This window comes from Hypanus sabinus, chromosome 26 (genome assembly GCF_030144855.1).
Source record: "Hypanus sabinus isolate sHypSab1 chromosome 26, sHypSab1.hap1, whole genome shotgun sequence".
Lineage (NCBI taxonomy): Eukaryota > Metazoa > Chordata > Chondrichthyes > Myliobatiformes > Dasyatidae > Hypanus > Hypanus sabinus.
In genome coordinates this window covers 10,712,905-10,784,993 of record NC_082731.1, presented here as the reverse complement: position 1 = coordinate 10,784,993, position 72,089 = coordinate 10,712,905, and the positions used below count along the sequence as shown (strand labels likewise).

The 72,089-nt window shown below is 40.0% G+C and overlaps 1 gene segment (V, D, J or C); it reads left to right on the top strand.

Moving 5' to 3' along the window:
• The first annotated feature begins 36,518 nt into the window (after nt 1–36,518).
• On the top strand, nt 36,519–68,638 carry LOC132381568 (Ig heavy chain C region-like). The segment is given in 5 exon segments: nt 36,519–36,642; nt 45,334–45,612; nt 58,266–58,568; nt 67,549–67,869; nt 68,256–68,638. Coding segments are annotated over 5 exon segments (1,410 nt in total).
• The last annotated feature ends 3,451 nt before the right edge of the window (nt 68,639–72,089 follow it).

Below are 72,089 nucleotides of genomic sequence, written 5' to 3'. Positions count from 1 at the left end.
GCCCTGCGACTGAGGGTGGTATACACATCCAAATCTTTGCTTTATCCTCAGCGCCTGTCGTACCAGTTTGACCACTTTCTGGATAAAAGCTGAACCATTGTCTGAGCTAACTTCTGTAGGTATTCCAAACCTTGGGATCACTTCATTTGTCAGAAATTTTACCACTGTCTTTGCCCCTTGATCTTTTGAACGTACCGCCCCCCCCCGCCCCCCATCTGCTAAATCGATCAATTACTACCAGCTTGTATCTGATCTGGTGCTAGTGCCTTCACTCCCTTGGATATTACCCTGCCTAAGTATTCCACTTGTTGTGTGCAAAATTGCAGTTTCTTTCTGGATACTTTATGTCCTCCGTGCGCTAGCTTCTCTAACAGAGGTATAGTGTCCTGCTCACACTGTTCCTTGCTGTGGGAGCAAATCAACAGGTCATCCACATACTGTAACAATGTACTTTCCAATGGCATACCCTCTAGGTCTGCCTTCAATACCTGATTAAAAACATGTGGCGAATGTTTAAATCCTTGTGGCATTCTGGTATAGGTATACCTCTGTAAGTAAATGCAAACAAATACTGACACTGGTGGGCTAGAGGAATGCTGAAGAAAGCCGAACACAAATCAATCACTGAAAAGTAACTTGCTTCTGGTGGAACATTAGTCAAAAGCGTGTGTGGGTTGGGGACTACCGCTGGCCAGTCCTCCACCACATCATTTACCGCTCGCAAATCATGCACCAATCTCCACTTAGATTTATCTGCTTTTAAAACCGGCAGCAACGGGGTATTGCATGGACTGTTTGTTCTTTTAAGCACTCCTATTTCAAGCAACCCCTGCACTGTGGAATTGCTCCCCTTTTCAGCCTTATTTCCACCAGACTAGCAGTTTTTATTTTCCTTACGTCCGTGTCATGCTGTGACCACAGAATAGACGGCAACTGATCTAACCTTTTATCTTTCTGCTGGCCTCTTTCCTTTCCCAGCAAGGGCATGTGTGGTTGGGGAGTTATTTCGACCTCTCTCACTGTCCCTACCATATCTACACTTACCATTATTTTAATGCAATTGTTGTCTTCTGATATCCACACCTCTGGCGTGACTTTCCTCCACACTGTTACGGTTTCAGCACTCTTAACTAAGGGTCCTAAGTCTTTAGACTGATATCCCATGTTTACCAATAACGTTACGTGGGGCGCAGCCTCCGGTTTCCTGTAACCATTTGTCTAAAAAGGTGTTCATTTAACTTGTAAAGCTGCCCCTTGCTTTCCAATTATCACAGCCTCCCCTTCCAGCGCTACTGGGTACACGCCTCTAGGTGCCATTTCTGCTCTAAATCCCTGTTCTGAGTTTCGTCAAAAATCACTGTACAATGTAGCTCAGATTTCGGCATTACAGCCCTGGGTAATATAGCCTGCACGCCCTCTTTCCATTTCTCCCAGGTTTCCTGAATCTGATCTGCGATATCTCCTATCCAAAAGACATTAGCCTTCTTGTTTTCTCGCACTATCAATTGAGCCCCTGCTCTTTCCACACTCAGCCCATTTCTGGTGCATTCTGATTTTAATTCCAATTTCAATAAAGCATCTCTGCCTAACAAATTAATTGGGAGTTCCTTTAAATACTAGCACCGGCAAAACAATTTCTTTATTTCCTATTCTCAAGCGCACTGGAGCCGTGCACTGTGTCAACTGTGTTTTCCCCGAGAACCCTATCGTCTTAATAAACTTTCCTGACATGCCATAGTGTAAACGGACAATCTCTTTTCATGTGACCTGGCTGATTACATTCCCAGCACAATCTCTCTACTTCTCTTTTCCCCTGTTTCCTCACTGGTCCCCTTTGCCCATAGCTTCTCTGTCCCCCTCCTTAGAACTTCCCATCCTGTCTGGGCTGTTTGAATTTAGTCTGTTCCTGATAGGGCATTTGTGGGAATGCTCCCCCAAAGACGTTTATTGGCATGGGGTTTTCCAGCCCTTGTCTTACAGTATGATCGGTTCCCCCATATAGCAGTGCTTTGTCCAGTTCAATGGCTGTACTCGGACCGGTAGTTGCTGGCAGCATTTTTTGCTTTTCTCTTTTTCCTTCTTTTTGAGTTCTTCAAGCTGCATTTGTATTAACTTTCTTTGCACCTCTTCCTGCTGCTCAGCCAACCTTCGTTTGTCTTTTCGGTATTTCTCAACCGCATGGACTACGTGGTCTCTAAATTCTTGTGGGGTCTTTGACGTTAGCCCAACCACTTCCTCCAGTTTGGATTTTACTTGCGGAGGCATTGCATCCCGAATGCTATGCCGGAACAGTGTGGTGATAAGCTATTCTCCACCTCTTGCTCAGTCTCCAGTCTCCACCTTTTCAACTGGTTTTCTACACAGGCTGCTGGGTTTTCAGTGTCTCCCAGTGGATCCCCTTTTAAGGCTTTTGGGTCCACTTTGGGTGGATAAAGCTTTCTGAGGGCCTGCCATACCCTCTGCCTCATTCTGTCAAACCCATCTCCATTAGTTCTTGGGTCATTTGAGTTTACTATGCCAGCCATTTCCATTAGTTCTTTAAATTTGGAGGTTCCCATCAACCTCATCAACAGTGCCTTCAAATCTCCCATAGCCAATAATCGTCCCGCTGTTTCTTCTTCAAAGGCTCTAATCCATTTCCCTGCTCCTTCACGTAGATTGGGCAGAGTGTTTTTCAGCCCTTATACGTCCTGGGATCCCCAAGGAATATACTGCACTTGTCCTGATCCTTTTACTAACAACGGCATCATTCTTCCTCCTTCTTCCCAACTGCCCTGGCTCTCCTCCTCACCTGACTCCCCATCTGTCTCAGGGTATGTCTTTACTGCCTCCCACACAAATGTCTCCGGGGGTCTCTTCTTCCCTCAGTCTCCCTGTGGAGTCCTTTCTTTCTGTCTTAATTCAATACTTGGTTGGCCCCTGGAGTATTTTTCGCATCTCTTCTGGCAACCCCCTCTTAGTAACGTATCTGGCTCTCTCTCTACTTAACTCTTGCTCCTCCAATGAGTCACCTTCTTTTCTAGTCTGTTTATTTCTATAGTATAACCGATACTCCTCATATTCCTTTTCCTCTCTCAACTCTTTCATCCGTTCAATCTGTTCTTGCATTTCTCTCTGTACCTGTTCTATCTTCATCTTTTCTGCCTGTATCTCCTTCCATATCACCGCTTTTTCCTTCTCATATTGTTTTTTGTTTCCTCCTCATTATCCCAAACTTGGACTTCTCCCTGCATGTTTACTGTTCCCGTCAGCAGGGGGCACTGCTTAGGGGTTCCTTCCTCATTCTAGGGAGGTGGTTTTTCTGTTTCTGTCGCATCCGGGTACGGAGCCGAAGTCAGCTTCTCACCGTAGCCTCCTCTCTCTCTAACAGCCTGTTTCTCCAGCACCTTAATGTCTTCCTCGCTTGTAATCAATATTCTACCTGTCTTCCTCAGCCTTTCTCCCTCCGTTCTGAAGAGTTTTAGCACTTCCATTTCTCGTTCTCTTTTTTGCTCTCTTTTCTTAGATTTATCTTTTGGTTTGTAATTTTTAATTAGTCCCTCCATTTCTTCGCACCAACTTACATCAAACGTTCCTTCTCTTGGCCACTTTGTGACCAGGTTATTGGTTCTTTTTTTCCCATTTTTCTGAAGTTTTTGTGATCTCATTATTAATTAACGGGAATTTTTGCTCAGAATCTCTACTGCCGTCCCTCTACCTGTCATGTTATTCTCTCTTTTTAAGGTATTTCAGAGATTCACTGTTCTTTTACTGGATAATATTACTTGCTCTAATTCTACGCCTAGTCTAACACCATGTGGAATTTTTCTTCCTATAACACCACATGGACCTTTTCCTCCTAGTCTAACACCATGTGGACTTTTTCTTCCTATAACACCACATGGACTTCCTCTTAACTAAACTTACTCTAATTCTATGCCAAGTCTATTCTGTTCTGCCCGTGCAGACCTCTTTTCAGAGCGGTACCCATAGAACTTTCTCTAAACACCTCGCCCGTTTAGACCCTTATCTCTTAAGGCGGTATCCACGAGGATTTTCTACTCTAAACTCCTCGCCCGTTCAGACCCTTATCTCATAAGGCGGTATCCACAAGGATTTTCTACTCTAAACACCTCGCCCGTTCAGACCCTTATCTCAAAAGGCGGTATCCACAAGAATTTTCTACTCTAAACACCTCGCCCGTTCAGACCTTTATCTCTTAAGGCGGTATCCACGAGGATTTTCTACTCGAAACACCTCGCCCGTTCAGACCTTTATCTCTTAAGGCGGTATCCACGAGGATTTTCTACTCTAAACACCTCGCCCGTTCAGACCCTTATCTCTTAAGGCGGTATCCACGAGGATTTTCTACTCTACTTTCCCTGCCCGTTCAGCCCTTCGTTTCGTACGAAGCGGTACCCACAGGGATTTACCAACACCACGTGAACTTTTTCTTAACTTCTTATTAACTTATTTGTACTTACCTTCACTGCAGTGTTCTTGATCAATCCTCTGAGCCTCCTCTGTTAACCCCCAATTCTGCCAGATTCTTTGGACCGGAGAGACGCTTCGGCAGTGGTTCCACACTTCTGAGACTCCAAGACCTCCCCAAAGCCAACAGAATTCTTAGTCCAAATTGTCGCAAAAGCGCTTACTTTGTGTTTGGGTGCACCCTTAATTCTGTTAGCCTTGTGGGGGTCCCTGGAGGACTGGGAAGTGTTCCCAATCTGCCGTTTGCTTTCCGTGAGTCTCTATCCGGTCCTGCCGCGGTCGCCAATTATGTCGTGGTTTTTCGTGCCTCACAAATGACCAGGAGACGCAGAAGATTCGTCAAGAAGGGTTAAACTTTAATTTGCAAATCAAAGCTGAGACAGTCAGTGAGCTTGTCGCTGATTGCCCACCGATCCTTGGACATAGCATTTTTTATAGCAAAATCCTGGTCCAGTTTCACACGTACGTCCCATTGACTTAATCATGTTCGAATCCACATCTCCCAGCTGTCTCTCACCAACACACCATCTTCTACATTCTTAAGATTTCATTCTCCTACTAAATTGGGTACATTCATAGCAAACAGCAAACTTCAAAGCTGACTACATCTCTTAGCTACCTTTCATTAACATATATTAACACACCATTGTCTTCTATATTCCTAGCATTTCATCTTGGGTACATGCATAGCAGATAACATTTCTTTAGCTACCTCTCATTAACATACTATTGTCTTCTACATTCCTAAGACTTCATTCTACTAAATTGGGTACATGCATAGCAGACTGACTGGTTTCACAGCAAACGATACAAGTTTTATACTCCATAATATTTTTATACTCCAATACTCCATCATAGCAGATAACATTTATTTAGCTACCTCCCATTAACATACTATTGTCTTCTACATTCCTAAGACTTCATTCTACTAAATTGGGTACATGCATAGCAGACTGACTGGTTACACAGCAAACGATACAAGTTTTATACTCCATAATATTTCTATACTCCAATACTCCAATAATTCCTCCAAATTGAAGGCTTTTTTTTAAACACAATATTAAATTTCCTCAAATTTCTGCTGAAGATCAACAGATGCTTGATGCTCCAATTACTGAGCATGAATTTCAGAAAGCTATTTTCTTAATGCAATCAGCAGGTAAAGCTCCTGGACTTGATGGTTGTTCAGTAGGATTTTACAAAAAAATTGTAAGATTACTTTCTCTGAATCTTTTGGAAATATTTCATGAATCCATTGAGAAGGGCAGTTTATCACCTTTTTATGAATCATCTATTTCCTTAATCATTAAGAAAGATAAATATCCTACTGAATTTTCATCATATAGACCTATTTCGCTATTAAATGTGGATGGAAAAATTCTCTCTAAGATAATGGCTCACTGCTTGAAAGCTATATTAACTATAAATCGTCTCTATGGATCAAACGGGCTTTATTATAGGCCGTTACCCTTTCTCTAATGTTCAGAGTTTGATGAACATTATATATTCACCATTATCTAAGCAACCTCAATCTGTTATCTCTCAACACAGAAAAGGCATTTGCTAGAGTTGAGTGGCATTATTAGAATAAATTGGTTTTGGTAATAATTTCAATAGGCGGATTCAAATGATTTATAAGAATCCTATTGCCACCGTTATTGCTAATAATTTCAGGTCCACTTTTTTCACTTTCTCGTGGTACTAGACAGGGATGTCCATTAAGCTTTTATTATTTAAAACACTACATGAACCTAAAAATATCCATGGTATCTCTATCAATGGAACCATACAAAAGATTTCTCTTTATGCAGATAATCTTTTGGTTTTTATTTTGAATCCTGAGGAACTCAGTTCCTACTCTTTTGGAAACACTAAAAGATTTTGGTAAATTTTCAGGATCAGAAATTAACTTGAATAAAAGTGAATTGTTTCCATTAATTGCCCCAGTTTTATATATAATGATATTCCTTTTAGAATTGTTAATACTTTTAAATATTTGGTATTATAATTACTAAAAAATATAAAAATCTTTCTAAAGCTAATATAGTAATGGACTCCATGAAACAACTATTTGGAATCCACTTACTCTCTCTTTAATTGGTCATATCCGTGATGTGAAAATGATGATTTTACCTAAAAATATTATATATTTTCCAAAATATACCTAACTTTTTTTAAAATTTTTTTAAATCAAACTGACTCTCTTATTTCTTCCTTTATTTGGAACAATAAGAGACAAAGAAATAAAAAGTATCATTTACAAAAATCTAAAGAAAAAGATGGTGGAATTGTACTTCCTAATTTAAGACTGTATTATTGGGTTATTAATATCAGACAATTATGTGTTTGGCTCTATTGGCTCAAGAAGAGCCACAAATTACAATGGGTTGATCTGGGATTAAAAGCTGTTAAACAACTTCATTTAATCTCAATATTAGGACCTCCATTACCTTTACAACTCTCTAAAGTTCCAAAATTAAATCTTTACCCCGTTATTAAACAGTTCTTATGGATTTGGTTTCAGTTTTGCAATTTTTTTTAATTTAAAACAACTTAAGTTGTCTAGTTTCTATGTCGAAACTATTTATTTGAACCTTCAATAACCGATACCATTTTTCTCCTATGGAGAAATAAAGGGATCCATTCTTTTACAGATTTATTTTGTGAAGGTCGATTTTGAATAGTTAATTAACAAAAATTCTCTCCCTCATACACATTTTCTGCAATATCTTCAGGTTAGACATTTTTTACAACAATATTTATGTAAGTTTCCATATTTGCAAGAATCTGATTTGGTGGATACCATTTTGAATTTGAATCCTTTAATGAGAGGTTCCATTAGCAGAATTTATAATTTATTTTTGTTACAGAAAGATAACCTCTCACTAAAGATTAAACAAGATTGGGAGAGAGAACTTAATATGACCTTTGTTGATGAAGATTGGTTGTGAGTTCTGAAAAACATGAATTCTTCTTTTATATGTGCCAATCACTGTTTAATTCAGTTTAAAATTGTTCACTGTTATTATTTAACAAAAGAGCGACTATCTAAAATATTTCATAGTATAGACAACGACTGCAATAGGTGTAATTCTGAAGTAGCTACTTTGTCATATATGTTCTGGTCATGTTCTTCATTAAACCTGTTTTGGAAATCTTTATTTTCTACAATTTCTAAAGCTCCGAAAATTAATTTACAACCAAATAGGTTGATTGTTTTTTAATAGTTCCGCATCATATTCAGGGTATTTCATCTTCAGATCAACATATAATTGCATTTGTTACAGTATTGGCAAGAAGGGCTATTTTATTAAAATGAAAAGATACCTCTGTCCCTACATTAATTGAATGGTTTTGTCAAGTAATGTTATGTCTATGTTTGGAAAAAACATTAGTAGTAGAACTTTTGTTCCCCGATTTGATTTTGAGAGAAGATGGGGCGCTTTTGCCAAATATTATCATTTAATTTGAATTATTTTATATGGTTTCCTTCCAATCTCATTCTATATAAATATGAATTGGTGGTTCATGATTCTTTTTCTTTATATATATATAGATAGATGATGGTAAGACGTATTGCTCCGGGGGTTGATTCAATTGGGTGCTTTTTTATCCTTTTCCTGATATATATTTTTTTCATTTTCATATATTACGATCAGCTTTTATTTTCCTCAGCTTTATTAATTGTAGATATATCAATTTGTTGAAGTCTTGTATCATTTTATAGCTGTAGAAGATTATGTACCAAGAAAAGGATTCTAAAAATGAAAAATGTAATGTGGAGCCCATTCTAACTGGTTTCATCACCATCTGGTACGGAGGAGCCACTTCACAGGGTTGGAAAAAGCTGCCTTGGGGTGGAGTTTCAAGATGGCGACGTAAACATCTGCCTTTTAGGCGCTCTTCACTTTTTTAACTATAATCACCCTTTAATCAAATCTTTTCGAATTTAATCAAATGAGTTGATATTTTCGATTGACTTTTTTTTCCCTACAACTATATTTGATCTAACTTTGTCGAACTTAAAATGGCTACAAGTAAGAAATCGTCTAAGGAGCCTTTATCTATCGATGCAATTTCTAATCTTCTGGACACTAAACTTGCAAGTTTGGAAAGCAAGATGGAAAGTAAAATGGCAAGTTTGGAAAACAAGCTTACCACGAAAATGTCTGAACTTGAAGGAGTTGTTAGATCGCTTGATACTAAGCTTCAGTCGCAGGCATCGGATATTCAGCGGCATGAAGATAAGTTGACGACTCTTGAAAAATTAATTGTTGAAAAAGTACGTACAATTGAAGTCTTGGATAAGAAGGTACAATCGACTCTTAAAACTGTAGATCAGTATAAGTTTAAAATTACTGATCTTGAAAATCGATCTCGTAGACAGAATTTGCGAATTATCGGGTTTCCCGAAAGAGTTGAGTCCGGTGATTTAACTGAATTTTTCTCTAAATTACTGTGGGAAATTTTCGGTGATGAAGGTTTGCAAACTAAACCTGTTATTGACCGTGCTCACAGAGTTGCGAGGTTTTCGTCTACGACTGATAAACCACGAGCGGTGATTGTTCGCCTTCATTATCCTCATGAGAAAGAGCTTTTAATTCGATTAGCTCCTAAAAAATGTATGATTTCTTACACTAACTTCAAATTTCGAATTATTGAGGATTATTCTTATGAGGTTATGAGAGCCAGAATCGCTTTTAAACCAGTGATGGCAGAGATTTATTCGATTGGACTTAAACAAGTTTTAATGTATCCAGCGAAGCTTAGAATTACGCTGAGCGACAACAGTCAGCAAATTTTTAACACTCCGGAAGAAGCGAAGAAATTTGTTGAAGAATTTCGACCTTCTACTGTAACTTGAACTATGTGTTAAGTGGAAGATTTTTCGGAGAGAGGATATCTTTCTATTTTAAGTTTTAACCTATGAAGCTGGGTTATAACTTTTTATTTTGATCTATGGGTCTGGTTTTTTTTTTACTATCATCATTGTTTATAGATGTTCTTTTTAATTTTTATAATATCTTTTTTTTCTTTCTGTTTTGGTTATATACGTTTATATTTTGTAATAAAGATTTACTTTTTTTTTAAGACGTCGTTCCTTTATCCCGTAAGATTCTGTTTTTTGTAAGCATTTATTTGTTTGCCTGTACTCAGATATGGGACGAATGTTTTGGATTTTTGGTTTTTTTATATATATATTGTACTGTTTATTATATCCCTTTTTTTAAATCTTATTTTGTCTTTTAATAGATTGCTGAACTCACATTTGTATTTAGTAATATGGCTTTTTCAAAATGGTGTTTCTTCTTCCCATAAGTCTTTGCTTTTGAAACGTCATCTTGTATTTGAACATGGGATTTTTTTTAAAGGTATATTACACTTTTAAATTTTGATGTTTATACTTTTTTTTATTAATGATAGTTTGTTTTATTATATTAGTTTTCTTTTATTCTGATTGATATATATATATTTTTTTGCAACTCTATATCTTAATTTGGGTGTTATATAGTTTTCTTTTAATCTTTTTATAGAGCTGCCATCTTGAAATGGGGGTAATATTAGTATTAGATTATGCGCCTGCCACTTGGCTTTCTTTCGAAGGGTGGGGGGAGGGGGTAGGAATCTTTTTTCACGCTTTTGCTTTTTATTTTTTTGCTTTTAGTTTATGGGCCGACTTTAAATTATTAATATTGTTGAGGTGTCATGTTCTCCGGTTGCTCCTGAATCAATTTTCCTCCTTCCTGAATTGTGGGTTATGTGTCTTTCTAACCTTTTATGATACACACAACTAATATTAGTATGATGGATAAATCTGTTAACTTTATCTCCTGGAATACTAATGGTTTAAATCATCCGATTAAACGTAAAAAAATATTTAAAGTATTCCATAGACTGAATGCTAATATTATCTTTGCACAGGCGACCCATATCAGGAGGGAGGATAATCAACGTTTTTTTAGGTTCTGGAAGGGTCAACAATTTCACTCGAATTGTACCGCTAAAATTAGGGGTGTGTCTATTTTTATAGACCCCTCAATATCGTTTACACATCATGAAATTATCTCTGACCCACAGGGTAGACTTTTGTTGATAACTGGCTTACTTTTCCATCGGAAAGTTGTTCTAGTTAATATTTATGCTCCAAACTTTGACTGCCCTGAATTTTTTAAACGTTTATTTACTTCCCTTCCTAATCTAAATGAATATATGTTGATAATGGGTGGAGATTTTAATTGTTGTTTGAATCCTTCGATGGATAGATCTAAACCTATTTGTACTCTTCCGAACAGATCAGCCCTACTTATTAATTCATTTATGGTTGACTCGGGAATTACAGAAATATGGCGGTTTTTGAACCCTAAAGATAAAGAATTTTCATTTTTTTCACATGTATATCATAGCTATTCTAGAATTGACTATTTTCTTATTGATCATCGGTTATTAACGGATGTTATTGATTGTAAATATGATTCTATTACTATTTCGGATCATGCACCTTTGAAGTTATCTATTAAGATTTCGGACTATTCCAATAATATCAGATCTTGGAGGCTTAACGCTACTTTGCTTCAAGACCCAGAATTTATCACCTATATAAAACAGCAAATTGACTTGTTCTTCTCAACAAACTGTACTGAAGAAATCGACAGAGGAATACTTTGGGACTCTTTTAAGGCTTTTATTCGTGGACAAATTATCTCATATTCTGCTGGTAAAAGAAAACCAAGATATTTAGATATTGCTTTATTAGTGGATAAAATCAAGGAAATTGATAAGATTTATTCCGTGACTCCTACCAAAGAACTTTATAAGAAGAGAGTTGAGCTTCAAATGGAACATAGTTTACTATTATCTTCTTCAATTGAAAATCAATTATTTAGGACCAGGGCTCAATTCTATATTCACAGTGATCGTACTGGTAAACTGTTAGCTAATCAATTAAAAGCTATCTCGACTAAGCGACAAATTATTAAAATTCGCAAACAAGACGGTAATTTAACTACTGATCATAAAGAAATTAATAATACCTTTCAAGATTTTTATAAATCTTTATATCAATCAGAATTTGATGGTGACCAGTCCATGATAGATAATTTTTTTAACAATTTGAATATTCCTAAACTGATTGATGAAGACCATAGCCTGTTAGATGCTCCTATTTCTATGGTGGAAATAGGAGAGGCTATCTCATCAATGAATTCAGGGAAAGCTCCTGGTCCTGATGGTTATATAGTAGAATTTTTTAAAACTTTTTCTTCTTTGCTCTCTCCTTGGTTATGTGAATTTTTTAATGATGCGTTTGCTAAGAAGAGATTACCTCAATCTTTTTATGAAGCTAATATCTCTCTAATTCTTAAAAAAGATAAAGATCCTACTTTATGTACATCTTATCGCCCTATATCACTATTAAATGTAGATTCTAAGATTCTTACAAAAATTTTAGCTATTAGATTAGAAAAAGTACTATCACAGATTATTTCAGAAGATCAAACTGGTTTTATGAGGAATCGGTATACCTTTTTAATGTTAGAAAATTGATTAATATAATTCATACTTCACCACCCACAATCCCAGAATGTGTTATTTCATTAGATGCTGAAAAAGCTTTTGATAGAGTTGAATGGATATATTTATTTAATACATTGAGAAATTTTAATTTTAGTCCTAACTTTATATCATGGATTAAATTAATATATCATAAAACTGTTGCTTCTGTTCTTACAAATAAATATAGATCCTCTTTTTTTCAATTATCTCGTGGTACGAGACAAGGCTGTCCCTTAAGTCCTTTATTATTTAATATTGCATTAGAACCTTTAGCTATTGCTATTCGTGAATCTCCTAATATTTTTGGTATTACCCGTAATGAGAAGTTATACAAATTATCACTTTATGCTGATGATTTGCTGTTATATATTTCTGACCCTGATAGGTCTATTCCCGCTATTTTATCCTTGTTGGTTCAATTTGGTACTTTTTCTGGTTATAAACTAAATTTAGATAAGAGTGAATTATTTCCTTTAAATGCACAAACTTTATTGAGTGATAGGATACCATTTAAAGTTGTTACTGATAACTTTACCTATTTAGGTATAAAAATTACTAAGAAATATAAAGATTTATTTAGACTGAATTTTTTACCTATGCTTCATCAAATTCATCAACTTACTACAAGATGGTCTCCTTTGTTTTTATCATTAATTGGTCGGATTAATGCTATTAAAATGATGATTTTACCGAAATTTTTATACTTATTTCAAGACCTACCAGTTTTTATTTCTAAATCTTTTTTTGATAACATTGATTCAAAAATTTCCTCATTTGTGTGGCAAAATAAAAACCCTAGGTTAAGTAAAAAGCAATTACAAAAATCTAAAAAAGATGGTGGTTTAGCTTTACCCAATTTTAGATTTTATTATTGGGCAAATAATATTCGTAATTTAATGTACTGGAAACTAGATTTGGATTCACCACTGTGCCCACAGTGGGTAAATTTGGAATGTAATGAGGTAAAGGGATATTCTCTATTCTCTGTTCTTGGTTCTTGTCTTCCTGCTGATTTAGTTAAATTTAATAAACAAATATCTATTCCTGTTATTAAACATACATTATGAATTTGGTTTCAATTTTGTAAGTTTTTTACTTTGAAAAACTTTGTTCTTGATAGCCCTATCTTACTTAATTTCTTTTTCAAACCCTCTTGGACAGATCAAGCTTTTAACATATGGAAAAGGAAAGGTATAAAATCTTTTGGTGATCTCTTTTCTGAAGATACTTTGATGTCATTTGACCAACTTTCCAACAAATTTGGATTACCTAAATCTAATTTTTTCAGATATTTACAAATTAGAAATTTCTTACATAAAGTTTTACCATCTTTTCCTAATTCAACTTTGGTGGACTTTACAGATTTGATTTTTACCTTAAATCCTTGTCAGAAGGGATTAGTAGCTTTTATTTATAATATGATTATGAAGATACAACCAGAAATATCAGTTAGAATTAAACAAGAATGGGAAAAAGAACTTCGATATAATATATCAACAGATAAATGGGAAAAAATTTTGCAAATGGTTAATTCTTCTTCTATATGTGCTAAACATGCTTTAATACAATTTAAAATTGTACATAGAGCTCATATGTCTAAAGATAAACTTGCTCGATTCTATTCTCATATTAACCCTCAATGTGACAGATGTCATTCAGAAGTGGCCTCATTGACCCATATGTTTTGGTCATGTCCCACTTTACATAATTACTGGAAGGACATATTTACTACTATTTCCTCAATTTGGAATATAGATTTACAACCTCATTTTATTACTGCAATTTTTGGCATACCAAATGAAGATGGTAATCAGTTTTCCCCTTCAATCAGACGAATGATTGCTTTTGTAACATTAATGGCCAGAAGGTCTATATTACAAAATTGGAAAGAAGTAAATCCTCCTACCACGTTTCAATAGCTTTCTCAAACTATTTCTTATCTGAGCCTGGAAAAAATTAGAAGCACTATTTTTGACTCATCAATTAAATTTGAAGAAACTTGGAGACCGTTTATTTGACATTTTCATATGAATTAATTTGGCCTTTTCCAGACTTTCTTTCTGCTTATTCATGTTCAGGTATGGAGTTCCAGAGTTTGTTGACACTATCATATACTTGTAAACTATAATTATTGCCCATGTTAGTTTAGTTTAGTGTTTTATTTTTCTTAATATATACTTTTTTTCACATATTTTCAAAAATTTTTTTTCTCTTTTTTAATGGTTATTTTTGTTTTTTTTTCATATATAATCATATGGACTTGATTGATTAAGGTATTTTGTTCTGTTGATGTTTAATAGGATATTGTTATCTTATTATCAACGTGATTTCAAGTCTATTGTATTCATAATTTACTCATTATTATGTTATGTTTTTTTTTGTGTATATATGAAAATCAATAAAAAGATTGAAAAAGAAAGAAAAGAAAAGCAGCCTTAAGCTGTAAACTCTGCCATTTCCATAATGGGCACAAGCCTCCCTCCCTAGCATTCAGGACACCTTCCGGAGATTACTACCCTTGAAGTCCTGTGTTTCAACTTCCTAAAAGACTCTCTGTACGCACTCTTCAGGACCTCCTGACTCTTTCTACTATGTCATTGGTACAGATGTGTACTACAACATCTGGCTGATTACGCTCCCACTTCAGAATGTTGTGCACGCGATCAGAGACATCTCTGACCCTGGGACCCGGGAGGCAACAAACCATCAGGGTGTCTTGACCACAGATTCTCCTGTGGAGTCCCCTATCACTACCACTCTCCTCTTCCTCCTTCCCTTCGGTACTGCAGAACCAGACTCAGTGCCAGAGATCCGCCTGCTGCAGCTTATCTCAGGTAAGACATCCAACACCCCCCCCCCCCAACAGTATCCAAATCTGTATACCTGTTTTGGAGGGGAATGGCCACAGGGGAACCCTGCACTACCTCTTCATTCCCCTTCCCTCGCCTGAACGGTAACCCAATTACCTGTGCCCTGTTCCTTAGGTGTAACTACCTCCCGGAAGCTACTATCTATAAACTGCTCAGTCTCCCGAATGATCCCGAGGTCATCCAGCTCCTGCAGTTCCCTAACACAGTCTGTTAGGAGCTGCAGCTGGATGCACTTCTTGCAGGTATCATTGTCAGGGAGACCGGAGAGGTCTCCCTGACTTCCCACATCATGCAAGAGGAGCATTCCAACATCGTGCTTGGCATATTCTCTAGTCTGAACAAAACAAAAAAGAAGAAAAACAGAAACTTACCTGAACAGGCCCCTGCCAGTTTCTCGCCGAAGCCTGATTGAGCCAAAGCCGTCCCACTCCGAAGATGTCTGCTACAAAGACAGCCGCTGTATATGGCGGTCTTTCTTTTAAACCCCGGCGCGCTACGTCACGCGCCTGCACAGTCTAGCCTCTTTTCCCCGGTCAGTTAAAGAAAAGAGAAAATGATCTTCCCTCCGCGATGCTTCACTCTTCCACTCTAAGCCTTTTGCTTCCATTGAAAAGAATGTTGGAAGTTTTTCTCTCCCTTTTAAACCTCGGCGCCCTGCGTCATGCGCCTGCACAGTCAGCCTTTTTTCGCTGATCAGTTAAAAAAATAACGACCTTCTCTCCGCGATGCTTCAGTCTTCTAATCTAAGCCTCTTGCTTCTAAAGAAAATCCTCTGGATTTCCAGAACCCGCAGTTCCTCTTGTGTTTATCATTCACAACTGCGAAGTCTATGGTGCTGGTACGGTGAAAACTGTTATCATGGTTGCCTTAGCCCGAGCGCTGATATGAGCTCTGTGGCTTGCCATAGAGGGTTAAGCTTCTCGGGTTTTTGAGCAACTGAAAATCAGCCATGGGAAAATAAATTGTGTTGTACTTTAAACGGAGGGAAGGTGTTAATTGTTTGTCAGGATTAAAAAAGCATTGTGATTGAAAACTTTACTTGACAAACAGATAGTATCTATGTTGCCTAATCAAAGTAGAGTTGTTATGTGTGTTATAACAGATGTTCCACTGGAGGTTTTGATAGATGTGGCCAATTTCATTTAATGGGATGCATGGTTAAGGAGGTAAAGAGATTGCAAGTAGTCAGAAAAGGGGAGGGATGAATAGTTTATCTATATTGATCTGTTTTGATGAAGTGAAGTTCCCTGATAAAGTTAGTTTGGGTTGTATTAGTTATAATGTACGAGTTTATATTTCACCCCGACTTAGATGTTACAAATGTCAGAGGTTTGGGCATGTTGCGGCTGTATGTCTTGGGAATCTAAAATGTAGAAAGTGTGGTGGGGAAGATAAGCATTAAGATCATGAAGGCATGAAGATTAATCATTGTAAATGCAGAGGAGACCATAGTACAGCTTATAGAGGATGGAAGTGTTTAGGCAGGCAGCTGAATTTCAACAAGCTGAAGTACAGTTAGGTGTAACTTATGCAGAGGCTGAGGCAAAATTCAAACCAAATGCTGATAAAGTATTACCAGTCAGAGAACAGAATGTGAAGTCAAAACACAAAAATACAACTGCAGATGCTGTGGATCAAAGAATACGTACACAACGCTGGAGGAAGTCAGCAGGTCAGGCAGCATCCATGAGAAAAGAGTAGCCAACGTTTCAGGCCTTTCCTGATGAAGGCTCTCGGCCCGAAACTTTGGCTACTCTTTTCTCACGGATGCTGCCTGACCTGCTGAGTTCCACCAGCGTTGTGTACAGAATGTAAGTCAGTGGCTATTTGTCAACATCATGCTTCTCTTACTAAAGATATTTTACTAGTTGATAAAATGAAGTTTGTGATGTTCATAACTGTAAGACACAGGAACAGAATTAGGCCATTTGGCCCATCAGTTCTGCTGTGCCATTCAATCATGGCTGACCTTTTTTTCTCCTCCTCAAACCCAGTTCCCAGCCTTCTCCCCGTAACCCTGGACGCCATGTCCAATCAAGAACCTACCAAACTCTGCCTTAAATACAGCCAGCAACCTGGCCTCCACAGCTGCCGATGCAACAAATTCCACAAATTCACCACCCTTTGGCTAAAGGAATTTATCCACATCTCTGATTTGAAAGGGTGCCCCTCTATCATGAGGCTGTGCTCTCCTGTCCTAGACTCTCCCACCATGGGAAGCATCCTTTCCACATCTATTCTGTCAAGGCTTTTCAATATTTATAAGGTTTCCATGAGATCCCCCCCCCCCACCACCCTTCTGAATTCCAGTGAGTACAGACCCAGAGCATATCCCTTCTAAGATGAACTGTTCACAATACTCAAGGTGCGGCCTCACCAGTGCCTTATAAATGCTCAGCAGATGTGTTTAATTGCAGTTGTTAAGCATCTAGTCATACTGAGAACATTTAAATTATTGTGAAAACTGCATGAAAAGTATCGGGTATAACTGGTGTTATGTGGGAAGCTGTAAATGAAGCTCTGATGGGTGGGGTATCTGTATTTCAGTCTCCTTGTGAAGGTACATAACGGGCATACGAATATTGCAATAGAATGCGAGAAGTCTGATTTCCAATAGTTCAGTCTTTAAAACAAGTTATTTCTGAGTTATCACATTTACCAAATGTATTCAGGAAACCTGGTTGTTACGACATTTCAGTTTCCTTCTCTTGCAGGATTATTAGGCATGATAGTCTAGTTGGTAAGAGGGGTAGTTTTACAGATTTATAAGGAAAGTTATAGGACATAGAGTTGTGGACGTATTTTAAATGTATGAGGAATGGAGTGGACATATTTGATTCAAACGGAAGGGGCATTAAAGTGGTAAATTCTTATAACCCTTATGAAAAGCCCTCAATTTTGTTGGAAAGCACATGTAGCTTTAGCTTACTAAGGGTCGAATGGTGTGGGGATTTTAATCCAGATAGTTCACTGTGAGGTTGTTTGCAGAATAATGGTAATGGTTTGATTGTAGAAGAATTTTTAGATATTTTACATCTTTGTGTCTTAATGATGGGAGGGGCATGAAACTAAACATTTATAACAGTTCTGAAACTGCTATATGTTTACCTTTAGTTTCGAACATTCTGGCTGGTGTGAGTGGGTGATCAAATAATTGGAAATGATCATTTTCCTATATAAAACCATAAGATATTGGAGTAGAAGTACGCCAATCAGCCCATTGACTCTGGTCTGCCATTCAATCATGGCTGATCCAATTCTTCCAGTCATCCCAATTCCCTTGCCTATTCCCCATACACTTTAATCCTGTGGCTAATCAAGTATTAGCAAATAATAAGGATAACCAGTGGTCAAATAAATGGGGTTTTAAGCTTTCAGTAACTAAAACACAAGTTGTATGTTTTACAAATAGGATCAATAAATCTGGGAAATCCTGCTTTCTCTGGCAAACAAATCGTAGGTGTTCAGCGAAATAGCCTCCCAGTCTGCGTCAAGTCTCACCAATATATAGAAGGCCGCACCAGGAGCACCGGATGCAATATATCACAGGTGAAGTGTCACCTCAACTGGAAGGACAATCTGTGGCACTGAATGGTGGTGAGAGAGGAAGTTTAAGGGCAGGTGTTGCACTTGTTCTGCTTACAAGGATAAGTGTCAGGAGGGATTTTGATAGGAAGGGTTTGGGGGAAGGAATGGACAAGGGAGTCACGTAGGGAGCGATCCCTGCGGAAAGCAGAAAGCGGGGGAGGAGGAAAGCTGTGCTTGGTGGTAGGATCCCGTTGGAGGTGATGGAAGTTACGGAGAATTATATGTTGGACCCGGAGGCTAGTGGGGTGATCGGTGAGGACCAGGGGATCCCTATCCCTAGTGGGTGGCTGGAGGACGGGGTGAGAGCAGATGTGTGCGGAAAGGGAGAGATGCGTGTGATAGCAGAGTTGATGGTGGAGAAAGAGAAGCCTTTAAAAAAGACATTTCCTTCATCCTGAAATGAAAAGCCTCATCCTGACAGCAGACGCGGCAGAGATGGATGAACTGCGAGAATTCCAACTTGATGCTTTTCAAAAGCTCCAGCCCATCCTCTTTGTTAATTTCTACATGCTCAAGTTTATCTACATACTCAAGCTTGTTCAAATTCTTTTTTCGGCTTTGACTAGTATTAAAACAGATTATTCTAGCAGTAGGGTAGATATACTGCTGTAAGCTCTTCAAACTTTATTTCGTTTTCAAAGTATTGGTTTACAGCTCTACTTCTTATGGGTCCTTGCACATAGTTGTTGAAGGGAGTTTTGTTAGGACCGGCTTCCTTACTTCTGGAACCATCGGGAATACATTTGAAAAAAATATATACACACGTTCCACACATTAATTTACACTATTGTCTCCTAGCGGACACTGTAATCTACAGTGAGGGACGCATTTTCTTTCAGCTCCATTGGGAAGTACATCAGTTCAAGGTACATTTGAAGTAACAGTTCGCTCATCCCCTCTGCATCGCTTTGCGTCCCATCTCCTGTAGTGCTGTTAGGAATAGGCACCTGTGGCAGGATGCAGGCTGATGCCGGCCTCACCAAGTAATCAAGAGGCAAAATTTGGCATGTCCTTGTTGAAACAGTACAAATAGAAGGCAGGGGTACAGTGCCCGGTTCATCTTCAGAATCTGGTGCTAATTATTTGTTTTAAAACAGAGGTAGACACTGCCATCCTTTGCCTGTTCTTCCTCTGCTTTTTAATTCTTTAACTTTTAGTCACATTATCTTTTTTCACAAGATTCATCTCAATGTTTTCGCATTTCACATCTACATTCAAAAATCTACAGTCTTCCCACATTTTCCTTTCTCTAACAATGGCTGTCAACACTCATTTAGTCCATTGCAACCCATGCAATATATTTAAGATTCTTAATTGCATGAAAAGTAAATTGAAGCATCTGATGATATTTTGATTGTCCCTTAGTTTTTGGGTGTATTTCACATCATTACGTTTTTATAATCTCGTCTATCTCCGTCACCCACTACCATGTAAAGGGAATCTATGTTCAAGGCTAATTACCCACAGCCACTTTCATTCTCACCTATCTGTCTGCATTGGCAATATTGGCGCCGGCAGACTCACTTTAAAGCACAGAAGAGAAAATCTACTGATGCTGGAAATCTAAGCACACACACAAAATGCTGGAGGAGCTCAGCAGACCAGGCAGCATCTATGGAAAAGTGTACAGGACACCGGTGAATGATCTCGGCCCAAAACATCGACTGTACTGTTTTTTTTCCATTGATGCTGATGCTGCCTGTCCTGCTGAGTTCCTCTAACATTTTGCGTGTGTCGCTTTGAAGAATTGACTAAACACTACCGAGGTCATCCTCTACTGGATTTTGCATAACGTGACTTCCACAGTATGCAGAGGCCTCAATACGCAATGTGTTCCCACCTGGATTGTTGAGCCTATAATCACACTATCACAGAATATGTTTCTCGGTCCTATCTTCACTGTATCCTTTCATCTCAGTCAGAGAATAGAGTGGCCATGTGTTGTGGCATTCACCGTGGGCAGAAAATTGCTTTACCGAAACTCGAAAGCTGCCTGTCTGCTCACATTGGAAGAACAATGTAGTACTTGTATGCATCTCTCAGTTCTTTACTTACATGAGTAGACCAACTTGATTTGGAAAGTTTTAACATTTCTAATAGAAAAAAGTGATGGCCTGGAGATGGATCAATTATCTGCACCAGTACTGGTTCCCTTTGCAGCTGTTTAAATAACGGAACCTGATGGAGCACACGTACTCCCACCATAGTAACGGGAATAACATCCCAATTCCTTTATGCCAGGATGAAAACCTTTCAGCGGTGTTGAAACCCAAGAGGAGTTAAAATCTGATCCCGTTGCCCGTCAAGCAAGAACTTGTGTTGAATCACTCGAGGCCCCAAATCATGGGAAAATATATTATCTCGGCAATAGATTATATGCATGTCGCTGTTATAGCTGATACTACTCGTCTTTTACTTGAGACATATTACTGTCAAAATGTCAACAAAGAGTACGCAATAAAATGTTCATGGACTGCGTTTTAACCACTGGAAATTCTGTCTCAATTTCTCATGTTGATTACTTTTTGATATATATTTCACTATTCAGTGATGTGGATAAAGTGGAACCAGAATAATAATTAAACCTGCATGCTGAGTAAAGGAAATAAGTTAGGGATTTCAATCATACAAACAGCTGTCTTTGAAACCAAAGACCAATCAAATCATCTTCCGGAGAATTGGACACATTCTGAAAGAACAGAACTAATAAACTAGTATAATTAATTTTATTGATGATTGTACCCTTAGCAATATTGTTAATTAAATAAATAATTTGTTTGCTCATCACTGTCGAAGAATTTTAATCTGTATGTAAAGGGGGTTTCTTCTTTTTTCTTTGTTACTGTGTATGTAATCAAAGGGCTTCTTTGTTTTGTTAACTAGCAGGAATGCTTCTTTGTTGTGAGAGAGTGCTGGAAGCTTGTTTGGGTTAAAATTTACTGGTAACAAGAATTGTATTCCTTTGCAAACCAAATGGGGATTAATGTTGTTCTTTCTTCTGAGTCTGTAAGCGATTGTAAACGGGCTTTTGGGCAGATCGGCGCGAGGGGGTTGAGAGAGAATGCTGTAAGCTAGGCGAGGAATGGACCCCAAGCGGGGGTCCGAGGTGAGGAGGTACTCTCAGGAGGGGGCATGAAGCTAGAAGTGCTTGGTTGACCACTTCGGAGGGTCCAGAGCTGCGAGTCGAGGAGTTCGGAGGGGATCGAATGGTGGCCAGAAGACTTCAGTAATTGAGCTCCAATGGTTGTGCACGAAGTGGTTTGGACTTTGATAAGTTTGGCGCCTTTTCTTTATTTTTTTCTTCACATATACTGTATCATTATTAATCACTTAGTTATAGTAACCTTTATAAATTGTACTCATTTAATCGCAAATGGTGTACTGTCTGTTTTTGGGCGAGGCGGGGACATCGCACAGCATTCACACCAGCTGATTACCCAGTTTGGCGGGGCCGAAGGCTGCTCCCCCTAGACGAGAATGAGCTAAGCGAGCCTGAAGCTACCCAGGGGGTTACATGTAATTTCCCAACTAATTGAGAGCTCAATAATGTAAATTGTTGATTTTGATACACTTTGTAATACTCCATTTAATATTATAAGACTTTTGTGACAATTATTGCTCTTTTATTGAAACAACTACCAAATATCATCACCTGAAAGTCAAAGTCAGAAATTTCCAGTCACAAAGTCTTGAAAAGAGTGAGGGGAATAAAGTTTAAAATGCAATGGTAGCTGTATGCAAATGGTTCATAATTGTTGGTCACAACAAACTGTCATGGAATTTGAATCTCAAAGTTTCACGATTTTGTATGGGGAAGATAATGCCTCATAAGCATGACTCAGATTCTGGAGGAGGTGAAAAAATCTATGGAGGTAAAATAGAGAATGTGGTTTACATGAATTTCAGAAAGTGTTTGACAAGATTCCCCAGGCAGGCTTTTTACAGAATGACAGGATATGAAGATATAGGCAGGATGCAGGGGTGGGTAAAGAAATGGCAAATGGAGATCAATCTAGAAAAGTGAGAAGTGATACACTTTGAAAGGTTGAACTTGAAGAAAGCACAGGTTTAAGGATAGGATATTTAGAGGTATGGAGGAACAGAGAGGAAACCTTAGGGGAGATATCAGAATAGATTTTTTGTTTACACAGCGAGTGCTAGTGCATGGAACTGTTTGCTATGGTCCTAGTAAAGGCATATACAATAGGAACATTTAAGTGACTCTTAGATAGGGCTACAGGTGTAGGAAAATGGAGGGCTATGGGCTGTGTAAGAGGGAGCAGTATAATTTTTCATTTAGTAGATTTATATCGGTCAACACAACATCTTGGGTCAAGGCCTGAACTGTTCCCTGTTCCAAGTTCCACGTTTATTGTGCTACACAGCATTGAATCAATTGATGCTAAATCTCATCACGTGATAGAGACATAAACTGGGGCAAGGAAATAATTCCTAAAGGATAACAGGCATGTTAAGAGACCAGAACATTTACCGATGGAGTTCGAGCGTCTCGATAATTAAAAGCTAATTGTAACATACAAAATATTAGTTTGTCCAATAGGAGAGAATTAGAGAACTGAATTTTGTTTGGAGATCAACAGAGAATTAGCTTACAGAAACAGGAGCCTTAAGATCATAGAGAAACTGGAGAAAGACAAGGATTTCAAAACGCCTGAAATGGGATCCAAGGATAGGGTGAATAATATTTGAAGTATTCAGCACTGAGCAAGACTTGCTTAAAAGTGATGGACGGCAGAGACATGCTGATTTCTTGGTTGTCGAAGGCATTTGAAGGAAAATACACAATGTTTGTGCTTCAAAATTGTCACCTACAGGGAGAAAAACATGGCTCGTCCTTTCAAGGACACATGCACTAACACAGTAAATATTATATAATCATAAAGCACAGAAGTAGGGCATTCAGTCCAACATGTCCACACTGACAAGTGAGGACCCATCAGTATTAATCCTACCTTCCATCTCTCGGATCAAAGCCAGAAAGCTGATTCCTGTGCTCCAGATTAATTTTAAATGCTGTCAACAATTCTGTTTCACTGTTCCCTCTCGGCACTATGGAGGTATTAGAGATATATGAAGGATGACTATATTCTGCAATGGCTCTGGGGAATTAGAAACTTGCAAAAGTCTCTTCACTCTTCAAAGAGATAAGAAGACAAAAGACAGTAAATTATAGGATAGATAGCAGCTGTGAAGTTGTTGGAGTCCATTAATAAGGATGAGGTTTCAGTGTACTTGGAGGCACGTGATAAAATAGACCGAGGTCAGCATGGTTTACTTAAGGGGTAATCTTAACTCACAAATCTGTTGCAATTCAAAGAAAAAATTCAAGACAGACAAAGAAGAGACAGTAGATGTTCTTTACTTGTATTTTCAGAAGGCCTTTGACTATATGAAAATAGTGGAGGAGTAGGAAGTTCTGATGAAGAAGGGAGTCTACAGAAAACTTAGACAGGCTAGGAGAATGGGCAAAGCAGTGGCACATTTAATTTGAGGCTTTGAATTGCATGGTAATGCACTTTGGTAGGAGGAATAAAGGCGTACACTATTTCCAAAACGGGGCGACTTGTCCCTCTTAGCCCCAATCTCCTCCCAGTAATCTTTGACGCCTTTATTAAATCAAGAACCTATCAGGTCTCACTGGATTATTGGAAGCAATTTTGGCCCTCTTATCTATGAAAGGATTTGCTGACATTGGAGAGTGGAGTTGGAGAAGGTGCTTTCTGTAGCGGGTGAATCTGACACCAGAGGGCATTGCCTCAGAATACAAGTATATATCTTCAGAACAGAAGTGAGGGGGATTTCTTTAGCTAGATGGTAATGAATCTGTGGAATTCATTGCTACACATAATTGTGTAGGCCAAGTTACTGGGCATTTTTAAAATGGGATTTGATAGGTTTCTGATTGAGAGAGGCTGTCAAAAAATAGTTGTAGAAGACAGGAGATTGGGATTGAGAGGAATAATAAATTAACCATGATGGAATAGCAGAGCAGATTTGATGGGCTGAATGTTGTCTATTACAGTGATTGGCAATGATTAAAACCTAAAATGAAAATGAAGTCACTGTTGCATTAGTGTGAAACAATAAAATCTGCAACAGTTGTAATGTGAATGTTGCAAATTTCAGGAGGGTGTTTGGATCATTAGAGTATTTTTGAGCTCACACTCAATGTGCAGTCTGGACAGTGTAATAAGTCCTGAATAAAGGAACTTGCTGCTGTCTGACTTGTCCTTTGCATGCTCTCCAGATCTGGGCTATAATTCAGAAGGCGACTGGACCCACGTGATATCCAAATTCAACAAGAAAATCATTCCCATAAAGGTGTGGGAAGAATAGTGGATCAGAGACTAGGGTCAGCATCACTTCTATTCTTAACAAGAGTATGAATGGACTTGCACAGTGGTGCATCCAGTAAACTGTTAGCTCACAACTCAGCAATCTGTTTTGATCTTGATTCCCTGTGCTATTTTAGTGGGGTTTGCATGTCCTCTCATTTACTGTGAGTTTACTCTATCAACACTGGCTTCCTTCTGTAGCCCGAGATATGCGAGCTGGTGAGCTACTTAACAATATTACAATATATGGACTGTTTAATAATAGAGGGACTGAAGTCAATGCATGCACAAATTTCTGCAGATGCTGTCAGTCTTGAGAAGTACTGATAAAATGAGCACTACTGGAGCACTGCACATTGCTACCCATGATCTACAAACCAAACTGCTCAGTAAACCTTTTGTTACTACCAGTTTCTGCCCACTGATTTCTGTTCTGCATATCTTGATTCCATTTTGTCCCAATTGGATCATTCCTTTCCTTAACCTTCACCCTTCCTACCTACATCTGTTACACTTCTCACGCTCTCCATCACAGCAATAACTTCCTGCTTTCTGGCCCAAATGACATTATTTTCACAATGAACATCCACTTCCAATTCATATCCATCCCTCATTATGAAGGCGTTAAGGATCTCTGTGTCTTTTTGAACAACCACCCTAACTCGTTTCTCTCCAGGACCACTCTCCTTTGTTTGGCAGAACTGATACTTCCCCTCAACAATTTTACTTCTGGCTCCTCCAACATTCTCCAGACCAGCAACGTAGCAATGGAAACTTGCGTGGGCCCAAACGACATCCGTCTTTTCATCAGCTGTGCAAAAGGGTCCGTGTTCCAAGCCTACTCTAGTAATGGACTCCATTTCTTTGTTAGTGACATAGAAGACTGCTTCAATGAAGATCTGTTTGCTGCTTCCTGCAGCCATGCTGAGCTCCTCAATTTCATCAACTTTAGCTCGAACTTCCACCCAACACTCCAAATTACTTGGTCCATCTCTGATAGCTGTTTCCCCTTTCCTCAATTTCTCTGTCTCAATCACTGGAGACAGATTATCTACTGACATATTTTATAAAATCACTGACTCCCACAGTTATTGTGGCATGTTGCCACCTTGTCACCAGTAAAAATGCTATTCGTTTCCTTCAGTTCCTCTATCTCCACTGCATTTTTCTTCAGAATGAGGGTTTCCATTCTAGAACATCTAAGGTGTCCTTTTTCAAAATCCATGGGCTCCCTTCTACTTCCATCGATGCTTCGTTCAACTGCATCTATTGCATTTCTCGCCTAATGTGCCATTATACTGTGCCTATAATGACCATAACAGGAATCGGTTTCCAATTGCCCTTACCTACCACCCCATGTGCCTCTGTAACCATTTTCTACAACTTCTTCAGTGTCCGAGAGAGAGGAATATGTGGCAGGATGACCACCAGGGGCAACAGAAATAAGGAGGTTGCGAGACTGCATCCTGAAATGTAAGCCTGGAAAGCAGAGATGAGCCATCTCAGAATCAGTGAATCAGAGTGAAGTTCTTCTGCCAAATCAGATCAAATCATGAATGGAAATAGACAACTGGACTTAAAATGAAATTAGGTGGTATAAAGATGCAATGCAGTCGACTAAATCTGGTGATAGTCTGGAGATGTTCATGAACACAAATACATGACATTCAACACTGATGAAAGATGTTTTCCTCATTTCAGTCTTGTTGTCTATGTTTCAGGCTGATGGTCATGAGAGATAAGAAGATACAGCCTGGTACGACTAAGGGATGAAAAAGTACAAGGGTCAAAGTTTACCTAAAAAGTAGCCACTGAGTGCATTATCCGCAGGTTGCTCTCCAGCCTGTCAGAGAGCCAAGATGGAGAGAGGTAGTCCTGACGCCCCCAAATGGGAGCCCCTCAGTTAAATAAGGTGGCTATTCACAAACAATAGGATGCATCCTATTAGATCCTGGTGTGTGCTTTTGGGAGAGGTCATATGACATGAGTCGAGCATTAATAAAAACCCTATCTGGCAAAATGGTAACCCTATAACAGCAAAATAACACCTTAACTGAATTGGTACTCATTGAAACATCACAGCCACATGAAAAGGGATGAGCCTAGCGCCCTTCTCATGAGGACAAAAACTGTTTTAGCCTCTTAAGATACTGTTACGTAGTGCTGTGACATGTGTGAAGCAGTGCCCGATTACAGTTGGACATTTGGAAGGCTTGGACACATAGCGGAGCTACTAAAACAATACACAACTTCTGAGTATAATTCACAAGTCTGTTCAGAATGGAAATTAGACAGCAGTTCAAAGATGACGATTTATTATTGCCAGCTTAAAAAAAGTTCCTTCATTAACTGTTGCTGCCCGGACTTGGTGACCTTACTGGACAAATGTTGAAGGGTGACAAGAAGTAGTACACCATAATAGTTCTATGCAATGCATTCTTCTCTATTCCTCTGTTGCCCGAGTCCCAATATAGGAGTCGAAGAAAATAGTAAACCTTCACTAGATTGGTTCAGGGTATGTACACAACAGTACTCTGTGTCATAGATTGGTAGCGTGGCTCCTCGATGTACTCGAGCTCTCACCTGGTAGCCCACTATGTAGATGACATCATGCTAAGAGCTCATACTGAGGAGGGTTAGCTGAAGCCTAGGGCAAGCAGGTAAGTCACATGAAGGACAGAGAATGGGTGGTTCCATAGAAAATACAAGGGCCAAGTCAGACAGTCAAGTTTCTGGGTGGCCAGTGGTTCACAGGACAGGAAATAATCCCAGGTAAAGTACAAAACAAGATAGTAGAAATAGCTGTCCCTAACAATAATCGGCAGACGCAAAGGCTTGTGGGACTATTGGAGGCAGCATAAGCGATCCCAAACTGTCCTCCTACGACCTCTATACAAAGTAACTAGGAAAAAAGGCAACATTTGAAAGGGGTCCAGAGCAAGGCTGTCTGAGAAGCAGAGGCTCCCTCCCTGCCCTCCCACCCCCCACCTTTTACTCATATTGCCATTTGAATTTCAGTTATCTGATCATTAGAACACCGCTCTACGGAGTCTGCAGTAAAAACAAAATGGAGTGAACACACCCCAGGGTTCTGGTCCCTTATCCTGCCTGTTGCAGCTGAATGATATACATCCTTCAAAATGCAATTGCTTGCCTGTTACCAGATATTTGTGGACTGATCCGCCACAGAGCGATTGCAGGATACCAGGAGATCAGACGTTGGTGCTCACGGACAGCTCTTTCGCTGGATAGAGAGGGAACAGCAAACCTCTATTGTAAATTGGAAATAGTATATCGCAGAACTAGCAAGAATGTGTCTAGAGAGGTTCAGTGAATTACACCAACATCTAGTCCATGCACCTGTGAGTAGGTACACAGAGACCATTGAACATCCTATCCCAGAGTCTCCTGTTACTTGAGTCACGTCACAGAAGCAGCCACCTGAATCAAACAAATATCATGCCTGATTTACAGACGGCTCCAGATGCTGAAAAGTTTGTGCATGGGGGTGGTGAACTGTCGCATTTAATCCAGTCATAGGAACAGTTAACAACAGTGACAGAGAGAATGCGGTCAGCCAGGGAGTGAACTGGTGGCAGTCGCCTTGCCACTTCTGTATGAATGTGATCTGCTGCACATGTATACAGACTCCCTGGCGACAGCAAATTAAATAAATGTATGGATTGTTGAGTTGCAGTAGAGGAAGAGGCAGATGCTGGAAAAACCCTTGTGAGACAGGTAGACTGGGAGCAAATCTGGGAGGCAGTCCAATGAATGAAGATAACACTTTTCCATGTAGATGCCCAACCGAAAACTGCCGTTCTATCTACCACCGTTCATAATAAAGTGGACTACCTCATCTGAGTAAACCAGACTAAAACCCCTGATTCCTGGCATTGAGACACTGGGTACATATCATTGCTAGCTATCTGGACATCATAAGCAACCATCTATATGACTACAATAAGACATGAATAAGGAGTTACCACTGCAAGCAATGCTTATCAGCGATGCTCAAAGTTCAGAGTAAATTTATTATGAAAGTAAATATAGGTCACCATTTACTACCGTTACATCAACTTTCTTGCAGGCATTCACATTAAATACAAAGAAACCTATGCAACAACAGATACAAACAACCAATGTTCAATAATGATAATAATAACAGCTATGAATATCACCTGAGGTGTTTTCCAAGGTGACTTTCTAAGTCCACTATGGTTCTGTTTAACTTTAAAACCACTTTGTACTTTACTGAATTGGAACAAAATCGGGTATCAAGTTATAAACAACAAAATGAGCTATACATTGACACATTAAGACATGGATGACTTGGAATTATATGCTCCTTCAACTTTAAAGCCAACACAATTAATTCAAATTAGTACAATATCTTTCAAAACACATGAATATGTACTTTAGACTGTATAAATGCAGAACTTTAAACGTAAAGAAAGGTTTAATAGAGCTAACAGAGTATAAAACACAGCAGCAAATGCAAACAACCGATGGATGTATATGAAACATAAGACTATAATAGACAGGAGCAGAATTGGGCCATTCAGCCGATTGAATCCTCTCTGTCATTCCATTATGTCTGATCCCAGATCCCACTTAAACCAATACACCTACCTTCTCACCATAATCTCCGATCCCTGACCAATCAGGAAACGATCAATGTTCTTTTTAAATATACCCATGGTCTTGACCTCCACAGGCGTCTGTGACGGAGTATTCTGCAGATTCGCTACCCTTTGGCTAAGACAACTCTTCCTTACCTCTGTTCTAAAGGGTCGGGTCGCCTCTCAATTTTTGGGACTGTGCCCCTTAACTCTGTCCACCCCAATGGGGAATGCTCTATCCCATATCCACCCCCCTTATCTAGACCTTTCAACATTCTGTAGGTTTCAATGAGAGGCACATGCATTCTTCTGAATTTTAGTGAGTACAGGCCCAAAGATGCCAAACGTTCCTCACATCTTAACCCCTTAATTTCTGAAATCTTTCTTGTGAACCTCCTTTGGATTCTCTCCAATGATAACACATCCTTTCTGAGATAGTGGCCCAAAATTATTGACATTACTCCAAGTATGGCCTGACTCGTGTTGTATAAAGCCTCAGCGTTATCTCCTCATGTTTCATATTTTATTCCCCTTGAAATGTCTGTCAACATTGCATTTGCCTTCTTTACCACAGACTCAACCTGTAACTTCACCTTTTTGGAGTCTTGCACGAGGACTCCTGAGTTCATTTGCATCTCTGATATTTGAATTTTCTCCCCATTTAGATAACAGTCTGCCCTTTTGTTCCTTTTAGCAAAATACATTGTTATACATTTCTGAATACTGTATTCCATCTGCCACTGTTTTGCCCATTCTTCCAATTTGTCTAAGTCCTGATGAATCACATTGCTTTCCCGGCACTATCTACCCCCCACCCTCGTATCATCTGCAAACTTTGCCACAAAGCCATTAATTCCATGATATATATCACTAACAAAGAATGTGAAAAGTAGTGGTCCCAATACTGACACATAAGTAACACCACTGGTCAAGAGCAGCAAACCAGAAAAGGCCTCCTTTTGTCCCATCTTGCTGCCTCCTGCCTGTCAGTCATTTCTCTCTCCATGCCCGAATATTTCCTGTATGTGAGTCTATCTTGTTAAGCAGCCTTCTGATAATCCAAGTAAATGGAATCCACAGCCTCTCTATTATCCACCCTGTTGTTACTTCCTCAAAGAACTCTAACAGATTTCTCACGCAAAATTTCCCACTGCAGAAATCATGCTGCCTTTGACTTATTTTATCAGAGGTCACCAAATATCCCGAAACCTCATCCCTCATAAGGGAATCCAACACTTTCTCAACCACTGAGGTTCAGCCAATTGTCCTATAACTTCCTTTCTTTTGCATTCCTTCTTTATTAAAACAGTAGTGACATTTGAATTTTTCCAGTCCTCCAGAACCATGCCAGAATCAAATGATTCTTGAAAGATCATGAACAATGCATCTGCTATCTCTTCAGCTACCTCTTTCAGAACTCTAAAATATAGTCCATCTGGTCCAGGTGATTTAACTATCTTAAGACCTTTAAGTTTGCCTAGTACTTTTTCCTTTGTAATAGCAATAGGACTTATTCCTGCTCTCTGACACTCACGGACATCTGGCACTCTACTAGTGCCTTTCACAGTGAAGACAGACCTAATGTAATCATTAAGTTCATCTGTCATTCCCCCCCCCCCCCCCCCAATTTCTGTCTCACAGGCATCATTTGCCAGTGGTCCAATATCAACTCTCACTCCCCTTTTACTCTTCATATAACTGGGGAAAAAAAAAACTTCCGGTATCTTGCTTTATTGGCAAGTCTGCCCTCATATTTCATATTTATCTCTTTTTATAGACTTTTTTAGTTGTTTTTTGTTGAATTTTTAAAAGTTCCCAGTCGCCTGACTTCTGACTCACTTTTGTGACATAAAAGGCACCTTTCTTGTTTTTTGAGCAGCCCTATCTTTCCCCGTCAGCCATGGCTGCCTACCCTTGCCACTTGTGTACTACGTCTTCTGTGGGACACACCTATCCTGTGCCTTGTGAACTATTCCCAGAAACTTCAGCCACCTCTACTCTACCGTCATACCCCTCCATTCCACCTGGGAAAAGCTCCTCTATCCTGTTTCTGTAATTCCTTTTACTCCATTGCGATACTATTACATCTGACTTATACCTTGTCCTCTGAAACAGCAGTCTGAACTCAAATATATTATGATCACTCTCCCCTAAGAGTTATTTTACCTTAAACTCCTTAATAAAATCTGGATTCTTATACAACACCCAGTCTAAGATAGCCTTAGCCAAGTAGGCTCAAGCACAAGCTACTCTGAAAAGCCATCTTGAAGGCATTCAACACATTTCCTCTCTTGTGATCCGGATTAAGCTGATTTTCCCGATCCCCTTACAATTGCCCTCAAGTTCCTTTTACAATTCTGACATTACCTTGTGATCAGATCAATAACAGGGACCCTGCTGTGCAATATCAACTGAGTGCACAGGAAGGCACTCAAAAGCCGTAACCCAAAAAAATGTGTCTCACTTCAATGGAGGCCGATTTCAGGAGTAGTTTTTGTAATTGGAGGAGCAATTTCGAGATACAATGCTGTTTCGGATCCTTTCAACTTTTACCATAATTGTAACATCTGTTTTGCTCTGAGTACTGTCTGTTTTAATTTACTGACTGAAGGGCCATGTTAGACAATTGTAGCGCCAGGCACCGCTATATCGTGTGATGTATTACCATATGGAACTGTAATTATAATAATAATACTAAATTTGTACTCATTGTACTTTTTATGTAGTATTTTGCTTTTTGGTATAATGTATTAATGACTCATGGGGTGATGTTTCAGGAAAGAGGTAAACATGATACATCTTTGGTCAATACCATGATTTGCAACACAAAATGTAAGCTTGTACGATAAAATGGTGTCATATGTGAATGTGGTGACCAGAATGGAATGTGCCTGAACTCATATCCTTGAGATTAAATATTAATGAAGGATGTTTTCTTTCTTGCATTCTGTTGTCTCCGTTTCTAAGGCATGTGGAGACAGCGAGAGAGAGAGCGTGAGGGAGGGAGGGAGGGAGAGAGAGAGAGAGAGAGAGAGAGAGAGAGAGAAGATCTCCCAGTATGTCACGAATGAATGAGCAGTCTTGAAGAGAACCACTCGTCCACTACTTTTGCTTATGTTCTTTTTCATCTCTCTGTATCACTGGAGGAGTTAATATTCTTTTAAATCTGTTCTAGTTTGATATCTGAAATGAGTCCTAATCACTATACGATAAATATTTCATCAAAATTCAAGATTCAAGATTTTTTAATGTAATTTTCAGAACACAAGAGTAAAGGAGAACAAAATAATTGTTACCCCGGATCCGATGCAGGTCAAAAAAGCACAGTAACATACATATCACAATAAATATATGTAAAATAGATTATGGGCTTGGATTGGGCATATGCGCATAAAGTGTCGCTAGCCATAGGGTTGTCGGTGCATATGGTGCCTGAAAGGAAATTTTAATGTTGTGGTGGTTGGGGGTATGAAGGGACGGGTTGGTGGGCGGACGTATTGATCTGACTTACTGTTTATGGAAACTAACTGTTTTTTCTCCGGTGGTCCTGGCATGGTTGCTACATACCCACCTCGCTGAAGAGAGAGGGACAGATAAGCGGGGTGCCTGTGATCTCTCATGTTTTTGCTGGCCCTTGTATATATGTCGTTGATGGCGGATAAACTGGGAACTGCACTGCGACAGTCAGGAAAGCTCTACAAGCTCTAAAAACTGCCCAATGCATTACTGGAAAACCTCCATAATTTAAACTTGATACATAAATTAAGAAAATTGATTTATCTCTACGTTACAGTAACACAGATTCTGACGGATAAATGCATTCTTACTGTTTCACACCTTTACTGATTTGTATCACAGCATCTGCAGAACAACTCCCTCGTCTCACAAGATGGTGTTGAAATCATTTGTTTATTTTGCCACTATTACTCCCATGAAAATTGATGGAAATTTTACCCTTGTTATTAATGCCTTGCACCTTTTGCTTTTGCTGCTCATCTTGCGGTTTCCATGGTTCAGTCGTAGTCTGAATAGCTATGTTGGTTTAATTGCGGAGATCGAAATGCATGATATGGTGCGGGTTCATCCCTGATTTACATAATATTGTTTTTGCACCTGCCAATTCTTAGAATCTAGAAGATAATCATAAATATTTCCTCAGTTAGTAAAATTACTGAAAGATTTAGTATAATAATTTTGTTATGCTGTGATCGATCCACAAATGGATAGCAAGAGTTGTAAATATGTAATTTATTTAGATCCCTTTAATTCGAAATAAACGTTCATCGTGGAGAATGTGATGATACGTTGTGGCAAAACAGTGCGCAGCTGATCAAGTGGAAGTTATTGGCCTGTGACTGAGCACTGGAGCCATGCAGGCATCTGCCGTATTATGGCGAATTAATATCTTGGGCCTAAACTTAAAAGCTTATTAGTCATTTGGAGGTCCAGGTTTTGTTGTATGTTTTATTTTCAATGCCTATTTGTTAAAATTCGGTGTCTGTAATTAGCATGACTTATCCGTGAAGCAGATTGTCCACTTGAAGACATTAGTAGATTTATCTTCAAAGTCTGCTGCATTCGTTTACTGGGAGGAAATTTCACCTCTGGTTTGTTTGGTAAAAGTATATTCTAAATTCCCTCCAAACTTGCCTGACTTTAAAGTAAGATAAGTTTTTACGACGACCATTTCTGACTACAGAGCTTTCGGAGGTGTTGGAACAGCCATGATGTAGGCTATGCTCCCACCTTCTCTATGGTGCCAAAGATCTGCCAGTTCACTGAGTGTAAAACAGCTGATATTGGTACATAGAACAGCTGTGAGAAACATCTCAGTCTTTGTCGACGGCAAGGTAACAGGCCTTGTTCTGGAGCAACTATTGATGCTTTAGTAAATGGATGCTGTATTGACTTTTTGTGAATGCGCAAGTTCCTTGTTTTAGTTCCCTTACATAAACGCAGATGAGCAGAGATATTGGAAGCTGGAAGTATAATACCTCAGAGTACACCTATCAGTTCAAATGACACCCCCGGAAGCTTAGCATTCCTGGTATAGAGCTTTCAGACAAGATAAAGAGGGCAGTTAAAAACGAAAAGCTATACAGAATATTGAAGGAACTCAGCAGTTCACGCAGAATTTATGGAGTGAAATGAACAGCAGACATTTCCTCCACCGTGGATACTGCAGTCATCCACATCTCCTCCATTTCCAGAACATCCACGGTTACCTGTCCCCTGAGGAATATATTTGCCTAGTCCTCTGCTGCCACCACATGAGCTGCCGCATCTGACACATCATTCTCCGAAAATTTCGTCATCTGCAACAGGACCCTGCCACCAAGGCATCTGTATCAGCTCCCGCCCCACTCCCACTTTCTGCAGGGATCCACTGTGATCCCCTTGTCTATTCATTGATCCGCACTAATGCCTTTCCTGGCACTTAACCTGCAAGCGTCAGAAGAGCAACATCTGCCCATTCACTTCCCTTTGACTTCTATTCAGGGCCCCAATCAGTCCTTCCAGCTGAGGCAACACTTAACCTGCATCCCTGTTGTGGTAGTTTGCTGTATTCAGTGCTCTTGATGCAGCCATGTCTATATTGATGAAAAAACGACGTACCGCTTTGGGCGAACACTTTGTCAAGCCCCTCAGCTCTAGCGCTGAAAGCGAGATATTTGGATAGCCAGCTTCAATTCCTATCACCATTCCCGTTCCAGCATGTCATTCCATGGCCTCCTCTTCTGCCGCAAAGAGGCCATTCTCAGTTTGGAAGAGCAACAACGCACATTCCCTCTAGTTAGCCTCTAACCTAATGGCATGACTTTCGATGTCTCCAACGTCCAGTAATTAATTTCCCTTCCCCTGCCTCTTCAGAATTTCCACACTTTGGTCTCTTCTCTCTTTTCTTCAGCTGCCTTTCACCTCCAATGGGAACCCTCTTCCTTCCCTTTCTCCCATAGTTCACTCTTCTCTCCTATCAGATTTCTTCTGCGCCAGCAGTCGCTGGAATTTAGAAGGATCGTGGGGATCTCATTGAAACCTTCCAAACATTGAAAGTCCTAGACAGAGTAGATGTGGAAAGCGCGTTTCCCTTGGTGGGGGAATCTAGGACAAGAGGACACAGCCTCAAACTAAAGGGGCATCCATTTAAAACAGTGATGTGGAAAATTTTCTTTAGCCGGGAGTAATGAATTTGTGAAATTTGAGGCAGATGAATTTTATTCCAAACATGTTCAGGATGTTGCACTTCAGTAGGACAAACCAGGGTTTGAAGTATTGTGTGCAGTTTTGGTCACCAACCGACAGGAAAGATATAAATAAGATTGCGAAAAGCACAGAGAAAATGTTGCCAGGATTGGCAACCTCGGTTATGTGGAAAAATTAAATAGGTTAGGATTTTACTCCTTGGAACATAGAAGATGGAGGGGAGATTTTATAAAGATATGCAAAACTCTGAGCAACTGTAAGCAAACTTTTTCCACTGAGGTTGGGTGGCACCGTAACTAGAGGCCATGGATTGCGGTGAAAGGTGAAGTGTTTGCGGGTATCATGATGGGAAATGTTTTGGCTCAGATTGTCATAAGGGTGGTGAATGAGCTTTCAGCGCAACCGGAACATGCAAACTCGATTTCAACTTTAGGAGGAGTTTGGATAGGTACATGGATGGGAGTGGTATGGAGGGCTATGGTCCGGGTGCAGGTCAATGTGCATGGCAGTTTAATTCAATGGACACGGACTAGATGTGCTGAAGGGCTTTTTACTGCGCTATGCATTTCTATGACTTTGACTCTAACCTGCAGAAAGAGGATATGGGTAATGGGCTGTGCGTGAGGGTGTGGAGGGGAAAATATTGCGTATACGGCAAGAGGGATGAAAAAATAAAGGAGCAGGAGAAGAGAGGGGACTGGTCACCAGAAGAAAAAAGCCGATAATGATGACGTTAGGCTGGATACTGTGAACTTGGAATATGAGGTGTTATTCAATTAACCTGCGACAGATCTTACTGTAGCATTACAGGAGACATTTGAGAGATATGTCAGTTGGGAATGGGAAGTGCGATTAAAATGGCTGGATGTTACGGCCGACTGAGTGAGGGTGCTCAACGAAGCCGTCTACCATCCCTGATTCATCTCACAGTTGTAGAGGAGGCCGCACCGGATGTAATTAATGAACTCGATGGATTCACAGGTGAAGCGCAGTCTCAACTGCAAAGACTATTTTAGGCCATTCAAAGCGTGACAAACGTGGAGGCTCTGGCTAAAAGAAGATTTGTGTAGTCAAGAGCATCCCTGTGTTTGCCAACAAAAGATCTAGTATGCCTTCGTCAATATCTTTATTCCCTAACCACGAAATCTAAATCCTAATCATTGGTCCAAATCACTCAGCTCCTGTTGTTCTGATGTCTGACAATAGATCATGCACCAGACAAGTTTTGATACCCAAAGAGATTAAAACGCGGTCAACGGGAGTTGAAGGATTTATTCACAATCTCCTTGGGAAAATGCTGCACCTAACTGATTCCTAAACATTCCATGCCTGTCACTGTTTTAAGTGGTGACACAGTGCGAGTGATCATACTGAGAATCTTGCACTGAAGTACACTGATATCCAATATAAACGGCAAAAGAACCAGATCCCATTCACAATCACACATCATCCTGGTCTTCCTCCTCAAATGAGGTACATTCTGGGGTCGAAACAAAACCTTTGGTCTGTAAAGCAGTCTTCTGAGTTATGTTACTTTATGGAGCTGAATTATGGAGCAGGATCCTGAAAAGCCCCTGAACAATGCCACCAAATAAACTTATGATATGTTTTGAGGATATGCTGGAAGGGCAGATGCACTACAGCACTGGAGGAAGCTTACATGAACAGCACCTCCACCACGATAAAGCAACACCATCACCGATGGATAGATCATGTAAATCAAATACCTAACCCTCTTCTCCCGAAACAAATACTTTACTCTCAGTTGAATGACGTGATCTGATTGCAGAGGAAACGCTTCAAATACATCATCAAAATCAGACTGAAGAAAGTCAACATTACATCTAGAAACTGAGAAGACATTGCACTCAGTTCATGTACCTGGAGGAACTTTTTTCCAGATGGAACTGCGATACATGCGAGTACCTGCACTGCCGCAAGGAATATAGGGGGGTTGTGAAAGGAGAGACAGAACAAGCAAAAGACCCAACTGCTAACCAGAGCTCTTGTTCCATGTTCAAACTGCGAAGAGTTCTGCAAAACACATATCCATTTATCCCGTAGTCCTTAATAACTGTCTTTTTCTTCACTATGCTTTTCAAGGTTCAGCATTTGACAATAACTAGAAACAGTTAATCTTTTTCCAAATCTTCCACGGCATTTGGTTTATAAATCGTTGCCGTTCATTTTCTCACTGAGTAGATATATGGCTGACCTCACTAATTCCTCAATGAATTCTTCCAAATATCCTGACTACATCTTTAGATCACCAGGCTTAAATTGCAACTAAGTATCATAAACCTATCATGATTCTCTAAAACAGCAGCAGACAGTATATTTTTGCACTCCAGTGTGTAAGGTACGGTGCATCTTTGTTGGATGGGTTTCAATTCCAGAATTATTGAAATTGGAATCAGAATGTAATTGGAATCAGTGATATTTATCATCGCTGACATTGTGAAATTTGTTGTTTCATAGCAAAGGTATAGTACAAGACATAAATAATTATAATTTACAATAAATAAACAAACAAACACAAGCAGAATAACAAGATTGTGTTGATAGTTTCAAGGATTGTTCATATACTTGATGGCACAGAGTAGGTGTTCAGGCTCTACTTCTCCTCGATGCAATAATAAGCAGAGGGTATGTCTCAGATGGTGAGAATGCTTAATGATGGATGCCGCCTGAGGAAGATATATATGATGGTGGAACTATTATGTCTGTGCTAGAGTTGACTGAGCCTCTAACCCTCAGCAGCCTCTTTCAATAATTCACATTGAAGCAACTACAACAGACTACACGATAAAACCAGTCAGAGCATTCTCCACCGTGCATATGTAGAAATTTGCTGAAACATTTGGTGATATCCCAAATCTCCTCAAGTGCCTAATTCCTGATTCCATCAATGTGTTGGCCCAGGATAGTTGCTCTGAGATTACGTCACCCAGTAACTTATCTAGTATCTATTGCTTATCTATTTCACCACGGACCCATCAACTACCGAAGGACCAAATCACATTTCAAAAACTTGAAAAAATCTGCAGAAGAGTTGATTGGCCCAGGACTGCATTGATAGTAATTTTGCCATATAGAATACTGAAAAGCTGAACAAATGCGAAGAGTTATTTCCATGTACTTGATGCATTTGATGGCATATTTGATTGAACTTTAGGTCTATTCACTGAAATCACAACTATGTTGGAATTGTTTATGCAAAGTCAAAAGCCGTCTTACTAGCCACTACTTCTCCATCTCTTCGACGAATCTATCAAACCCAGAGACTTGCCGTCCAGTGCTCCGACAATTGTTTCAATACTACTGACCTGCCAATTGTAATTGTGACGAATGATCCCATCCTTTACATTTTTTTGGTCTCCGACACTTTCTCGAGTGTAACCTCTGACACAAAATATATATTTTAAATCATCTGCCATATTCTTGTTTTCCATTATTAATTCCATCATTCTTTGGAGAAGCAGAGTTTTTGAAATTTTGCTCAGTGTTTATTTGGAGCCTAGAAACTATATTGTGAATGTGTGTATATGGCTTTCTGAATTTTATTGGAGAGCGGTTGCAAACTGATCACTGTATTGCTTCTGAAGGCACCGTACAAGCTAAATGTGTTGAGGAGCCACAGAAGAAATCTCAATTAAATCAAATGCTTACATTTGTCCAACATCCAACTGCCTTATGCAGAGAGGTTAGAGAGACTGCGCTAGTACACGCTGGAATTAAGGAGATTGAGAGGGGATCTGATTGAAACATATAAGATTAGTAAGGGATTGGACAAGATAGAGGCAGGAAATATGTTCCAGATGCTGGGAGAGTCCAGTACCAGAGGGCATGGTTTGTGAATAAGGGGTAGGTCATTCAGGACAGAGTTAAGGAAAAACTTCTTCTCCCAGAGAGTTGTGGGAGTCTGGAATGCACTGCCTCGGAAGATAGTGGAGGAAAACTCTCTGGATGCTTTCAAGAAGGAGCCAGATAGGTATCTTTTGATAGGGGAATCAAGCGATATGGGGACAAGGTAGGAACCGGGTATTGATAGTAGTTTATCAGCCATTATCTCAAAATGGTGGTGCAGGCTCGAAGGGCCAAATGGTCTACTTCTGCACCTGTTGTCTATTGTCTATCATCAAGTGAATGCCCATTGAATATGCTTATGATTTTGATTTTTCAACGCAGTGCAGGTGGCAGTTCCGCTCACAGAAACAGCTGTACAAGACTACTGCCACCTCCGCCCACCTATTGTATCTGTCACCATGTGGTATAATTGTATTCACTGAATCATCGCAGAGTTTTACTTCCTGAAAGTTAAGTGAACACCTCTTCTCAATGCAGCACGGGGCAAACCCGACTTCAGATGTTGCGGTCACCAATACAGAACAGATGGGCGATAATGGATGGCAATTAAAAATAGATGCGCAGGGGTCACTTACTGGTCCTTCGACACGTTACACTCTTTTACTGGGCTGTTCTTCCATGACACAATGTTGTAGCGAAATAATGAATATTTTTACAAACCTCCATGTACTGCTTTGAACCATCAACCTCGTTACATCAAGACACTGATAATGTGGTACCAAGAATTAAATAGACTAGACCTTTTGCATGAATAAACATATTTAAAGTCATGGCAATACCCTCAATCGAAAGTGTTCTTGTTAGACTGTGAAAATTATGAATATTGGTTTCAATTTGTTTTCAAATCTTTCTGCTCTTCAGTCATTGCACTGAAGCGGATAGCACAATTAGTTTCAAGTGATAATAAAGTATTTCGTTGTGCCCGTTAAAAGATTTGGCAACCTTACATAGCGCCATGAAATTGGCATGGCTTTATCACATAACATGGTCTCCAATCTTTGTTTCCTTTTCCGTGCAATTTATTCAGTCGATTGTCACTAACAGGAATTAATATTCCAGAATGAAGTAAAGAATAAACATGCGGTTAACGAGCTTCGAAGGTAGACAGGGATTTGGGTAAATAAATAAAATTTTTGGACAGTGTGACAGGTATCATTTTGTTTTGGAAAGTTGAGAAAAGAATATATAATGTAAGTGTTCTTGTGTTAAGAGGAACTAGGAAGTTAAAGAATTGGATATATATTGGCTCAACTACATTGCACGTTTACAACAAGCAACCAAGAGTAAAATTCTGCTCACTGTCTTGGCGGGATCATAATGGGAAATAGAGCCCCTGCCAAATTCTTCGTGGGTCCTCAGTTGGATAGACTATTGACATATGTGGGAAGGCCTTTCGATTGATTATCTGATACACATCGTTTTTAAAGTTCAACGTTTTAGATATAAAAGACCATAAGACTATAAGGCATGGAACATATTTTCTCAATGAATTACAATGTCAATTTGGTGTGAAAGGATCATAGATACCAACTGGTTTTTGCAAAGTTGGAATACAAAAGTGATGAATATTATTGTTTGAAGTACTCTTCGTATTATACATTCTACATTCCGAAAAGTAGTAATTTGGGGATTTGGTGTCGTAGCGTAACAAGTTTATTCTGATTTTTACCCAGAGCAAGGGAGTCCTTTCCCTTCAGATCCATCTTTCTTCGGAAGCAGGCAGCGTCTTCCCTTCATTTTGCTCTCCAAGCATAAGTTGAACATCAGGATATGTTCTGATTCGCGCATTGAATCTACTAAACTTTCCTTGATAAAATCCCAATTCACTTAAATATAACCTTGTAATTAGCGAGCCACAGTTTTGATTCATAATCTACTAGACACTGCTGCTTTTAATCTATCCTGTGCCAAGACCTCATTTCCACAGTCACTTTCATTACAACAATCGTTAGTCCGAGCAACACAACAGAATACTGGAGGAACTCAGCAAGTCAGGCAGCATCCATGGAAAGTACAGTCAACAATTCGGGTCACAGCCATAGATGCTGTCTAAACTGCTGAGTTCCTCCAGCATTTTATGTGTGTTGCTTGGATCTCCAGCATCTGCAGATCTTCTCTTATTTGTGATTGAATCTTTAATCTGAGATCTTCAGAAGGACGACTTACGTCTCAGCGTTAGATTGTTCTTATATTTCATCAAGCTGGACTGATTTCCAGAGTTTGTAACTACTAACACCACTATACCAATGTAAGATTACAAAAAACCTACGATCTATAATGATGGGTCAAACAGAATCAAAATCTATAATGATTGTTAATCTGGCTTTTATATACTACGGTTATGATAATAAGTTCAAGTCATTTTATTTGATTGTTAATGTTAATAATCAGAGCTTTTAATTCTAATTGAGCTAATAATGCATAATTATACTCATCCGTTCGGCTAGCACATGATTCACCCCCACCCCCCATACACGCACACAGAATTCTCTGTATTTTCATGTGCCTGTGCAAGACCATCCTGAACATCTCCATTGTATCTGTATCTGCCATCAGCCTGAGTCGAGCATTCCAGACACACATCACTCTCCATGTAAAACACATGCGCCGCATATCTCTTTTCAAATTTCCCTCAAACCATAAATATATGTCCTCTAGCACTACACATTTCGATCCTGTTGGAAATATTTCGGCTGCTTAGTCTTTCTATGCTTCCCATAAATTTATAAGTGCTTTCAGGTTTTCTCTTGCCACGTTAGTCAAGAGTAAACAATTTCTGTTTCCCAAGCTCTCCTTATACCCCATACCCTCTAATCCAGGCAGCATTCTCCTAAACCTCTTCTACATTACTGAAACATTACTTCCTGATGCTTGAACACAGTTCTCTGATTAATAAAGACAAACATTGCATTTATTTTCTTTACTATCCTATCAAATGGGCTGCAACTGTGAGATGTCGACATGGATTCCCATGATCGCTCCGTACCTCAAAGTTTGAAAGGATCCTGTCGCTAATTGTGTAGATGGGACTTTACATTAGATCTTCAAGAGTGCAGCATCTATATTTGCAGGGCTAAATCTCTGTCTGAGTTTTCTCTGCAATTTCTGCAATTGATCTATTTTCTGTTCTCACACTTGGCAAGCCTTTGTATTATCCATAATACTACCTTCCTTCCTGCCATCTACAAACTTACTATTCCCCACATCTACGGTTGTGTTAAAGCGATGTGTATGAATATATAATCACAAACATCGAAAGTCGTAGAACAGAAGAACATTAGTGACATACTTGCAACTAGAATAAGAGCCATTCATTACTACACTCTGTCTTCTGTAGACAACAGAATTATGAATGCAAATGGCCAAATCTCTCTGGATGCAGTGCTTCATAATATTCTATACGAGATTCCCAAGAATGATCTTGTCGAATATCTCACTGAAACCTACGTAGACATATTCTATCTCTATCTGTACCAATCACTTCCACCTTCTCGAAAAACTCAATGATTTTACTCAGACATGATCTGCTTTTGCACAACACCATACTGACCATCCCTAATTAGGCCATGTTTTTCCAATTGCTCATAAATTCTGTCCCTAAGAATCATCTTATTTGTTCCCCTAACTCTGTCATGAGACCCACCAATTTATTATTTCCAAATTATCGCCATCTCCATACTTGAGCAAAGGAGCAACACGGGCGACACACACCTGCCCTGAGATACACATTCCTTGAAATCACATTTCAAAAACTTGAAAAAATCTGCAGAAGAGTTAATTGGCCCAGGACTGCATTTATTGTAGTTTTTTCATATAGAATACTGAAAAGCTGAACAAATGCGAAGAGTTATTTCCATGTACTTGATGCATTTGATGGCATATTTGATTGAACTTTAGGTCTATTCACTGAAATCACAACTATGTTGGAATTGTTTTTGCAAAGTCAAAAGCCATCTTACTAGCCACTACTTCTCCATCTCTTCGACGAATCTATCAAACCCAGAGACTTGCCGTCCAGTGCTCCGACAATTGTTTCAATACTACTGACCTGCCAATTGCAATTGTAACGAATGCTCCCATCCTTTACACATTTTTTGGTCTCTGACACTTTCTCGATTGTAACCTCTGACACAAAATATATATTTTAACAAATCATCTGCCAACTTCTTGTTTTCCGTTATCAATTCCATCACTCTTTGTAGAAGCAGAGTTTTAAAATTTTGCTCAGTGTTTATCTGGAGCCCAGAAACAATATTGGGAATGTGTGTATATGGCTTTCTGAATTTTATTGGAGAGCGGTTACAAACTGATCACTGTATTATTTCCGAAGCCAGCATACAAGCTAAATGTATTGAGAAGCCACAGGGTAAAATCTCAATTAAATCAAATGCTTACATTTGTCCACCATCACCGTGAATGTACATTGAATATGCTTATAACTTTGATTTTTCATCGCAGTACAGGTGACAGCTCCGTTCACTGAAACAGCTGTATAAGACTACTGCCGCCTCCGCCCAACTATTCTATCTGCCATCCTATGGTATAATTGTATTCACTAATTCATCCCATAGTTTTACTTCCTGAAATGTAAGTGAACACCTCCTTCTAAATGCAGTAAGGGGCAAACCCGACCTCAGATGTTGCGGTCACCAATACAGAACAGATGGGCGATAACGGATGGCAACTGCAGATAGGTGCGCAGGAGCCACTGATTGCTCCTTCCACATGTTACACTTTTTTACTGGGCAGTTCCTTCATGACACAATGTTGCAGAGAAATAATGAATGCTTTTACAAATCTCCATGTGGTGCTTTGATGCATCAACCTCGTTACATCAAGACAGCGATAATATGGTACCAACATATTTGTTCGAAATTCGAATAACATGGCATAAACAACCTGACAGGATCTGCGTCCCTAAATCTGGCTGTGGTGCTTTCCCTGTTCTGTTGTTCCTGACCATAAATGACCCGGATTATTGCCCGAAATTAAGCACATCTGAGTTCTTTTTTCGCAGTAATGTTTCCTGTCTAGCCGAATTCCTCCAGAATCTTGTGTGTTGCTTCGTTATTACGCACATAGACTGCAAGCGAGGTTACTAAATTCTAAGACACCACCATTGACAATAAACTTAAGGTCAGTTTTCTGACAACGGCTGGTCTCAGATTCATGTTGACTACCAATGTTAAACAGACGAATGACCACAAGACAGTAATGTGCAACAACAGGAATATTATTTAGTTATTCATGGTGATTAAACGAATGGCTTTTAGTGCATTTGCTGTCTCTTGTTGACGGTTACTCATGGATGCTTTTAAGACATTTTTGAAGCCCTCTCCAGATAATTAAGCAAAGAAGAATGGAAATACATTCAGTGCGGTTGGACATCTTTCTCTATATCTCTATCATACGTTTATGCTCATATATTTCACCAATGTAATTATGGAAATATCGGAGATAATGAATATCATTAACCGAGCTATAATCGCAATTGATACGCCTTCTGCATTATGCAAATGAGCCCAGACTCTCGAGGCTTATAAAGTCTTTGCTCCTTCACAAGGTTGCACAGACAGCCGACGCTGATGTCTAGAACTTTCTCTTCTTAACAGGCTTTCTGGTGGTGAAGAAACCATGATTATGTTGTGTGTTTTGATATTTTTAGCGTGGTTACCGAGTACGTGCTGTTCGTTTTTAAAGAGAATTATGATTACTATTTTGCCGTTGCGTAAACAAATTTCATTTTATGTTACATCCTGTGCTGCTTCAGATATGTGATGATTAAATTTGTTTTCCTCCCTTCAGATGCCTTCAGTGTATGGGTAGAACAGACACCAAAAGAAGCAACAAAACAAACAGGCGAAACTCTGACCATCAACTGTGTTTTAAAAAATACCACCTGTGGGCTGCATAGCACACATTGGTACCGCCAAAGACCCGGTCAAACCAATAACGAAACCTTATCGATTGGAGGACGATATGCGGAATCTCTCAACAAGCCAACAAACTCCTCTTCGCTGCAGATCAGGAATCTAATTGTTGAAGATACAGCCACGTATTTCTGCCGTGCTCACTACGACCACAGTAACGAAGTTGAGCACAAGCCAATTCAAATACGTTAGAAAATCTTTCACGCGAGAAACTATGATTGCTTCGGTTTTTTGGAGAATAAAATTGCTGAGCAGTAACGTATTACACTGTAGAGCGAGGGTTGGTTTATAAAACGTTAGCGACAGTCACTATGCCGCTCATATCCAAGTGGGAACAGCTGGAGGTGCAACGTCACTTTGTCCTTCCAGAGTTATGCAAATGGAGACATTATTGCTATTGAATGAACCACTGTGTCAACTGACGAGTGCAAAACTGCCACAGTGATCCAAAGCATGGACTCTGCAATTCAAAAATCACCAATGCATTTGGTAATTGGAGAAAGAACACTGCTAACCCGTTTCTGAACTGTACAATGCAGATGCTATTTTCGAGGGATTATTGGCCATAAAAATAGCTGTGCGGAATAGAAACGGCGTTAAGCAAGATTGTAATTTGTGCCTTGACCACATGATCTTGTATTGGTGCACAAGGAACCTTTTAGTACTAGCATCAATGACTGTGTGAACAAAAGTGACACAGTGATGAATCTTCAATCCCCGTCATACATAAATCTCTTCCGCAATTCTTAATGCAAAACTAATGCAAGACATTCCTTCAGCGACTAAAACTTTTCATTGCCAAACATACTGCCTCTGCCAGACACTGGTACGCATAATGGAGCCTTACTCTATATACTTGTGTAATTGCAGTAGAAATATTATAATCATATGAATAACAAAGCTTTGATATTTTCCTTGATATCTGCCTGGCTGAGAGGTATTATCGACGGAAGCCAATAAAATTTTTTCATTCAAGTCCAGATCCCTCATATCATGGAGGTATAGGATTACTTGACGGATTTATACACTATTTACAACAGTGTGGTTATTGTGCTCACGTGAAATGATGTGTCAACACAAAGCCACAGCAGTCTAAACCATAGCACAAACCTCCGGGGCAGTTTTATTTTGTTCGTCGATTTGTAAATGGGATTACAAACTGCGCCTATACGTTCATGGATGTTGCTCGACATAATTTTAAAAAGATACTTCTTATTTGGGTTGAATTCCACCTACGTTCCTTGGTGCTTAGTCAACAATTTTCCCGTTTCAATATCACAAGCCCTTTTAATGCACCGAATATACAGAAGAGCGGATGAAAACTGAAAGAAATTGAGACCTGTTGACCTCAAGAATATATTGTTAAGCCTTCTGTTTCTGTCTTATTCTGGAAGACCTACCTCTATAATTCACTCTTACAGATCACTTTCCGTATTGGGATGAATAGGAAGTAATTCATTGTGTACGTATATGGAGGTGGCACAAAGCTGACTGTGATAGCTGGTAAGTGACATATCTTATTACATTTTGGGCAAGCGCATATGTTTCCCGATGAGAAGGGCAATTAGAATCTCACTTAAACTTCAATAAAAAAAGAAACTACAAAAAAAAACTCACTTAAATTATGCAAACGGAGTAGTGCACTATCATAATGTACTTTTGCAAATAGAAAATTGCTAACTCGCTGAGATGTCCCAGAACAAGTTAAATACGTGCCTTTCCTCCCAAGACAATTCTTTCATTGGCTTAAAAGAAGAAAATTAAACTTGGAGTACTTTTACAAATCGAAGCACATCAATTCCCCTCGACCTGCTGCACGCCTGCCCCAACAGTAACTTTAAAGTGTTACCGGAAACATTGATATAATGCGATTTTTCATATATTTGTATATTTGAGTGCCGATTAGCTTCCCACTGTCGCAGACATGAGCTATATCGCCGTGCGGTACCTATATTAGAGAAAACCTCTTTATCGGTTGAAATATACGAAGATTTAGTGTGTAAAGTGTACCCAAGTACGAAAGAAGTTTGAAGATGAAATAGGTTTCAGTACACAAAGGGGACGCTAGAAATATAAACGGTATTTTATTAATTTGATGCTTGGCAGGGAATTTGAATCATAAACTCGTAGTGAAAACAACTTGATACATTGCTGGAATAGAATAAAGTGTCTTTTATTTAGAAAGACATATCATCTTCTAACAACCACTTAAAATCCGTGCAAGTCTGGAAGTACAGGATGAAACAAATTTTCTCAGACTTGTTTGACTTGTATAACTTTGGTTATATTTTATTGTCAATTGTCAGAGTGTTCAGGGAGGGGAGAGGTAGGCGAAAGGTGGTTCTGATCGCAAGGCGAGAAGAGATACTAGTTGAATGATAACATAATCAACTTAGTCTGTGAAAGCGGGACACGATAATATTAAGTCTCCACCATCTCGCTGAATGCCTCCAAGTCAATTGCCAATTCAAATAAAAATTACACTCCAGATCGTAATGAGTGTTATTTCAGGCGTTCAGTATCACTCAAGATACCAATTATAAAATTGATATTAAACAAACTGTGTTGCAGTACAAAATATAAAACAGCCCGTAGCTGAACTGTATGCTAAATTATAGGTTGCAATGGAAAAGCTGCTGCGAAACGAGTTTTAATTTTCATCAAATAATAGAACGATAGTTCCTGCAAGTAATTCCTCCCCCGATACAAACTCAAAAGAAGGTAAAGGTCTGACCCAGAAAAGCGGAGGGAAGCAATTTGCAATTCTACCCATAATTGATGCAATTTATTTCAACTTATTGCTGTTTGTTTGCTTCACCTTTCTTAGTTTTTAACATGCTGTGGAGCTCCTTTGTCCGAGCTTAGCTGGTTTTAAAAATCCACTGAATCTCATTTTGTTTGTATTTTTGTTGGAACCTAATCCAGCTCTACGTGTTTTGTTTTTGAAATAGGCAAGTAAAAAAGTCGCCTTTGTTAGTATGTAGCGCTGTGTTGTATTATTCCATCTGCCCAGCCCATTTTCTCCCAATACTCTAGCAATTAATGCAGACCTTCCCCTCGGGTTTTGATCATTTTCATGGAAGCAACTTCTCCGTCGTCAAGCACAGTCGATTCCACGCACTTAACCAAACAATTGGGGAGGTGAATTTACTGAATACTTCCAAATTAAATCAATGCCCTTTCTATTTTGCTGTGCTAATGTCAATCAAAAGGAAACTGTCCGATACCAGCACCTGTTATTCAGTCCAATGAAATGAATGGATGGTTCCTGATCTCCCAGTCGTATCTCAAGATTCCTTCGCTTCGGCAAGTGACATCCCGGGTTTTCTGTCTTGATCTCAAAAACTCAATGCACGTATTTTATCGTTAGCTTTCCTTCCCTTGTAAATCCAGTGATGTTACAAATAACGCTCTCAGTTAGTGCCCAAGATCACCCATAAGGCCATGAGTCTGGAGCAGAACTAGGCAGTTCGGCGCATCGGTATGCTCCACCATTATCTGCACGCAAAGACTTATCAAGAATCAATCAACCAGAGCGTTAAATACGCTCGAGGATCTGGCCCCTATCTACACCGTGTATGGCAACGAAATCCATAGATTCACCACCCTCTGGCTAATAAAAAAATCATCCTCATCTCCTTTCTAAATTGACGTCTCTCGGTTCTGACGTTGTACCTTCTGATTCTGGACTCCCTCACAAGAGGAATCATATTTTCCTTGTCCACATTATTTAGGCCTTTCCACACATGATACGTTTCAACGTGACCACCCTCTTAATTTTACTAAATTCCAATGAATAAACGCTCCTGTGATAAACGTTCAAAATCGTAATCACCTTTGTGAATTTCTTTTGAACTTTCTACAATGTCATCACATTCTTTCTAAGAGGCCTCAAACTTCTCACAATCAAGGATGTAATGCTTTATAAGGCACTGGTAGAGGAATCCTGCACGAGGACACCAAAGTCCCTTTACACCATAGATTCTTTGAAATTTCTCCACATTCTAGTGTTAATTCCTTCTACCGATGTACATGACCATACACTTCGTCTTTCTGTTACAACTGTTACTTTTTTGCTCATTGTCCCAATCAGTCTAAGTCCTTCCGCAGACTCCCTGTTTTCTCAACACTACCCGATTCTCAGCATATCTGGAATCCTCTGCAAACAGCCACAAAGTCATCAACTCTGTCATGCAATTCATTGGCAGATAACGTAAAAATAAGCGGCCCAACAGACCACTGTAGAACACCAGGGTCACCACAGCCAACCAATACAGACTTGCATTATTCCCTCTCTTTGCCTCCTGCCAATCAGCCAATGCTCTGTCCATGCTAGTATCTTTCCTCTAATACTGACACTACTTCTTCAAAGGGTTCGAAATGATTTGTGAGGATTTTCCCTTCAGGAAACTATTCTTTCAAGTATCCCGAAGCCTCAGCCTTAACAATCGAATCAAGTAATTTCCAACCACTGAGGTAAGCTTAACTGGCCTATAATTTACTTTACTCAACCTCCCTCCTTTCCTGAAGAGTGGAGTGACATTTGCAATTTTACATCCCTCCGGAATCATGCCAGAATCTAGTGGTTCTTGAAAGATCATTACTAAAGATACCACAATCTCATCAGCTACCACTTTTAGAACTGAAGGCTGTAGTCCATTTGGTCCAGATGACTTATCCACCTGCAGTCCTATCAGCTTTCCAAACACCTTCTCCCTAGTAATGCAATATTTCCCATCCATGCTTTATTACGCTTGCTGTTCCTTAACTCTACCTATAACGATTCTACATCTTTGATCCTCTCACCTCTTTCTCAGGATTGAATTTCATTTTCTCCCAACAGGATCACGCCATCCCTTCTGCCTACCTGCCTGTTCTTTCCATACAATGTGTATCCTTGGACGCTGAGCTCCCAACTATAATCTTATTTTAGCCATGACTCAGTGATGCCTACATCTTCATAATTGCCAGTCTTAAACTGCGCTACAAATCATCTACCTTATTTCGCAAACTGCATGCATTCAAATATAAGATCTTCTGTCCAGTATTCGTCACCATTTTTCCACTTGTCCCCCTGTTATACTGCAAATCACTGACTGTCATTTTGCCAAATTATCTATCTGACCTTTTTGAAAATCCCGCTGCACACTGCCTCTGCTTGCATACCAGCCGCCACATCCTCAGCACTATCTCACCGTCTCCCATCACCTCGCCAAATTAGTGGAAACCCTCTTCAACAGCTCTTGTAAACATTAGCGCAAGTATATTGATCCCCAAACATGCTACTATTGTATAGGTCATCCAGATGAGATCCAAATGATCTTAAACAGTGCCGCTGCCCTATTTCCTCAACCATACATTCATCTGCTAGACCATCCTATTTTGAACTTCACTGTGGCGTAGCACAGGCAGAACTCCAGAGAGTACAGTACAACACAAGAGGTCCTGGTTTTCAGCTTTTTACTTAGCAGATTAAATTCTCTCTTCAGGGCTCCTCCCTTTTTCTACCTATGCCATTGGTGTTACTATGTACCAAGACATCTGGCTGCTCATCCTCCCCATTAAAAATCCTCTGGATCCATTCTGAGACGTCTCTGAATCTTGCACTTAGGAAGTAACATACTATCCGGGTGACTCTATCGTGTCCATAGATTCTGGCGTCAACTGTTCCTATCACTAGTTTATCACTATCTTTTGCCCCCTTTCCTTTTGAAACATAGCAGCAGATGAAGTGCCAGAAACCCTAATGCTGCGGGTCCCCCTGCTGGTAGGTCGTCATAGTGCACCACACACACACACACTCACTCACACACACAAACACACACACACACACACACACACACACACACACACACACACACACACACACACACACACACGCACACACGCACACACACACACAATCGAAAGTGGTATACTTATTATTGACGGGAACAGCCACAGAGGTATTCTGCATCAGCTGCCCATTTTCTGTCCTTCTCCTGACAGTCACCGTTCTTAGGTGTGACCACTCACTGTAGATGCTATTTCTCACCTCCTCATTTTCCCATATGAGCTGAAGGTCAACGAGCTGCAGCTCCAGTTCCATAACACATTGGTAGAGGAGCTGCTGCTCGGTGAACCTGATGCAAATGTGTTTATCCAGAAGGCTGCAGATCTCCTAGGGTTCCAATTCAGAGATAAATAACACAACACGTCCCTGGAGCAATCCTCACTGCTCTCTGTACCAACCGAGGAAGGTTGGAGAAGAGGAATATAACCTGATACTTGCCTTGCCCAAGCGCATTGTCGCTCAAGCCTGGTGAGTCAGATCCTCCCCACTCCAACACTGGTCCACTCACACAATGACTGCTCTGCTTGTCGCTTCCTCATTTTTATTTGTTCACTTGCCCATCTCATGTAAAGTACGCAGGTGATTGAGAGGTCACCTCTCAAGAGTCTAGCGCAGTCATGCGTGAGAAGGCCGAGAAGGAATGAGGCTTTTAACCCCATAGTATCCAATGTGAGCCCAACCTCGTCCATCCTGCAAACTGTAGGGATCCATGTATTTTCTAAATAGGATCACGGGTTTTGCCTGCACGCACTCTTCAGACAGTGACTTCATAACCCCAGCAACATTATGGATGTGATTCCTTATCCATTTACCCTCAACTGGTCCAACGATTTAATTAAATCTGCCCACCAACTCTATTCATCCTTGGCTTCTGACTCCTTTGCTGACATGAACATTTAAGGCAAGAATGTAAATATACAAATTAGGAAATGGAACTGGCCATTCCGTCGATAATCTTACTTTTCCACTTCACCGTTGTCCGTCTTATTATGAGCTCTAAACTTCACTTCCCACCCGTGATATGTGATTGACCTTTGCTTTGTATGTACCCATCCATCTCTCCTTTAAAAAGTATTGCAATATCCTTCTACTGCATGTAAGTAATTCCAATATTTGTAATACACTACAAGAGAAAAGAAAACTTTACCGAGACTCTGTCATAACAGAGGGACCTCATATTTATGCTCCAGTGTCCTCCAACAAGCGAAAGACATGCAGCTGGCTCGTTAATTTTCAAAAGAATATTGTTCACAGTTCTTAGAACAATGATAGAACTTGAGTGGAATTGATGTGATTGTGGAGGCGAATAAACCAAAATGGATTCATGTTGAATCAGAGTAACAAACTTGTACAAGTTCTGCACACGTTCGAAACAGTTGTTTCTATTTTACTTTTCGTTTGTTTCTTTTACTTTATTCAGAGATACAGCACAGAAAGGACACATTTCGCAACTAGTAACGCCACCCTGTAACTCTCCTGCTTAACCCTAACCTGATAAAAGGACAATCTACTAACTGGTCTGTCTTTGGACTATAGGAGTTAATGAGAGTATCGGGAGGAAACCGAGACCGAGCAAACTCCTTAGACATGGCGCCGGATTCGAACTCCAAAATAAGACCGGCCGAGCTGCAATAGCATTGCGCTAACTGCTGAGTTACCATGTGCCTTTTGCTTCTCCAAACCTCTTTCTATATATCCACATTTCCTTCGTCCTTATCGTTTAGACTAATTATAAATATTCGGGACCCAACAGCTATCCACGTAATTCTGGCGAGCACTTGGCATTACGCTATTACAATGTCGGCTATAAGATTGGGGTTCAATTCCTGTCTGTCAGGAGTTTGTACATTCTTCTCCGTGATTGTGTGTGTTTTCTCCAGGTGCTCCAGTTTTCTCCCATATTCCAAAGCCCTATGCTTAGGGTTAGTGAGTGTGAGCATGCTATGTCAGCGCCGGAAACATCGATTGCTGCAGGTTGCCCAGCACGTTCCTGGCTAATTTGATTTGACACAAAAGGCGCATTTCACGAGTTTGCTTCAGTTTCATCCCACCGGGTACCGGAAGTCGTCTCTCGTAGTGTAAAACGGGATGTTTAATTGGAAGGGTGGACTTGGAGAATTAATGTGGTATAATGATCAATGTTATCTAATGCCAGGTTGATCTCAGCGGGCACACTGTAAACTTGCCATGTTGATTTCCACGTTCAGTACACCTGAACACTCATCAACAGCCAGGTTCAGTTTGAGAAAATTGTAATTGTGCAGATTATAAAATACAGTGTTGTGTGCTATGGACAGATTGGTAACGTTTCAGATTAGATTAGATTAGATTAGATTCAACTTTATTGTCATTGTGCCGAGCACAGATACAAAGCCAATGAAATGTAATTAGTATCTGACCAGAAGTGTGAAAGAATAGTATTATTCACAAAATACCTGTGAATAAAAAAGTAAGTGCTACAGCATACAAATATCAAAGTACTGAGACAGTCCAATATGTGTGCAATTCTGTTTAGCGCTGTGATGTGAAGTTCAGCAGAGTCACAGCCTCAGGGAAGAAGCTCTTCTTGAGCCTACTGGTGCAGGATCGGAGGCTCCTGTATCGCCTACCAGATGGGAGGAGAGTAAAAAGTCCATGGTTAGGCTGAGGTGCATCCTTGATACTACTTTTCGACCTGCCCAGGCAGCTTTTATGGTAGATGATCTCAATGGTGGGCTTCGGTGCCGATAATCCACTGAGCAGTCTTCACCACCCGCTGGAGTGCTTTGCAGTCCGATACGGGACAATTGCCATACCATACTGAGGTGCAGTGCCCTACTCATAGTTTTTCTGTGAGTATTTCATCCCCCATGATCATCAAAGTACAAAGTTCAAAGGATAATTAAAGTACATATACGTTATCATATATCAGAGAGATGCCATCTCTCCAGCACTACATTCCTCCTTAGAACACCTGGAGAATAAAGACGCACATGTAAGGCTCATTTTCATCGACTACAGCTCTGCCTTTAATACCATCATTCCGAATAAACAGATTCCTAAGCTCCGGAACCTGGGTCTTAGCACTCAGATCTGCAGGTGGATCTTCAACTTCCTCACGGATAGGACACAGGCTCTAAAAATAGAGGACAAACTCCCTTCTACAATCACTCTGAGCACCGGTGCCCGACAAGGCTGTGTATTCAGCCCCCTGCTGTACTCATTGTACACCCATGATTGTGTAGCCAAATTTCCATCAAACTCAATATATGAGTTTGCTGATGACACCACAATTATAGGCCGTATCTTGGGTAATAATGAGTCTGAGTACAGGGAGGAAATTAAGAACCTGGTGGCATGGTGCGCAGACAATAGCCTATCCCTCAATGTCAGCAAGACGAAGGAATTGGTTGTTGACTTCTGAAGCAGTAGCGGACCGCACAACCCTATCTAGATCGGTGGTGCGCAGGTGGAACAGGTCAAACTCTTTAAGTTCCTCGGGGTGAATATCACAAATGACCTGACTTGGTCAAAACAGGCAGAGTCCACTGCCAAGAAAGCCCACCACTGCCTTTACTTCCTGAGAGAGCTGAAGAAATTTGGCCTGGCCCCTAAAACCCTCACTAATTTTTATAGGTGCACTGTAGAAAGCATTCTTCTAGGGTGCATCACAACCCTGGTATGGAAATTGTCCTGTCCAAGACCAGAAGAAGCTGTAGAAGATAGTGAACATTGCTCAGCACATTACACAAACCAATCTTCCATCTTTGGACTCACTATACACCACACGCTGTCGGACCAGTGCTGCCAGGGTAATCAAGGACAAGACCAACCCAGCCAACACACTGTTTGTCCCACTTCCCTCTGGGAGAAGGTTCAGGAGCATGAAGATTTGTACGGCCAGATTCGGGAACAGCTTCTTTCCAACTGTGATAAGACTGTTGAACATATCCTGACCCAGATCCGGGCCGTACCTTCAAAATATATGGACCTGACTTGCACTACCTTACATTCCCTTTTCTATTTTCTAATTATGATTTATAATTCAAATTTTATTATATTTATTTTGATTTGTACTTCAGGGAACGTGAAGCGCTGAAGCAAATATCACTGTGATGATTGTACGCTCTAGCATCAATTGTTTGGTGACAATAAAGTATAAAGAATAAAAAAATGGAATGTGGGTCATTTAGACCAATATCCGTTCTTAATGTAGATTATAGATTATTTACCTCCATCATGGCCAAACGATTAGAAGAGTTTCTACCCATATTGATACGTAACGATCAGACAGGTTTTATACGACGACGCCAGCACAAGACAATATACGAAGGACACTTCTCATTATGGATCATATACAAAAAATAAAATCGAAGCAATAGCGATAAGCGTGGACGCTGAAAAAGCATCTGATTCGGTTAATTGGAATTTACTTTACAGAGTTTCACATAGATTTGTTTTCCAAGACACAATTATTAAAACTATACAGACACAATATGACAATTCTACTGCTAGGCTTAAAATCAATGGATATTTATCAAATAGTCTTACCCTAGAAAGGGGCACGAGACAGGGTTGTGCATGATAACCGCTACTCTTTGCGTTATATCTGGAACCATTAGCTCAACACGTCAGACAAAATGAAGATATCAGGGGAATTACTATTAAAGGGACAGAGAATAAACAGGCTTGTTATACGGATGACATTTTGATCTATCAAGAGCTACCAACATACTCTTTACATAAATTGATGCAATCCTTTGAACAATATGGTCAATTATCAGGATACAAGATCAACATAGATAAAACCCAATTACTTTCATATTACTATAGCCTACCAAGAGAAATTGAAAGTAGGTACCCCTGGGCCTGGCACATAGAGTCTTTCAAATATTTGGGCATCATTATGCCAAGAGATTTGGCAAAATTATCAGAAGTAATTTTCAGCGTTTATGTAAAAAATTAAGGAAGATATGGCAAGATGGAATCTGATTCCTTTTTTCAGTCTCAGTTCAAGGATTGAGTCTATTAAAATGAATATACTGCCCAGACTGTTATATCTCTTTCAGACCCTACCAATAGAGATTAATCAAAATCAATTAAATAATGGAACAAGATGTTATCAAGCTATATTTGGCAACGTAAAAGGCCTAGAGTTCATCTCAAAACTTTGCAATTAGCAAAAGAAAAGTGTGGATGGGGCCTTCCTTCTCTTAGAGATTATTATTTTGCAGCACAATTGAAAGCTGTGATATGTTCGTGCAACCCACATGTGATGCTCAATGCAAAAACATTGAGGAGCGGGTACTTCCCATCCTCATACAAGCAATTGTGACTGATAACCTGCAAAGGTACATTAATACTATTGATAACCCATGGGTGAAATTGACTCTTAAAATATGGAAAACTACTATAAAAGAATATAATCTCGAGGGAGATATTGCAATTCTTAAATGGTGTGCATATGACTCGGATTTTATACCAAATAAATTGGATGCTAGATTTAAGGACTGGACAGCTAAAGGAATAACAGTTCTTTGCAACATAATGAAAGAAGGAATACTGTTCAGTTTTGAAATGCTTGAAGAGAAACACTTATTAGAAGAACAAGATTTTTATTGGTATTTACAGATGCGACAATATGGTAATAAGACGCTTAAAATGTAACCAAGGCAAATATATGCTTGGTAGAGCTATTTAGAAAAGCATATAATTCAGATAATGGTAGTAGAATCATTTCAAGCATCTATAAGGGGTTGTCAAATCTTAAAACACATTCGACTTCATACATTAAAACAAAATTGGAGAAGGAAGGAGGGATAATTATATCTGCGGAAGAATGGACAATAATATGGAGGTATCAATCGAAGTGTTCCAGTTCACAGAAATGGAGGGAGTTTGGATGGAAAAACTTGATAAGGTATTTTATTACAACCTCTCAGAAATCCCATCATGATAGTAACCTCCCTGTTTGCTGGAGAAATTGTGGGAATCAAAATGCAAATCATTATCATAATTTTTGGGACTGCCCTGTTATCAAAAAAACTATTGGAGGGGGTACACAATGCCCTGCAAGATATCTTTAAATGTGAAATACCCTTAGAGAGTAAGACCATATATTTTGGATATATACCTCAAGAATGGTTGAAAAGAGATACATATTTAATGAATGTACTGTTGGTGGCTGGTAAAAAGACTCTTACAGGGAAATGGTTATCACAGGAGAGCCCAACTTTAAATACATGGATGGAAATTACAATGAACATTTACAAAATGGAGAAGATAACAGCATCTGTTAATCATAAGCTGGAACAATTTGATTCATAATCGGAAAAAAATGGCTTAACTACATAATGCCTCATAGGACTGATTTTATTCTCACAAATCAATGAATATGTTGTGAAAAGAGATCACTCCCTACTGGTACAAAGTTCTTTCCTTTTGCTTGTTGTTTTCTTTCCACTCTTCTACCAGTGATAACCTCATATAAATATTCTCTGGAGATCTGTGATATATATGACTAAATGATATATATGTACAATGCTGAAAACCATCTTATGGACATGTTTGTCTGATGATGAACTTCAATTAAAAATAAATTACAAAAAAGGAAAGAAATAAATGAAAGGAATAAAGTAGTCGAGGCAACCACCCGACGACTCAAACCGTTAAACTTTGTGCTAAACAGGTCTTTCATTCTTGCATATATACATGGAATGACCTTAGACCTTGCATATTTTGCCACCTTTTTCCATATAATACCTTCTTCCATGATCTAGCTTTCTGTGTTCTTTCCTCCCTCGGCTAGCTCCATACCTCTGACTATTCTACCACAAGCCACTGACCCTTTCCCCACTCCAGTTTTTTATCATTGTTGTCCTTTCAGTGAAAGTCTGATGTATCCATCCCTTCACACTTCTTTATTATTAAATTGAAATCATTGCTAAGTTTCAGGTTCGTCATCAATAAATCATCCTCTCAATTTTGTGCTCTAGGATTCGCATTGTTTCTCAGAGATCCTACTGTTGAAGAAATGTGCACAAACAAAACTGCAACACTGGTGTGTGAAGTGATCGCCACAACTCCAGCTGAGGTTTCCATATCTTGGAGAGTGGGTGGAAAGGAAAGGCCTGATGGTGTTCAAACAGGACAAGCAACAAAGTTCGGAAGCCAATACCTGACGGTCAGCCGTTTGACCAGCAGCGTTGCGGAGTGGGACAGTGGGGTAGAATACTCCTGCTCGGTGCAGGACAATCAATTAGATACTCCGTTATCAAAACGGACACGAAACACAAAAGGTGGGTGCAATAAGAACAATCGAACTGCAAAGTAGTGTAGATGCAGAAAGAGGAACAGAGACTGCTGGATGTCAGGCAGCAGATTGCAGAGGAAAAAAGGCATGACTGTGAGCGAGTTGCCCTCTGGTAAACCTTTGTTAATACATAATTCAGGGCAAGACTCAGGGGAGTTGAGTGGGCAAAAGTTTAGGGGTAACACAAAGGGGAACATCTTTACTCAGAGAGTTGTAGCTGTGTGGAACGAGCTTCCAGTATAAGTGGTAGAGGCAAGTTCGATATTGTCATTTTTTTAAAAATTGGGTAGGTATATGGACAGGAAAAGAATGGAGGGTAATGGACTGAATGCAAGTCGGTGGGACTAGGTGAGAGTAAGCTTTCGGCACAGACTAGAATGGCCAAGATGGCCTGTTTCCGTGCTGTAATTGTTATATGGTTATTTGGCTACATTAAATGGTTATAAGACGGACGTTGTGACAATTACGTCACCAATAAAATTCTCGCCATATCCGTTGTTGTGCTTACCGATCAGAAAACGATCAACTTCCGCCTTAACTATATGTACGGGCGGCCAACACCTCAGTCTGTGGCAGAACATTCCACAGATCAACTATTCGCTGGCTGAAAAAAATCGAGGTTACCTCTGTTCTGAAGGGTCGCCCGTCAATGTTGAGGCTGTGCCATCTCGGTCTTGATACCCCACCATAGAAAACATCCTTTAAACATCACCCTATCTCGTCCTCTCAACATTAAGGAGGTTTCAATGAGATCCACATGCATTCTTCTAAATTCCAGTGAGTACCGTCCCAAAGCTGCCATACGCACCGCATATGTTTTCCCCGTCATTCCTGGAATCATCCTCAGGAACCTCCTCTGGACTCTCTCCAATGACAACACATCCTTTCTGTGATATTGGGCCCTAAACTGTTGACAATACTTTAAGTGTGGCGTAACTAGTGCCTCATAAATGATCAGCACAAACTCCTTGCCGTTATATTCTATTCCCCTCAAAATAAATGCCAACGTTGCATTGGACCTTCTTTACCACAAACCCAACCTGTAAATTAACTTTCTGGCAGTCTTGCACGAGAACATCTAAGTCCCTCTTCACCTCTGATATTTGAAACATTTCCCCATTTAGATAATTGTCCGCACTATTGTTCCTTTTACCAAACTGTATTATCATACATTTCCCAACATCGTGTTCCATTTGCCAACTTTTTGTCCATTCTTCCAATTTCTCTAAGCCCTGCTGCAATTGCATTGCTTCCTCAGCACTACCTGCGCCTCCACCTTTCTTCGTATAAGCCACAAATTTTGCCATGAAGCCATCAATTACATTATGTGAACCATTGATAAACAATGTGAAAAGCAGGTGTCCCATTCCTGACCCGTGAGGAACACCACTAGTCCCCGGCAGCTAACCAGAAAAAGGCTCCTTTTATTCCCATTCACTGCCTCCTGTCTGTCAGCTATTCTGGAATCTATACTTGCATCTTTCCAGTAAAGAGCTAGGGTTTTATATTGTTGAGCAGCCTGAGTTGTGGCATCTTATCACACCACTTCTGAAAATCCAATTAAATGACATTCATAGCCTCGCCTCTGTCCAACCTGGTTGTTACTTCCTCGTAGAATTCTAAAAGATTTGTCAGGCAAGATTTCCCTTCACAGAAACCATGCTTATTTTGACCTTTTTAACATCAGTCTCCAAGTACCTCAAAAATTCAGCCTTAGTAATAGACTCCAACACTTCCCCAACCACTGAGATTAGGCTAACTCCTTAACAAATGGAGTGACATTTGTCATTTTCCAGACCTCCAGTACCATGCCAGAATCAAGTGATTCTTGAAATATCATGGCCAATGCATCCGTTATCTCTTCAGCAACCTCTCTCAGGAGTCTGGGATGTAAACCATTTGACCAAGGTGACTTACGTACCTTAAGACCTTTAAGTTTGCCTTGCACTATTTTCCTTTGTAATAGCAATGGCACTCACTCCTGCTCCCTGATGCCCATTGACCTCTGGCACACTGCTAGTGTCTTCCACAGTGAAGATAGGTGCAGAGTACCCATTACTTTCATCTGACATTTCTTTGTCCCCATTACTACCTTTCCAGCTTCATTTTCTAATGGTCCAATATTTCCTCTCACCTCCCTTTTACCCCTTATATAATTGAAAAGAAACTTTTAATATCCTGATTTATATTATTGGCTAGTCTGTCCTCAAATTTCACTTTTCCCCTTTCTATATCTTTTTTTTAGTTGCCTTTTGTTTGATTTTAAACGCTTCCTAATCATCTGAATTCCCACTTACTTCTGCTACCTTATATGTTATTTCCTTGGCTTTTACACAGCCCTTATCTTCCTTTGCCAGCCATGGTTGCCTAGCCCTTCCATTTGAGAACTTCTTCCTCTGAGTCACATATCTATCCTGCGCCTTGTGGAACTATTCCCAAAAACTTCAGCCATCTCTGCTCTGCCGTTATCCATATAACCATATAACAATCACAGCACGGAAACAGGCCATCTTGGCGAACCCTTAATCTCACCTAGTCCCACCTACCCGCACTCAGCCCATAACCCTCCACTCCTTTCCTGTCCATATACCTATCCCATTTTACCTTAAATGACACAACTGAACTGGCCTCTACTACTTCTACAGGAAGCTCATTCCACACAGCTATCACTCTTTGAGTAAAGAAATACCCCCTCGTGTTTCCCTTAAACTTTTGCCCCCTAACTCTCAAATCATGTCCTCTAGTTTGAATCTCCCCTACTCTCAATGGAAACAGCCTGTTCACGTCAACTCTATCTATCCCTCTCAAAATTTTAAATACCTCGATCAAATCCCCCCTCAACTTTCTACGCTCCAATGAATAGAGACCTAACTTGTTCAACCTTTCTCTGTAACTTAATTGCTGAAACCCAGGTAACATCCTAGTAAATCGTCTCTGCACTCTCTCTAATTTATTGATATCTTTCCTATAATTCGGTGACCAGAACTGCACACAATATTCCAAATTTGGCCTTACCAATGCCTTGTACAACTTTAGCATTACATCCCAACTTCTGTACTCAATGCTTTGATTTATAAAGGCCAGCGTTCCAAAAGCCCTCTTCACCACCCTATCTACATGAGACTCCACTTTCAGGGAACTATGCACAGTTATTCCTAGATCTCTCTGTTCCTCTGCATTCCTCAATGCCCTACCATTTACTCTGTATGTTCTATTTGGATTATTCCTGCCAAAATGTAGAACCTCACACCTCTCAGCATTAAACTCCATCTGCCAATGTTCAGCCCATTCTTCTAACCCACATAAATCTCCCTGCAAGCTTTGAAAATCCACCTCATTATCCACAACACCTCCTACCTTAGTATCATCGGCGTACTTACTAATCCAATTTACCACCCCATCATCCAGATCATTTATGTATATTACAAACAACACTGGGCCCAAAACAGATCCCTGAGGCACCCCGCTAGTCACCGGCCTCCATCCCGATAAACAATTATCCACCACTACTCTCTGGCATCTCCCATCTAGCCACTGTTGAATCCATTTTATTACTCCAGCATTAATACCTAACGACTGAAACTTCTTAACTAACCTTCCATGTGGAACTTTGTCAAAGGCTTTGCTGAAGTCCATATAGACTACATCCACTGTCTTACCCCAATATTCTCCCACAATATTCTCTTCCAATCTCCCTGGACAAGCTCCTCTCTCGTGCCTCTGCAATTCCATCTATTCCATTGCGATACAGATACATGCGAGTTATGCTTCTCAATAACCCCAACTAACCAAACCGGTATGTTTTTCTTTGACTCTGGGAAGAAACTGGAGCAGCTGGGGAAAACCCGTGCATGACACGGGGACAACGTAGAGACTCCTCATTGAACAGCGCAGGCATTACACTCCGAACTCCAACACGTTCTGAGCGGTAATAGCGTCGCGCTACCGTGGCTCCGTGTTGTTGGTTGGCAAAGGTCGGAACCACTATTTGCCCCAAAGAAAATGATGAAAATCAATTATACAAGCACAAAGACGTCATCGTATTAGATGGTTAGGGCAGTTTAGTACCCTTCAGGAGCTTCATGAGAGAACACTTTTTCATGATAAGCACAGATGGTCGTTTGTGTCAGCATATTGAAAAAATCCATTCACAATCCTCATCAAATGAAGCAGTCCATGTCCTGCAGGAAGGTCGATATCAGATCCTAAAGTTGACACCGACTGCAAAGTGAGATTTCTGCGGCATAAGTTCTAGACAATAACTAAAATAAATTGTAACAATCTGCTCCGCATATTCAATGGTTCACGCACAAGAACATTCAGACCACCCCGAACACCAACATTTTCCAGTTTCCGACTATTGATAAAATATACTATCGTCATATTTATTTCTCCTTAGTCGATATCCTCACGTTTTCCACGTAGCATTCAATCTGCTCAGTACTAACCAATTTACTTACCTTGTGTACATCCCACCAAATTCTCCCAGAATCTTTCCCACAGCCCACGATTCCACATAACTTCTATTCCCAGTAAACAGACATATTACAGTATATAGAAACATAGAAAATAGGTGCAGGGGTAGGCCATTCACCCCTTCGAGCCTGCACTGCCATTCAGCATGATCATGGCTGATCTTCCAACTCAGAACCCTGTACCTGTTTTCTCTCCATACCCTCTGATCCCTTTAGACACAAGGGCCATATCTCACTTCCTCTTAAATATAGCCAGTGAACTGGCCTCAACTGTTTCCTGTGGCAGAGAATTCCAGAGATTCACCACTCTCTGTGTGAAGAAGTTTAGCTTCATCCTGGTCCTAAAAGGCTTCCACTTTAACCTTAAACTGTGATCCCTCGTTCTGGACTTCCCCAACATCGGAAACAATCTTCCTGCATCTAGCCTGTCCAATCTCTTTAGAATTTTATACGTTTCAATAAGATCCCCCCTCAATCTTCTAAATTCCAGTGAGTATAAGCCTAGTCGATTCAGTCTTTCTTCATATGAAAGTCCTGCCATCCCAGGAATCAATCTGGTGAACCTTCTCTGTCCTCCCTCTATGGCAAGAATGTCTTTCCTCAAATTAGGGGACCAAAATTGCACACAATATTCTAGGTGCGCTCTCACCAAGGCCTTGTCCAACTGCAGTAGAACCTCCCTGCTCCTGTACTCAGATCCTTTTGCTATGAATGCCAACATATCATTTGCCTTTTTCACCACCTGCTGTACCTGCATGCCCATGTTCAATGACTGGTGTACAAAGACACCCAGGTCTCGTTGCACTTCCCCTTTTCCTAATCGGCCACCTTTCAGATAATAATCTGTTTTCCTGTTCTTACAACCAAAGTGGATAACCCCACATTTATCAACATTAAATTGCATCTGCCATGAATTTGCCCACTCACATAACCTATCCAAGTCACCCTGCATCCTCTTCACATCCTCCTCACAGCTAACTCTGCCGCCCAGCTTCGTGTCATCTGCAAACTTGGAGATGTTGCATTTAATTCCCTCGTCTAAATCATTAATATATATTGTAAACAACTGGGGTCCCAGCACTGAGCCTTGCGGTACCCCACTAGTCACTGCCTGCCATTCTGAAAAGGTCCCGTTTACTCCTACTCTTTGCTTCCTGTCTGCCAAACAATTCTCTATCCACATCAATACCATACCCCCAATACCGTGTGCTTTAAGTTTGCACACTTATCTCTTGTGTGGGACCTTGTCAAAAGCCTTTTGAAAATCTAAATATACCACTTCCACTGACTCTCCCCTATCGACTCTACTAGTTACATCTTCCAAAAATTCTATAAGATTCGTCAGGCATGATTTTCCTTTCACAAATCCATGCTGAATTTGTCCGATAATTTCACCTCTTGCCAAATGTGCTGTTATCACATCTTTGATAACCGACTCTAGCATTTTCCCCACCACCGATGTCAGACTAACCAGTCTATAATTCCCCGGTTTCTCTCTCCCTACATTTTTTTTAAAAAGAGGGGTTACATTTGCCATTATCCAATCCACAGGAACTAATCCAGAATCTAAGGAGTTTTGAAAAATTATCACTAATGCATCCACTATTTCCTGGGCTACTTCCTTAAGCACTCTGGGATGCAGACCATCTGGCCTTGGGGATTTATCTGCCTTTAATCCCTTCAAGTTACCTAACACCACTTCTCTACCAACATGTATTTCCCTCAGTTCCTCCATCTCACTAGACCCTCGGTCCCTTACAATTTCCAGAAGATTATTTATGTCTTCCTTAGTGAAGACAGAACCAAAGTAGTTATTCAATTGGTCTGCCATGTCTTTGTTCCCTATGATCAATTCACCTGTTTCTGACTGTAAAGGACCTACATTCGTATTGACCAAACTTTTTCTCTTCGCATATCTATGAAAGCTTTTACAGTCAGTTTTTATGTTCCCTGCCAGCTTTCTCTCATAAACTTTTTTCCCTTCCCTAATTAAGCTGTTTGTCCTCCTCTGCTGGTCTCTGAATTCCTCCCAGTTCTCGGGTATGCCGCTTTTTTGGGCTAATTTATATGTTTCTTCTTTGGAGTTGATACTATCCCTAATTTCCCTTGTCAGCCACGGGTGCACTACCTTCCCTGGTTTATTCTTTTGCCAAATTGGGATGAACAATTGTTGTAGTTCATCCATGCGATCTTTAAATGCTTGAAATTGAATATCCACCGTCAACCCTTTAAGTATCATTTGCCAGTCTATATTAGCTAATTCACGTCTCACACCTTCAAAGTTACCCTTCTTTCAGTTCAGAACCTTTGTTTCTGAATTAACTATGTCATTCTCCATCTTAATGAAGAATTCCACCATATTATGGTCACTCTTACCCATGGGGCCTCACATGACAAGATTGCTAATTAACCTTTCCTCAATGCTGAATACCCAATCTAGAATGGCCTGCTCTCTAGCTGGTTCCTCGACATGTTGGTTCAAAAAACCATCACGCATACTTTCCAAGAAATCTTGTTCCTCAACACCCTTACCAATTTGGTTCACCCAATCTATATGTAGATTGAAGTCGCCCATTATAACTACCTTTATAACTGTTCCTTTATTGCACGCATTTCTAATTTCCTGTTTAATGCCATCCCCAACCTCACTACGACTGTTAGGTAGCCCTTATACAATTATGTTGAAAAGTGTCTATTTTTGCTTTTTGCCCTGGATTTGCCTGCCTGCCAGTTTTACTTTTGAACTTACTACTTTTTGCTTCTCCCCTCATTTTACACCCGTCTGTCCACAGCACTTGTATCCATCCCCCTGCCACATGAGTTTAATGCCTCCTGAACAGCACTAGCCAACGCTCCCCCCAGGACTTTGGTTTCAGTCCAGCCCAGGTGCAGACCGTCCTGTATATACCGGTCCCACCTCCCCAGAACTAGTTCTAATACCCCAGAAATTTGAATCTCTCCCCTTTGCACCATTCTTCAAGCCACGTATTGATCTGAAATATCCTCCTATTTCTACTCTGACTAGCACATGGCACTGGTAGTAATTGAGAGATTATTACCTTTGTGGTCCTACTTTTTAATTTATCTCCTTACTCCCTAAATTCACCCTGTAGGACCTCATCCCGTTTTTTTTACCTATATCGTTGGTATATCCCCCAGTAATATCAGTGAAATAGACTCAGAGCATCTGAGGCCCCAGTAGCGATCACTGTGATATCCTGTTCGCCACAGCATGTAGGGCCGTAAACCCTTACAGGGTTCGCTTCTGGTACATAGTTGCTGTACTGTTTAACATGCACAAAATAGACTGTTTTTATTCACCCGTGCTACTCTGACAGTATCACCCAAACACAAAATACCATGATGGACTGGGGCTTCAAATACGCGGGTCTCACTTGGAACCTTCCCTTCAATTTCGATGGGTTTACATCCTGTAACTCTCTAACAAACAGCTGTGAAAATTATGCTTCACCAGGAGCATTGAAGCAATTCAGGAAAATAGCTCACATTTTCTATGCAAGACAGGTAAACAATGAACTTACTAGCTGCATCGAGAATCGAAACAGAAGTAATAAAGCAAAATTACTAAAGACTCGTGCACATTTGAAACTGAATTGATCCTCCAAATGTTACTGTATTTTAATACCACAGTTTATATTTTTTCTGGAACGCGTTGGTTGGTAAATAATGCAGGTGTCGGCTCATAATTCGCAGTAGACTTTTATAATTTACAAGATCAATCAAGTGGCAAACGCTTCCTTCAAATACGTGGTTCCATTACATTTTACGGCACGTGGTAACCTACAGAGTCAACGTGGCCGCTTCGGTTTCACGTTACTGACAAATTTTCCTATTTCTAGTGGAGTAACTCCCACAAAATATGACCGAAAATATTGAAGAGCTGGCAGTCAGTCCTCGGTTCGTAAAGTAGTGATGTATTGAATGCTAAGCACACAACATGACTTTATTAGAAGTCAGTGGCATGTTATATTTTGTTTTCTTATTTCGAAGAGCGTGCTACTCCGTCCATAATGGAGAAAGTACTGCAGTTTTAACGGAGTATAGCTTTCCGCTTAATAGTTCTTTTTGATCAGCTTATTTCAGAATCACACTGGGGACTGGCAGACAAAACCTTTGCTCATTTTGTGTGAATACCTTTGAAGGAAGCCACGTTTTCCCTCAGTATTTTGAAGGTCTAGGGGTGAACGTTTGCATCCCTGAATGCGAGAAAGTACTTACTGTTAAAGTCATGTCAGTGTACTGCTTGCGCTGTGGTATCTATAATCAGCAGAATCAATGAGTATATCAGACAAGGAAGTTAGAGGAGTCGGGTCGATAAGGCAAGTATAGCTGTATTAGGGAAGCAGAAAAAATGTCACAGAGAAGTGCATAGTAAGTGGGATTATGTGCTACTCCGGCCTGGTTAGAGTTGTTATAATCCACATCTTGAACATCACAGAATGAATATAACCATTCCCACTTTTTTGCCAGAAGAATGCCTTATGGCTGACATTAATGCCATCATAAAAAAGCCTTCCTTTGAAGAGATTTGGATGCTTCGGAGGGCAACAATTGTGTGCGAAGTGGTTTACACAGATTTACAGAATGTCACAGTCTCCTGGCAAGTAAATGGGAGTCGGAGAATGAACGGAGTAGAGACTCGCGGTCCAGAGAAGAGGGGAAGTAAATTCGTCATCATTAACAAACTGAAGATCAGTGTGGAGGAGTGGAACAGTGGAACCGAATACCTGTGCGTTGTAGAAGACCGTGATCTGCCAACACCACTGACAATCGCCACCAAAAAAAACAAGGGTAAGCGCAATTAACTGCTGTCTTGAGTAGGCATGGTATATCAAACAAACATTTTGGCAGTGACATTCATGACCTAATCAATAGAATTGAAAACATAATCTCCTCCATTCCATTGTGTAACAACAATCCAGAAGAAAAAAGAACGATCAGGACACCCGTGGTAACGTAGAAAAAAAGTAAATACACAAAACTGTAAAACTATACATGGTATCTTAATAACAAAGAGCAAATGCAACACCTTATTTAAATCTGGAGCCGATATGTCTTGTGTTGAAAAGCTGATCTAATTTCTGAGTTTACTGATGTTTGAACATCTGGAGTCTGTTGAAGATACAAATCTGCAAGTCAAAGATGAAACTAATTTGAAATATGTTTTTCTCTTCCAGTTACTGAAATGCACCGCCCGAAAGCCTACCTTTTGTACCCATCAGCTGAGGAGATTCAAGCCGAGGAAGCAGCTACCCTAATTTGCCTCGTGACCGGTTATTATCCAGAAGATATATACGTCGGCTGGATGGCTAATGACAACCTTTTGCATTCGGGATTCTCCATCCAGTTTAACAGCGATAAGGAAAACGGCTCTAACTCGGTTACCAGCAAACTGAGGATCAGCGCAGAAGACTGGGAGAAGGGAACCACCTATAGCTGTTTGGTTGGACATCCGTCGCTACAAACAAATATAGTCAGAAGTATTGATAAATCCCAGGGTAAACCTACTTTAGTTAACGTGTCAGTTGTTCTAACTGACAGCTTTAAATCAAGCGTCTAATCATCCTTGATTTGATGACGAGTAGCTTGGAAGTGTTTCTTGCTTACCGCATAGCTGTTTGAGTTTCCGATTTGCTGATTTACTGAAGACCATGCATAGCATTCACTCTTCAGATTATCCTACCGCAAATGAAATATTCCATTAATTTCATTTATTCATTAACATTCTGATGTGCTCTCGGTAGCATTAGAATATTTTTAACTTTACGTTGATTCTGAAAATGTAGTACTTCAGAGATGCTATTAGGTCGCGGAATAGATAGCAGATAGAGATTTATTCTGTACGCCACATTATATTGAAATAAATTCAGAATGAAACTTCTTGGCTTCCACATGTGTGCTCTTATTTTTGCTCTTAAGAGTAAAACATTTTTCAGTTTTTTTTTATATTAGCTTCATAAATATATTAGTATAGTTCCATTCTTTCCTTTTCACGTGTCGTAAATATGGCAGGGAGACGAGAGAGGCAACGATATAGGGCAAATTACTAAGGTTATTCAGATCCTAGCGGTTCGTGGAGATTAGATTCGAGATCTGATTTGACAGATAGGCTCGCTCGTGCATGTGTACCTGTCATCTGAACTTTAAAAGCAAAAGGTTCATAGACATTAGACAACAGCACGGAATAAAATCAGGATCAGAATAATTTTCTTTGACATTGTCGCGAATTTTATTGTTTTGCAGCAACAGTACAATGCAATACATAAAACATGCTAAAAGTACAATATGAAAAATATGCTTAAAAATAAATAAGTAGTGATAAAAGGGGGAAATTAGTGAGGTAGTTTTAGTGGGTTCATGGCATGTTCAGAATCTGATGAAGAAGGAACAGAAGCTGTTCCTAAAAAGTTGAATGTGTCCCTTCAAAACCCTATACTTCTGATGGCAGAAATGAGAAGATGGCACATCCTGGATGGTGGGAGCCCTTAATGATTGTTGCCAACCCCTTGAGGCACCGCCTTTTGACATGTTCTCAATGTTGGGGAGTCTCGTGCCTATGGATAGCTGCACACAACCCTCTGCAGTATTTACGGTTCCCATGCAATGGTGCCTAAATACCAGCTGGCGATTTAGCCAGTTAGAATGCTGACGTTTTGAATGTTAGACTTGCGCAAAAATTTGGTAGGGTCTTTGGTGATATACCAAATCTTCTCCAGCTCTTAATAAAATATACCAGTGACGTGCTTATTCCCCTATTTACATCCATATATTGGGATCTGGATAGATCTTCAGAGAATACCTCCTGGAACTTGAAATAGCTCACCTTTTCCACTGCCGACTCCTCGATTAGGACTGGCGTGTGTTCCTTCGACTTCTGCTTTCTGCTGTCGACAATAAGTTCATTTCTCTTATTCTTGTTGAGAACACGGTTGTTGCTGCGGCACCATTCAACCAGCTGATTAATCTCACTGATGTACGCCTCTTTGTCACACACTGAGATTCTGCTGACAGCAGTTTCGTTGGCAAATTTATAAATCACATTTCCTTCTCATCTCTTGGCGAATACAGTACACGATGCTTGGTTGGTGATTTCAAGCAGAAACATACTTGATGCTAGGTAAGTACTATTGACCTCCATGTTTCATTTGGCCTCTAACACTGATTATACGGCATCCAGTGCTCAATAGAATTGAGAAGGCCGAAACAATCGACATCAGCGAATCCTAAAAGTCGTTCGCCTGCCACCACCCCGGGTCCTAGTAAATGGCTGTAGCGGATTTCATGTTCGCTATTATATGATCTTATTTAACACCTGTTTCTCAGTCTGCCTCTACTGAATTGCCACTATAAGGCTTATATTTCTATTAGTTCTGAGCACCCATGAACATGGAAATGCCCTCCCAAAATCTCTTTAGTCTTTCACATTTTATATAACATAGACTATGTCATCGTGTTTTAGAAGACGGGCTATTTGACTTACCTTCCCTATGCATCTTGACATACACGAGTTATAGATCTGCCAAAGTCTCTCAGTGAAGATAATTATCTTAAAATTGAGAGCTCACACAGCCTCGTCCTTGCCCTCTCAATCTCGTCATGCCCTACCCAATATCTCAAGCTGGATCCCTTTTTGGACTCCTTGGCACAATAACCAGCAGTCATTTGAAGGGCCCAAACATTGTAGCCAGTTCAGTGACTGCACATTTCCTCGTCTATTTATATTAATATGCTACATAAATCCAGATGTTTAGATGATGTGTTTTAAATATGTTGTTCAATATTTCCCGTGACTTTTCTGTGAATGGTACTGTGATATTCTAAGTAAATACACTTCAATGAGATCTATCATCTATCCAACTGTTCCTCTCGGCCCCGGGCTTTCCGTCTGCTAAACTTGGTTTCGGGCTTTGGCTGCATGACTTTGCTCAGGGCCTGCTTGAAATGGTAACCGCGCCAGACAAAGTGAACGACAAGAGAACAGTGTTCAAGTTTAAGCAAACGCCGACTTAGACTGCAATGGACAATCACGTGTCCAAAATTAACTGATCTGCAAGGAGGGTGTAACCTGTAGTTATATAAAAATTGTTGCATCAGCTGCAGTCAAATTCAATCCAATGTTGCTATGTCCGGCATTATGAATTCCAAATGAACATCTGAAGTGGTACTCTTAAGTCAGTTTTTTATTATCTTGACTCGTGTGATGGTAACTGAATTTTGAGAATTGTACAGTCTTGCTCAATAGGGTCCAATGTATTCTATTTAGAACTCCTCACAACAGTTAATAACCACTCAGCTGACAGAACAGAGAAGACCATGTGATTGATGGCCACACAAATGACAGCATTGTAATCGTATGAAGGGATATTGATTAATGAAAGAATAGGCCTGTCATAAAGGGGAACGTGGGGAGTGGACCCAAAAGCAAGACACAGACACTGAACTACCAGGAACAGGAGTAGGTGTGAGAAGGAAGCAAGGAAAGTGGGGAATAAAGGACGCTGGACATTACACAGGTTCCAGACAAGACAAGGATACCAGGCCTGGGCTAGGGATTGACGAGGATAGCGGAACCAGGACATGGAACTGGGAACTAGGAGCCTGGGCTTGGACTCCGTGCCAGAGACTAGACAAGAACCCAAAACCTGGGTCTTGACTCCGGCTCGGACTCCAGAACCAGATGAGGACAAGACGTGGCTATAGGACGAGGAGAGCCACAGGACTGGACGTGAGACTCATGGACAGGACAAGGAAACCCCAGCACAGGACGAGGGAACCCCAGCACTGAGCAAGGTACTCCTGGGCTGGGCGAGGCACATGACAAGGAGAAAACACAAAGCTGTGGCTTGGACAGGACAACGGAACCCCAGCACAGGACGAGGGAACCCCAAAACCGGGCTGGGCTAGGTACTCTTGGGCTGGGCGAGGCACATGACAGGATGAGAACAGAAAAGCTTGGACAGGACAAGGACCTTAGACATGACTGGGACTGGACGAGACCCCGAAGCCTTGAC